Source organism: Molothrus aeneus, chromosome 12 (genome assembly GCF_037042795.1).
Source record: "Molothrus aeneus isolate 106 chromosome 12, BPBGC_Maene_1.0, whole genome shotgun sequence".
Lineage (NCBI taxonomy): Eukaryota > Metazoa > Chordata > Aves > Passeriformes > Icteridae > Molothrus > Molothrus aeneus.
Genome location: NC_089657.1, coordinates 19220530 through 19290671, shown reverse-complemented (window position 1 = coordinate 19290671; position 70142 = coordinate 19220530). Strand labels below are relative to the sequence as shown.

At 43.5% G+C, this 70142-nt stretch overlaps 1 protein-coding gene across 1 annotated transcript; it reads right to left on the bottom strand.

Moving 5' to 3' along the window:
- Positions 1–35560: 35560 nt before the first annotated feature.
- Positions 35561–57815, bottom strand: PPARG (peroxisome proliferator activated receptor gamma). The gene is made up of 6 exons (XM_066558011.1): positions 57584–57815; positions 54872–55041; positions 52280–52418; positions 47595–47794; positions 43018–43468; positions 35561–36012 (listed from the first exon to the last, which is right to left on the bottom strand). The coding sequence occupies exons 1-6, from the start codon at positions 57801–57803 to the stop codon at positions 35765–35767; spliced, it is 1428 nt and encodes a 475-aa protein (XP_066414108.1). The 5' UTR covers positions 57804–57815; the 3' UTR covers positions 35561–35764.
- Between the last annotated feature and the right edge of the window lie 12327 nt (positions 57816–70142).

The following is a 70142-nucleotide window of genomic DNA, read 5'->3' as shown; positions in this document are numbered from 1 at the left end:
ACAAAAAAAGAGAAGCCAAATATTGGCCAAGCATCAGCCCAGTGAGGAATCCCATAATAGCATCAATCCCGAGGAGGATGGCAGTGAAGGGAGCAGCATGAGAAAAGAGGATTTTAGAGATGAGAATGGCATGGGTGTGTTTGCTTCAGACATGGACACTGATTGTGTGTGTTCTTGTGCGTTCTCTCAATCTTGTGAGATTAAACACACTTGGATGTGGAATTCTTGCAGGATCCATCCCACCCCATTATCCCATGCCATTATCCCATGCCATTATCCCATCCCATCCCATGGATCCTATGGATCTCATGGATCCCATCCCATTATCCCATCCCATCCCATTGATCCCATGGATCCCATCCCATCCCATCCCATTATCCCATCCCATCCCATTATCCCATCCCATCCCATCCCATTATCCCATCCCATCCATCCATCCATCCATCCATCCATCCCATCCTATCCCATCCCATTATCCCATCCCATCCCATCCCATCCCATCTCTCTGAGGGCATCTCAGTCAATCCCTGCCCTCAATTTTTGTTCCAGGTGTGTTAGAAAATGTGTGAACATTAATTGAAAATGATGTCAACATTAATTGAAAATGATGTCAACATTAATTAACTGAAATGATGTGAACATTCATTTTCTCAGCCCCAGCCTCCCCAAAGCCCCTGCTTCCCTTCTCCCCCTGGAAACAAAAGCCAAAGCTCTGAGCTGGCCACTCCAGGGGAATTAAGGGCACTTAAACCCGCTGGTTTTCACCCAGCCCTGGAGCTCCAGTGCCAGATTTATTTACCTTTTGCTGCAGAACCATTTGTTTCTGCGTGCCTCATTAGTTTTTCTGCTCCATCAGTCCCTGGGTGAGCTGCTCAATGAGGCACAGCCTCTCTTTGCCCAAATCCTGACTCCCTCACCTTCACCTCGTGTGGCTCAGCACCATGCTGGGCACAAAACCCTCCAGGTTCCAGCAAGATGAGCAGCAAAAGTTCATTTTGTTGTTGTGTATCCAGTTGGGAAGGGCACAGTAAGGGCTGGGTGTCTCCACTAGGTGTCCATGTTTCAGCAATTTTCATTACGGGCTCACTCAGCCCCTGCAGAATGCACAGCAATTGTTCTGCTCCACTGCCAGATGGAAATGGGAGATAGATTTTATATCAGTCAAGGGTGCACCTGGGCCTGCACCTAAAAAGGCACAAAACCCTCAAAAAGCACCTTTAACTTGCACATCTCAGCCCCTCAAACCAGTCCTGTAAGGGCTGGCAGACTTTTCAGATCTTGATTATTGCCTCCCTTGCTTTTTCTCATGTTTTCCAAATTATTACGTGCTTTGTATTAACTTGTAGGAACAAACAGAAAAAGCTTTCCAGATTTCTAGTGGGTTTGTAAAGTCTCTTCTTATTTGACTTCCAGTTTTTCTCTGCACAGCCTTTTTTGCATTTAGCTGAGCAGAGAGCCCTAAAGCAGTGACTCAGAATTTTAGAAACACCTGCTTAATTGTCAAATAACTGCTTTGCTCATTACATTTCTCTTCAAATATTGATGCCTAATATTTACCTACTTTTCCTGGCTGTCTAATGGATGCTGGAAGGCAGAGTTTTGTGAGCACAGGGACTTTTTCATGCTCCCAATTTCAAACAAACTGTAGGCAGCAGCCTTTAGTGCTCATTTATTGAAGATGTTTTTCACTGCTTGTTTTTGTCATTTGCAACCCCATTCATTAATAAGAGGCCAGAGAGCAGGGATTTCATTCGGATACCAGGAAATTCCAAGGAGCTGAAAAGAGGGATTTATTTAACATTACTGGATTCCCTTCTAGGAATAACCCAGCAGATTTTCTTCTTCTTTTTTTCTTTCTTTCATATTTTCATTTTTCTTTTTTTAAATTTTTTTTCCTCTTTTAATCTTTTTTTTCTTTTTCTTTTTCTTTTCTTTTTCTTTTTCTTTTTCTTTTTCTTTTTCTTTTTCTTTTTCTTTTTCTTTTTCTTTTTCTTTTTCTTTTTATTTTTCTTTTTCCTTTGCGGTTTTTCTTCTGGTTTCCCAGGCATTTTCAGTTTGTTAAATGTAAGGGATATAATATTTAATATTTTAGAATTTTAGGGAATGCTATGTGCCAGAGCATTTTGAGGCAGCTTCCAGGACCACATGCAGACAAGGCTCTGGTGAGTTCTAATTCCCACAGCTGTGAATGCAACATCTGAAACTGAGTTTGACTCCAAAACTTTTACCTCATTTACAATGCTAAGGAAGCAGAATAGGTTCTTTTATTAGAGAATGAAACCAAAATGTGGTGTCACTCCATGTGATTTGGACTGTGCCTGATGCAGGAATGTGCTTTAAGATTTCTCTGCCCAGAACAATCCTGTGGAGCTCAGATTTTACCTGAAACGTGTCTCAGAGCTTGTCCCAAATGCTCTCCAGGTTCATCTGTCACGGCTGACAGAAGGACAAAACAACAAACAAATCAAGGAAAACCCCCAAATCATCACATTCTAAGAACTGCAATAAATAAACCAACTTGTTGCCAACATATATATGTTTTTAAATACAAAAAAAACCCACTCAGAACATCCTCTTATGGAATCTATCCCAATCTGGAATATTTACTTTCCGTTTGTTTAATAACAGGAAAAGGCTTGTTGCTTCTTTTGTTGAGTTTCATGTGTCAGCATCTTAATATTCCTCTGGTATTCTTGAAACTTTTACCAGGAAGAAAACAGTGCCATGGCCTATAGTAGGAAATGTTCTGTTTATTTGAAATGCCTTTATGAGCACACAAAGTCAAACAATTGCTGCCATAAACCCAGGGAGCAGCTCCTGATGCCTTGGCTGTCTCATTTGCACTCCTTTGGCTCTGCCCTTCCTGTGCTCTGCACCTTCTGAATTCCAGGGCAGGGTAAATCCCTTTTTCCCTTAAATCCCTTTTTCCCTTAAATCCCTTTTCCCATTTCCCCATCACCTGCTGGGCTCTGCTGCTCTTGGTGTGGGAATGTTGGGTTGAGGGTTTATCACCCATCTGCTGCTGGATCCACATTTGGTGATTCCTGTGGGCCTTTTCCAGCTCAGAATATTCTGACAATATTCTGAATATTGTCACAAACCTGGAACTGAAGGGCTGATTTTTAATTCCCTGATTCTGAGACTGGACTCTGGAAGAAATAATGACAGAGAGCTTTCAAAGCTTCTCACAGAAGTGTTTGAACTTATTTTGGCCCTGCCTGTTTTATTGTGGCAAATGCAGTAACTGTGGCAAATTTGGGCCTAATCATGTCAAAAAAGGGCAATTTTATTTCTGTAGGACAGACCTATAAACTGAATAGAGCAGGCCAGCTCTCTTCACACAGCTCTGTGTGCTGTGGGGCTGTTTAAACAATGATTAAACCACAAACAGCCACTGACTGGATTCCTCAGGAGCACAACTGTGGGCACAGGAGTGTCTCAAACCCAGGCTCCAGGTTCAAAAAAAAAAAAAAAAAGTAAATAACTCATAAAAGGAAGTGCAAATAGCAGGAAAATCTCATTTCCATCTATCAAGCTGTGTAAAGGACAGGCAGGCTGGAAAGAATGGGCAGTGCTGTGGGGTTTTTTGTGGGTTTTGGGAGCATCTCATATCCCTGATTGTGAGCTGGGGAGGATTTTAAAAGATTAAAAAACCCACTAAAAATCTGGAAAGCTTTTCCTGTTTGCTCCTACAAGTCAATACAAAACATGTAATAATTTGAAAAAAACATTAGATAAAGCAAGAGAGGCAATAATCAAGATCTGAAAATTCTGCCAGCCCTTACAGGACTGGTTGGAGGGTCTGAGATGTGCAGTTTAAAGGTGATTTTTGAGTGTTTTGTGCCCTTTTAGGTGCAGGCCCAGGTGATGCTGCTGCACCTTCCCTGAGCCACACAGCAATTTCCTGGCACAGCAAAATTTCAGAGGTGAGGATCAGGCTCAGAGAGCCAGACTTTGTTCTTGCCTCCCCCTTTGCTGTTTCAAACCCAGCAGAGCAAACCCCTGGTGCTGCAGGAGCCCCCAGTGCTGCTGCCATGCAGATTTTGGGGCAGGGCTTGGCATTTTCACAGTTACTCACTGGAAAGCCTCACAGGCCCCGAATCAGCAGGAGTTTTGTAAAGTTCCTATTACAGATCCATGGAATTTATACCAAAGGTGTTGAAATCCCTGAGGCTGCTGCTGACTCACTTCCCCAGGGAGGGCTGCTGAGCTCAGAGGTGCCCCCATGGCAGCAAGGGCACAACATCCTGAACTCTCAACTCTGCCTCATCCCCAAATTCTTTCTCAACGTGTCCTGCTGCCCTGCAAGCCCCAGTTTGTCTGAAATGCCACTTTCTTTTATCATCTGCTCTGACTCAGATGCTGAGCTGGAGTGGTATTTACAAAATATCTCTATGGCTCTGGATTTATCTTGCCAAGGAAAGTTAAATGGTTACAGATTAAAAAGATTTTATAAGCACGATATGCCACAGTAAACATGAGCAAAAGTTGTTCTGAAACTATTTCTGTCTTTTGTTGGGAAAAGAAATGATTATTGAAGCTTGAAGGGGAAGACTGCTTCGTAAAAGGAAGGAGAATTAACCATAGTGAGGTTTTAAAGGAACTCTGGTTTGCTGATTAAGTGCTTTTTCCAGAAATGCAACTAATGTTTCCTTCTTTTTTAACTCTTAAGTCAGGCCCAGGTGCCAGCAAATGCCTTTTTCACTGTGTCTGGAGGTTTATTTTTAGTCCCAAGAAGGGTATAGACAGCAGGCTGGAAATCAGGACATGTGCAGGCCAAATAAACTTCCCCACACTTGAACTCTGGCTGTCAGCTCATCCATCTCCTGTGGCTCAGCTCCTTTCTGTCACCAAAGGCTCTGCAGTCCCATCTGAAGCTCCTCAGAGCTGCTCTCATCTTGCTGAAAGCATCTCCCACTTCTGCAGCAGGATTTTAATGCCTCCAGGGCTTTAATTTCCTGCTGTGAGACTCAGAGTGAGCAGGAATTTCATTTTCCTGCCTGGTAGAGGTCTGACAGCAAAAGTGCCTGGCACAGGCTGTTATTTATTTATTTAATTAATTAATTAATTAATTATTCTCTGTGGAAGTGGGGTTTGACAGCAGAAGTGCCTGGCACAGGCTGTTATTTATTTATTTATTTATTTATTTATTTATTTATTTATTCATTCTCTGTGGAAGTTGGGGGTTGGGGGGGTGGGCACAAATGTATTTATTTATTTATTTATTTATTTATTTATTCATTCATTCATTCATTCATTCTCTGTGGAAGTTGGGGGTTGGGGGGGTGGGCACAAATGTATTTATTTATTTATTTATTTATTTATTTATTTATTTATTCATTCATTCATTCATTCATTCATTCCCTGTGGAAGTGGGGGGTTGGGGGGGTGGGCACAGCCCCCACTCTGCCCTTTCAGAGCTGCAATATCAGAGGGTTTGGGACACAGGAAACAGCTCACAACTCTGTCACCAAGAGTTTACCTCCACCAATGGCAGCCTGGGAACCAGGTGGGAAACACAGATTTTTTTAGGCTCTTGCTGCAGTTTTTCTGAGCAGGCTGATTTCCCCTTATTTTAAAAGGAGAGATCCATGGGACGCAGCTTTTCCCTGCATGGCTTTCTCTCCTGGGGAGGGTTTTTGTGCCCAGCAGTGCTGTTTGCCCAGCTGCAGCCTCTGCTTTCCCCTCCTGTCCCCATCCTCTTGAATCAACACTCCAGTGGTGCTGGGGTGGTCAGCCTGGAGTGTTTGTCACACCACTGGGGACAGAGCATCCTCTCTGCTGTCACCTGGCTCTCAGCAGGGCTGGAACTCTCCCCAGCCCCCTGAGATCCACCCTGGAGCTGCTTGGTTCAGCTGCCCTCAGAAATGAGACAGCTCTCAGTGCTGCTGCCTCAGGAGAGCTCTGGCCTCTGCTCATCTCTGCTCAAAAAGGGGATTTTTGTCCATTTTTTTCCTCATAGTGTAGAGTTAACACAACTGCTGCTTTCAGCTCACCCCCTGAGCCTGCAGACAGAGCTGCTGGCTGAGTTTCAGCCACCCACACCTGCACAAAGTCCCTGTGGCAGGTGGGTCACCAGGCTTTGCTGGCATGGGGCACTGCATGGAGGAATCTGAGGACCAGTCTGACCTCTGGAACCTTTTAATTTTGGGCACATGCAAGGAGCATGGAAAACTTTGATCCTGTGCTCTAGAACCCAAGCTAAACTTGCCAGCCTTTGGCAACCAGAAAGTTTCTGCAATGTCTGCAGTCAGTGTAATTTCTTATACACATAAATATGTGATTATTGTCCTCCAGCACCCATCACAGTGATGTGTCAGTCACTACAGGAACCATACAAAGGAAATATCCATGGATTCAGGCAAAAAAATTGGGATGTGAATGCTGGATCAGTGTAATTTCTTCTAAACATAAATATGTGAATATTGTCCTCCATCACAGTGATGTGTCAGTCACTACAGGAACCATACAAAGGAAATATCCATGGATTCAGGCAAAAAAATTGGGATGTGAATGCTGGATCAGTGTAATTTCTTATAAACATAAATATGTGATTATTGTTCTCCAGCACCCATCACAGTGATGTGTCAGTCACTACAGGAACCATACAAAGGAAATATCCTTGGATTCAGGCAAAAATCTGGGATGTGAGTGCTGGATCAGTGTAATTTCTTCTAAACAATAAAATAAATATGTGATTATTGTCCTCCATCACAGTGTCAATGTGTACAGGAACCATACAAAGGAAATATCCTTGGATATAAATCTGGGATTTGAGTGAGTGCTGGATCCCATCTGTGTCACCAGCAGGGTTACCCAGTGACAGTCTGATGGCAGAAATGGGAATTTAGGGAAACTCTTGCAAACTCTGACCACAGCTCATTGCAAGAGTGGAGCAGGATTGCATCAATTCCTGCAATGGGTGCCTGAGCCCCCAGGAGAGCAGGGTCTGATTGAAACATGGCTCGTGGCTGCACTCCAGTACTTGGGATAAATAAACCAGCAACTGCCTCTTGTGCAAGGTCTGTACACTTTCCTCACAGACTTTCACAAAAATGCCACATTTCTGACACCTTTCCAGCAGGCTTTTAGAGGCACCAGGGTCTAGGCAGATGAAAAATCTGAATTGTGGGTCCTGTTGCCTGTTCTGACAGGCACTGGATGAGGAACACCTCAGTTACTCACTCCTCTATTTGCAAAAAGGAATGAACTCACTCCCATTCCACTGAGTTTGGTATTAACAGAGAACAGTAGTGTTATTTGAGACCTATTATTTCTTATAATTCCTTTTAAGACTCCTTTAAAAGCAACTCATTGCCAAAAATTAGTTTCCAAGTGATTATGTACTAACAGCAACAGTAGCCTCTAACTAAATACAAATTTACTCCTTCAACGTGTTAAGTATCTAATAATGCACATTTAAAATCTATCATGCACATTTAAAATCTATAAGGCACATTTAAAATCTATCATACACGTTTAAAATCCCCATAAACCTCCCTGCTCCATAAGGAATGCTCTTCTCTCCTAGGTGAGCAGCAGGAATTTGAAAAGGCTCTCTAAAGTATTCTTAACCCCAAAGTCTTCCAGATTTTTATGGATGACAAATTGAAGTATCTAAATGTCCCAAAAAAAAAAAGAAAAGTAAAAAAAAAGTTAGGAATTTTAGGAATTACTAAACTGTACCAGAGCCCAGGTAGTTCTAACCTGCTAATTCCTAATTTTAGGAATTATTAAACTGTACCAGAGCCCAGGTAGTTGTAACCTTGTAGCACTGGTTTGAGTGTCTGAGATGTGCAGTTTAAAGGTGGTTTTTGAGTGTTTTGTGCCTTTTTAGGTGCAGGCACAGGTGATGCTTCTGCACCTTCCCTGACCTTCACCTAACCTGCAGTGTGAGATTTCCTCCTGCTTCAAAGGAAGGTGTGAAAAATGAATGTCAAATGTTGTATTTCTGCAGAAATTTCTGTCTGCTGGAATGGGAACCTTGGCTGTGGGAGCAATGAGTGAAATTTGACAATTAGACCTGAAGTGCCTGGGTTTGAGCTCGTTCTCACCCAACAACAGTCAGGTTACAGAGCATTTCAGAGAGGACAATCCCTCCCCTGGCTGCCAGCTCTGGATGGATGCAGCAGGAGAAGCTCTTCCCTTCCAGCTGTGCCCACAAACCCAGCTGGATTTGGGAGCTGGGGCCTCCCTGCAGGGCCAGCTGCTCCCTCAGGGGTACAGGAGCACCAGCCAGCCCTGGAAGGTGCCTGGCACTCAGCTCAGCTCTGCCTCTCCTTTTCCAGCCAGGAGATTTGGGGCCAGGGAAGATCTGCAGCCCCTCACTGGAATTTGGACCGTTCAGCCTAATCTCACCCCTGGCTCTTCCCCATATCAGGAGCTCAAGGCAAACCCCACTGTTTAGTCTCTGCCATGTTGCTGCAATGTGCAATCTTGCCAATGCACAGAAATAACTGCAATATATGGACTTTCCTACTTAAAATACAACAACAGCATCTGTTTGCACCACAGGATAGCCAAGTCCAGGCTGCTAAATTGGAGTTCAGGGGTGGCTGTGCAGGATGCTCTGTGAAACACCATTTTTTCCCAGTTAAATTCTAATTATCAGTGAAGACAGCAGGCAGTGGGTGCCCAGTTATGCCAAGAAAACCAGGAGTGTGCTGGATCTTATCCTTGCACAGCCAAAACAAAGAGGAGGTGCCAGAGCAGGAGCTCCCTCAGACACAGCCAGGGCTGACCTGGGCAGAGCCATGGACACACAGGGACAGCAAAATCCCCTGCTGGCATTGCCAGGACCTGGGATTTCCTACCTGCTGGCAGGATTTCCAGTCAGCTCTGGAAACTGGAGTAAAGCCAGTCCTCAGGGGAGTGCTGGTGCATCAGCTGCTCTCAAAAATCCAAAGAGTCACAGCAAATGAATGCTTTAAAACACAGGAACAACGTTAATGGCATTAATTCTAGGAGATGTTTTTCCAGACAAGGGTCCAGAATGTTCATTTTATGGAACTAGTGCTGCAATGTTTACAAGCAGAAAAGAGGTGAAAGGGATAAAAAGGATTTTTAGTCCACACAGGGCAGTTTTCTACAGTAAAATTGCTGGGTCTCTTTAGGTCTCTACTGATAATTAATATCAATATGTCCTCAAAATAAATTTTCTGATGGTGCTGAAGTGAATTCCTCCCTTCTGCTAAAATTGAAAAAATCACAGAGGATTTTAAAAGCAAACCTGATCTGGATCATCACCTGCTCTGCCTTTATGAAATGTTTTTAAGCTTCTTTCAAGGCTCCAAAATCTGCCACTCTGTATTTCTTCGACCTGAACATAAATAGAATGATAAATCCTAGAAGTGCTCCTTGCCATAAGGAAAAAAATCAGTGTTTCTGAAGCTTTCTAGAGTTTGTCCCCTTGTTCCCTGCAGCAGTGTGACACAGGCAGTGCCAGCACAATCCCACCCTTGGGCCCTTTACCCTTCCTGGCTCTGAAACATTGATGTGCTCCTCACATGGCTGCCAGGGAGGAGGGAATAATCTGAGGGAAGAGAAATGACTGGAGAGAAAATAGGGAGAGAAATGTCAGGAATTCCATGCAATGGACAAACCCCTGACTCCTCTCCAGTTGTGAGAAACTCCTATGTAAGAAAGACGCACCTCAGGAACTTTAATGTCCCCTAAAATCCAGGGTACATTTGCTTTTAAGATCCCAAGAAACAGAACTTCATGGAAAAAATACCCTCTGATTTATGGTCTTGCAGAGTTCCCTGATTTTTTGACCCAGGTTTTTTGTCTTCACTGTGTTCCATTATTTCCAGGTGTGTTTGCAAACCCAGCCCCTCATGTCGTTCCCCATGGGAATGTCCCCTGACCTCTCAGCAGGGAACATTTGGTCACTGAGCTTCATCCACAGCCTGGGAGAGCTGGGAATGTTCACCTGGGGAGGAGAAGGCTCCAGGGAGAGGTCAGAGCCTGAAGGGGCTCCAGGAGAGCTGGAGAGGTGTGGTGGTGTTCACAGGGGTCTGAGGATGAGGGAAGAGACGAGGATCTGACTCCATGGTTCAGAAGGCTGATTTATTATTTTATGATATATATTACATTAAAACTATACTAAAAGAATAGAAGAAAGGATTTCATCAGAAGGCTGGCTAAGAATAGCAAAAGAAAGAATGATAAGTAAGGTTTGTGTCTCAGGGAGTCTGAGCCAGCTGTGATTGGCCATTAATTAGAAACAACCCCATGAGCCCAATCCCAGATGCACCTGTTGCATTCCACAGCAGCAGATAACCATTGGTTACATTCTGTTCCTGAGGCCTCTCAGCTTCTCAGGAGGAAAATTCCTAAGGAAAGGATTTTTCATAAAAGATGTCTGCGACACTGAGGCTCCTGCTTCAGTCTTGAATTGAAATTCTTGGTGAACCCTGAACTCCATAGCCAAAAAAAAAAACCTCTAGGGACACTTTTGGAATAATCCTGGTGCTGCAGAAAACCAAGGGATAATTCTTGGCAGGACTGTACTTAATGAGAGCCCTTCCAACACTTCTGCTTTATTAAACAGAGAAACTGCTCTGGATTCTCCTTCCTCCAAATCCCAGCCCTGTCCATGTCCATGGAGCAGCTCCTTCCTTCCCCCAGCGCCCAGGCTGCCCCATAAATCACACTTGTACAGCAAATAGGATTAATTACAGAGCCAGAAATATTCCTGCCCACATTCCCACCCCTGCACAGCCCACAAAGCCCTGTGGCAATTCAAATATGTGGATTATGGGTTGCCTCCCCAGGGTCACTGGGAAGCTAAGGACAGATGCCTGGAGTCCTCTGGCTGTCAGGAATGCTGCTTCTCTTTTAGACATTAGTCCCAAATAAATAAATAAATAATCCAAAGCCAAGTTGGTTTTTACTCTATTTTGAAACCTCACATTGATGCAACAGGGCCTTGCAATAGGGCTGCTTGAAACAGGCAGTGAAAGTTTCACCTCAGGAGCAGACAAAAACCTCATTGCTTCTGTCAACAGCAGGGCTTTGGTGCAAATCCAAGCTGGGAGGACCTGCTGGTGGTACACTGCCCTTGGTGGCCTTCCCAGGGCTGCAGAGTGATGGGAATCACAGAATTCCCACAGGTTGGGGTTGAAAGGGACCTCAAAGCCCATCCAGTGCCACCCCTGCCATGGCAGGGACACCTCCCACTGTCCCAGGTGCTCCCAGCCCCAATGTCCAACCTGGCCTTGGGCACTGCCAGGGATCCAGGGGCAGCCAAGGACTTTAAGTAGGTTTGAAGTAGGTTTTGAAAACAGTTATCAGATTTTTTTGTAAGGAGCAGGGGAAAAAACAAATGATAACAACAAAAATAAATAATAACATCAAAAATAGTTAAACAACAGGCTGAATATTTGACAGAAAGTAAAAGGACTGGGATTTTGTGCTGTTCAGTTGAGAAGAACTCATTGATATCCACAAGAACTTCCTGCTGCATTGCCTGTATTATGGTTACCATGATTCAAAGGCCAGAAGTTATAATGGAATTTATTTCTGTCTCTATTTATGTCCTATGGTCCCAATGACTCTTTTTTTTCTTGCTTGGTTTTGTTTTGGTTATTTTTCATTGCTGTTGTAGCTTTCTTTCTCCTTCCCCAGGAGAAAGGCCTGAGAGCAGGCCCTCTCCATGGCATCACAGGATGGTGGAGAGGAGCAGATCCTTTCCTTGGCCTCACAGGAGGGTGGAGAGGAGCAGATCCTCTCCATGGCCTCACAGGAGGGTGGAGAGGAGCAGATCCTTTCCTTGGCCTCACAGGAGGGTGGAGAGGAGGATGGAGAGGAGCAGATACTCTTCATGGCCTCACAGGAGGGTGGAGAGGAGCAGATCCTCTCCTTGGCATCACAGGAGGATGGAGAGGAGGATGGAGAGGAGCAGATCCTCTCCTTGGCATCACAGGAGGGTGGAGAGGAGCAGATCCTTTCCTTGGCCTCACAGGAGGGTGGAGAGGAGGATGGAGAGGAGCAGATACTCTTCATGGCCTCACAGGAGGGTGGAGAGGAGCAGATCCTCTCCTTGGCATCACAGGAGGGTGGTAAGGAGGAGCAGATCCTCTCCTTGGCATCACAGGAGGGTGGAGAGGAGCAGATCCTCTCCTTGGCATCACAGGAGGGTGGTAGGGAGGAGCAGACCCTCTCACAGGTGCATCTGGGATTGGTCTCATGTGGTTGTTTCTAATTAATGGCCAATCACAGCCCAGCTGGCTCGGACTCTCTGAGCCACAAGCCTTTGTTATCTTTCTTTTCATATTCTTAGCCAGCCTTCTGATGAAATCCTTTCTTCTATTCTTTTAGTATAGTTTTAATGTAATATATATCATAAAATAATAAATCAGCCTTCTGAAAGATGGAGTCAGATCCTCATCTGTTCCCTCATCCTGGGACCCCTGTGAGCACCATCACATCTCAGCTTGCTACACTGAGGCTCCCAGGACTGACAATGGAGGGAGCAGAGGCAGAGGATGCCCTGCCCACCTCTCTCCTCCCCACAGGAAGGGTTTATTCCCTTGTCCCAAAGAAGCACCAAAAGCAAGGCATGAACCATCCTGGCACAACTTATTTTCCACTTTGGCACAAGCAGATAAAGTATAACCTGGTTATTATTTCATGCACAGCCTCTTTTAGAATTTAAACATCTTTTAAAGCAATATTGGATCATTTAACATTTTTCTGTGTGAACCCTTCAGCTTCTCCCATAATGATTCTTCATTAACAAGGGCTCTGTATCCAATTCCAGAATAAACCAGGCCACTAAAATCAGCCCCCCAGGAGCCCCTTGTGCCATCAATGTCGTGTGACCAGCACAAGTGTCACCTGACAGTGCTGTCACTGCTGCTCCATCACTTCCTTTCTGCCACTCTGTCCCCTGCTGAGTCACCCCTGTTGTGACAAGGCCCTGCACCCTCTTGGTCAACAGGTTTCACTTCCAGAACTGCCTGTACAAGATTAGTTTTGCTCTCCAGGCTCAGGGCTTGGCGTGGGGCAGTTGCAAAAGGCAATTTCCCTCCTCTGCTGAGTCAGGGCACAGCAATTTCTGGGCCTTGGAAGAGCAAGGCAGCTTCAATTCTCTGTATTTAAACTGCTGGGTGAAATGGGAAGAGGAGAAATTTGTCACTTGTGCCCTCAGCCAGCATCCTGCCATCCCCACTGATTGCCTCTGAGTTCTGGCTCTGTTCCAGTCACCACTTTGGATGCAAAGCTCTCCTTAACACCATTGCATACAAACAGCTGCCATTTGCTGAGACAAGAAATTATTCCAATTATTCCATTCCTCCTTCTGTGACAGCTTAAAAACTACTCTGGAATCAGCAGTCCAATCTGTAATTCTCTCCAATCAGCAGCAGCTCAGCTCTGCTGTTATCTGCAGCTTCTGGTACAAAAAACTTCAGGGTCTCAGTTCAGTGCAAGGGTCTGTGCCTGCCACGGGAGCCTGAGCTGGGAAATGCAGCAGGGGCTGTGCTCATTGCAAAAGGATTTCAGAAACTACACTGAGTTCGACTACAATGATTCCAGACCTGGAAAATAGGCTGATGCTGGCCTTGCTTCAGGAGGCAGCTGTTAGTTCTGCTTCATACAAATGCTACAAAAAAGGGGAAAAAATACGTGAAAAAAATTCTTACATATGTTCCTTGAAAAAAACCCCACGTATTGGATATGAACCAAGAGATCTTCCACAGCAGCAAAACTACTGATTATTGCCCAGGGGATGAAATATGGGCATAGCCAAATTTACAGAAAACAGCCTGGTTGTAGCCCTGTTCTTACAGCAAAGGACCAGAAATTTAGTGAGCAGTGTTGTCAGTAGGCTCAGCAGGGCCAGGAGGGAATGGTTACAAATTCTGGATTAACCTGGGCCCCAAAAGTGACTTTCCAGGCTGGTTTCTGCAGAGAGGGACTTCTCTGTCTTCTCTGATCCAGCCTTGCTGCTGGATCCCACTGTCCTGCAGGCTTCATTCTCCAGGGATTGAATCCATCTCACCTGTATAAAAAGAGGAGGATACAAATGGGTTAGATATAACCTGAGTAGGATTTATGGAATCTCCTCAAAACTCCTCAGCCATTCTCCTCAAATCCTTGGAGAAATGTGGCAGAAGCAGCTGAAATAATCTGCTGACCCCACTGATGGCATTTCTTAGAGCTGCTCCTTGGGAAAATACAATAAAAATTCTTCCTACCAAGTCTCCCCAGCTCCTGGGTGGTTGTGAGGTAGAGCCAGGCTATTAAATCTGAAGGACTGGATATCTAGAATGCCCCTGTAAGGATGTCCCCAAAACCCCCAGGAGAGCTCTGTGTCCTGCTGGGGTGGCCCATGTGGAACCACATCCTAGACCAGGCTGAGAAGATTCCCCATAACTCCTGGGACCCTTTGGAAACCCTGCTGGCCACACCATGGTCCAAAGAAATCCTTTATTATGAGGCACCCTGTGCTCTCCTGCATCAGAGCCCTGATTGCAGAAAATGCCTCAGAGGCCATGGGGATGGCACCAGAAGTTTAAAATGAGTTGTCCTTTCGTTGAATTAGGAAAAAAAAATAGCAAATATTTCATGGAGCAAATGCTGCAGTTCTCATCTGCATGAGCAGAGCAGTGGCATCCAGCCATAAATTCAGTGGTGCTCAGTGTCTGGAGAGGCTTTTCCTGTCCATAAAACAAAGTGACACGGAGTGATCAGCCCCCAAAAATTCACAGGCTGAGGAAGCAGAGGAGAAATGCAGGGATCAGAGCAGCTTAGGCCACTGAGGATGTTTAGATGTCAGCAGCTGCTGGAAATGCACAGTCAGGAGCAGGAGAGGAGCAGCAGGAGCTGCTGGGGGCAGGGATCCCAGCTCCTCTCTGCTCAGCATTTCCCCAGCTGTTTGTCCCAGTCCTGCTGAGGTTTCAGAGGGTGGCAGTAATTCATCCCAGGGGGACTCTGTGTTTACAGAGCAGCACCTGGGCAGGAGGGGTCCCTGAGAGCTGGCACGTCCCCTCTGCTGTCCCCTCTGTGCCAGGACAGATTTTCTGCCCTGTGAGCAGCCAGGCAGTGTGACAGTGCTCACAGGGGTCCCAGGATGAGGGAACAGAGGAGGATCTGACTCCATGTTTCAGAAGGCTGATTTATTATTTTATGATATATATTACATTAAAACTATACTAAAAGAATAGAAGAAAGGATTTCATCAGAAGGCTGGCTAAGAATAGCAAAAGAAAGAATGATAACAAAGGTTTGTGTCTCAGAGAGTCCGAGCCAGCTGACTGTGATTGGCCATGAATTAGAAACAACCCCATGAGCCCAATCCCAGATGCACCTGTTGCATTCCACAGCAGCAGATAACCATTGGTTGCATTTTGTTCCTGAGGCCTCTCAGCTTCTCAGGAGGAAAAGTCCTAAGGAAAGGATTTTCCATAAAATGTGTCTGCAAGAAGGCAGGGCCAGGGCTCCATCCCCCTGCCCTGGCTGCTGCCTGGGGGGCACAATGTGCCCAAATCCCCTCTGTGCACACTCAGGAGCTCCCTGGATTCTGCTCTGGTTTGGGCAGAGCCTCTCCAGAACATGACTCACAACACTCCTGCCACCATCTGAGGATGTTCAGGCAGAACAAATGGCATGTGACCCCAGGCCAATCACAGCTGGGAATTTGGATTAAAAATAAAAGAGGAATGAGAACATTTGTCACAGAATACTCTGTCCTTCAAGGAGAGGGAAATTTTCTAGTGGGGAATCAAAACAGCATTTATTTTTATTAAAAGTGCTTCTGTTTCACTCCATTTTTTCCGACCCTAAGAGCAATTCTCCCTCGTGAGTTTTTGGCTTAGTGAAGCAACACAATGTATGTTTTTTTCTCAGCCTGGGAAGAGGGAATGTCCTGCCTGTGAGAAGCTGCCTGCACCTTGCACTTCTGAGCAGAGTGAAAAAGGAATTTGGATTTTCTGTGCATGTGGGACAGAGACTCTCCTGCCAAACAGGGCCAGAACAAGGAGGAAAGTTTACATGTTTGCTGTCTGGAATTAAAGTTTGGGAGTGCCCAAGCTGGGTTTGGTAGGGGGATCATCTCCTTGGGGCTGATTGTCAGCCAGGCAGGGATGGGAAGCTCTTGTGGGGACACAAGGTGCAGGCTGGGTGCTCACCCTGCTCTCCACAGGAACCCTGAGGGACCAGGGCTGTGTGCCATGTCACACAGGAGTGGGACAACACACTGCGAACAAACACCAGACTGAAGGGTGCTTTTGAGTTTTGGGGTTTTGCTGGAGTTTTTTGTTGATTTTCTTTTGTTTTTTGATGGTGCCCATTTTCTGCACTGCCTTTCTCAGAACAGGAGCAGGAGCTGAGCAAGCACAGAGCTGCTCATGGAGCCTGAGCCTCTCACCCTGCTCCAGCAGAGCTTCTGCTCCCCAGTTTGTTGGGAAGGATGAAAGTTTGACAAGAAAGTCTCACAGATGTGTGTGCTTGGCAGAAAGATTTTTAAATGTAGAGTCTGATGAAGGAATAGAGATGGAAGCAAGTTTTGATCTAGAAGAAAAGAATTGCTGAGCCAGTCTCACTGGATAACCAAGGAGGCAAAGGCTGTGTGAGTTAGAAGGGGTTTGTATGGCTTAGAGCAAAGGATAAACCCACCTCAAACAAGAAGATGTTTTTACCAAGCAGGAAGAGAGCACAGGCAAACAAGGCAGCAAATGTGGCAAGGAGAAAAAAGGTCTCAGAATTTTCCACTGCAAGAAAACTGAAAAACAACTTCTAGCTTAAACTGTAATGTACTGACTGTTAGTGACTGGAGAACAGTGACATGAATATGGTAATTACAGTAGTTATGATGGGCTATAGATAATAGTTAAGGTATAGATTGGTTCTGCTGTATGAAGATGCCCAGCAAAGAAAAGTCTATAATGCACTGGAACCAAACCCAAAGGGTCTCCAGGCCTGCCTGCAGCTGGAGCTGACAGCTGTGGGCACAGCTCTGTCACCCACCAGCCTGGGCTGCTGGAACCTCTTGGATGGAATAAACTGCATTTTGGATGGAATAAACTGCATTTTAGATACAATAAACTGCATTTTGGATACAATAAACTGCATTTTGGGTACAATAAACTGCATTTTGGGTACAATAAACTGCATTTTGGAGAGCCCCTGGAGTCCCACATCTCTCATTTAGGCTCTTACCCCAGTTAATCAGTCTCCCCCTCTGGGCTGGGATTTCTCTGCTGTGGTCACACATTCCCACCCTGGGCTCCCCAGGCACAGCAGGGCCAGCACAGCCTGCAGGGCACAAAATTCCCTGGCTGAGAGCTCTGCCCTCCTTATCAGCAGGCAGGGAGAGCTGCTATCAGTGTGGCAGGGGCACCCTGCTCACAGATTGTCTCTCACAGATTGTCTCTCCACTATTTTGTCTCTGTGCCCTGTCCTGCACCATCCAGCCAAGGGATTCTGCTCACTCAGTTCCAGCTCTTGAGGCTTTGCAGAGCTCTGTAAACACAAACTCCCAGAGAAGAAACCCCAGAGCATGCCATGGCAGGGAGAAATATGCTTTAAATACATTCAGTAAGGGTTACTTAAACACCTCATCAATCAAGGGACAAACAAAAAGTAAGATCTTATTTATAATCCCTCTCTCCTTCTCTGGTTGTTGTAAGAGGCCAGTGGATGGCAGGAAACTAAAATCATATTTTACTTTTCCACCTGCTTGCCTCTCTTACACTGTGGCCAGTGGTGTGTGAGGCTCAGAGCATTCCAGAACAGAGCCCAGGCAGTGTGGGAGCAATAATGAAATGACATTTGATTTTCTGGGAGGCTTGGAGGCTCCCTTTAGCTGTAGGTTATTGCACACATTTTTCAGGCAGCTGGTTCCAGGGAAAAGAGCTGTGCTGAAAAGGAGATAAACACTGATTTCCTTGGTTCACTTCAGGAACAGATTTCCAGGAGCACTGAGTCAGGAGAATGATTTATTTCTTATGCTTCTATTTTCTTTTGTTGAAATCAATTACTAAATCAAAGGAAATCTGTGGTGATTATTGGGCTGCAGCCCTCAGCCTCTGCTGACCCAGTCCTGTGTGGGTTTTTATTTTCTGTTACTTGAAGAGAGAAACGATGTGGAAAAGTCAGTAAAATCCAGGATTTGAAGCAAGGCTGAATTTAAGAAGGTGCCCACTGTTACTCCAGGTCCAGTGGAGAATCCAGAAGTGTCAGAGAACACTTGGGGTGTCAGGAGGGATTTGAGAAAAGCAGGATGGTGAAGGACCCCCATCCCACACTTAGAGCAGAGAATGAGGAGCAAAGTGCTGGAAAGGGACCAGAGATGTGATCCATTCTCCTGTCCCAAGCAGCTGAGAGTCTTGAGCTGTTCCTGGTGGGCTGAGAGGGAAAAGCAGAAGCTGGGGCAGAGAATCTGAAGGAGAAGAGCATTTTGTGCAGCTTCCTCCTTCCCTGGGGGCAGAGGCACAAAGCTGTGATGCCACCCTGGCAGGGCCAGGTGGAGCCTCTGCTGCTGCACCTTCTCCTGCTCCTCATGAGCAGCGCTGGGAGCTGCACCTGCCCACCCAGCTGCACAGAAATTCACCTGTCTGCTCTCTCACAGGTGGGGATTGCTCTGCAGCTCTGGGGCTGGACATGTTGGTACCTGGGAGATGGAAAAAACCCAAGACACTGAAGGTAAATTAAGGGCACATCTGGATTAAACCCCCTGGTTTGCAGCTCCTGCTTTCAAGGGAGGACATTTCTGCTGGAACTGTTTGTTTCAGTGCTTGGGCCTTTGCTAGTGAGACCAGTATGGACATAAATACGTATAAAAACACATATAAATATATCAACATTCTATTAAATAAAATATGGAAATATATATTAAATAAATACTAGACATAATTACAGAATTATAACATTAGAAATATAATAATTAGAATACATTATAAGTATAATAATAGCAACGATTAAATATAATTATTTATTAATTATTAAATACAATATAATATAATTAAATATTTAATTCAATTATTATTAAATATAATCATTATAATAATTATATAATAATAATTACAGAATTATTATATTATTATAACATAATAATTTTAAGTATAATAAATAATAAAAATAATATATAAACATATAAAAAACCACATATAAATATAAATATAAAAGTATATTATATAAATATATAATATACAATAATTGTATAATAATATTACAATTACTATATTATTATTATATAATAATATAAATAATTATAGACATATACATTAAATAAAATATAGAAACATATACAAAATATATATTATAAATAAATATAGATATATTACATAAATATAAATATAATATAGAAATATAGAAATAGAAAATAATAATATATTAATATATATTAAAATATTTTAAATATAAATATATAAATAGAAAAGAAATATAATTATATTACATAAATATAAATAAAATATATAAATATTTACATATAAAATAGATATGAATATATAATAAATCTATAATAAAGAAACATATAATATAATAAATATACACATATATAAACAAAGATTTCTCTCTTTGAAAGCAATAAAACTCCAGCTCACTCCTGGGGAGCAGCAGCAGCTGAAGGTGTGGCATGTGCTGCCCAGTTCCACCTGTGAATGGCTTTGTGCATGTCCTGCTAAAGGAGCAGCTCCCCACACTGAATATTCCCCCACACGTGGGTGCCAATTCTGCCTTGCAGACCCTTCCCCTTCTGCTCCTGGCTGCCCCCAGGGAAGATTTCCAGCTCAGCCACCCCTGATTTGCAAACTCTACTGCTCCTTCCAGCCCTGATTGCATGGTATCCCCATGGCAGCTGCCTGTTGCCTAAGAGAAACAAACATTAAGAAAGAATTTAATGTATTGTTGCTTGTGCTCTGATAACAAATGCAAGAGCTGAGGACAAGAGGGGAACTGTCACCTGGAACAGGCAGTTCCAGCACCCAGGGCTCTGGGACAGGGCCAGGAACGTGCTCAGGCTTTTGGGAGGGCAGATTTGAACAGTTTTTATTGATTGTAATTATAAATATTGCCACAGATCCCACCTGTGCCACAAACTCCCCGTGATCCTCTGTTCTGTGAGGGATCCACACCCAGAGCTCTAAATCCTGATCTTAGGATTTCTTTTGTTTCCTGAAAATTCTGGAAGCTCTTTTGCCATCTTCCCGTGAGTCCAGAGCCAGGGATGGCAAAGATCCCCCCCGAGGATCTCCTGCTGCCTGGGGCTGAGCAAATCTCAGCTTTTCCAGCAAGGCTTGGTCCAGCTCACAGGAAAAGCCAGTGACAGATGCCTGCAGTGCCACCAAGTCTTTGCAGCTCTCGGGCACCCTGAAGGCTCAGGAGCAGCCTTGGCAACCCCATTCCAGCAGGGGAGAAGCAAATACAGCCACATCAAGTGGAGGTTTTGGAAATTAGAGCCAAATTTGAGATTTTTTTCAGCCAGACCCAGAATTTCTCATGCCTCAGGTTTGGGTCTTTTTTTTGTTTGCCTAACACAAGGTTATTTTACAAAAGGTGAGAAGGAAAAGAGAGAAGAATGAAATAATGACATGAGCTTTGCTAGGTTCCATGCATAAATTATATCATTTAGTTATAGTAGCAGATTTCTTTAAAATGAGATCCATTAAATGAGAGAAAGAAGCTTCTGCACATGACTGGAAAGCAGATTTGGGGTGGCACAAGGCTGTGGAGGCTGGGATTTGTCTCATCTTTTTTCAGTCATGTAAAATTTCCATCCAGAGCCTGCAGAAGGAGCAGCACCTCCAGAGAATGAGGCAAAGCCCAGCCTGAGCCATCAATCCCTGCAGGAGATCAATGCCAGGCTGAGCTCCCCCACCCCAGAGTGAGTCTGATTGGAAGCTTGGCTTTTGGACAGACTTAAATTAAGGATTAGGAGCTCAGGGCATGACACAAATGCACATGTTTGCTTTGTAAATAGTGAAAGAGAGGAGAGGATCTGGAGGGAGCCTAGACATTCATTCAGAACAGGATGATGGCAGAAAAAAATAAATCTGAGTCTCTTTGGTGTAACTTAAACATCCTTTTTTCCTTCATAAATGAAGCCCTGCTAATTAAGCCAGGACCCCTTTCCAGTGACTTGTCCCACCTTTTTTTTTGCAGTGTTTAGATCACTGATGCCCATTAACTCCTGAAATATCAGAGACAATATTAAGGGAAAAAAAAATAAAAGAAGACTTCTCTAAAAGGAAAAGAATGTTATGAAAACAAACTGTGGCTTTTTAGGACTTTTTGCAATTTCCTGAGGCTTTTTCTTGAGCTGGGGAACATCAAGTCCTCCCTGTGCAGCAATTCGTGGGAACAGTGGCTCAGCCCTGGAGAGGCACAGCCAGATCTGGGCCATCCCTGGCCTCCAAAAGGGCTCCAAAAGGAACAGCCTGGATTTTGGGCAGCCCTGGCAGCCAGGGATTGGGAATGGCAGCAGGAAAAGCCAGGCTGGATGGGGCAGGGGCTGGTTCCTGGCAGGGTTGGGAGGGTGGGAGGCTTCCCTCAGGAATTCCCATCCTGGGTGAGGCACCAGGGCTGGGCTTTGGGGATTCCCAATTCTCCTTCTCAGCCCTGGGGCTGGCAGTGCCCTGAACCAGCACGAACCAGCCATGGGCAGGGCTGCTGCCAGCCACGCAGGGCTCTGGCCACCAAGCAGAGCTTTTGGCCACCCAGCAGTTACTATGGCCACCAAGCACAGGCTTTGGCCACCAAGCAGGGCTTTTGGCCACCAAGCACAGGCTTTGGCCACCAAGAAGATATTATGGCCACCAAGCACAGGCTTTGGCCACCAAGATGTTTTGGCCACCAAGCACAGGCTTTGGCCACCAAGCAGGGCTTTTGGCCACCAAGCAGAGGCTTTGGCCACCAAGCAGATATTATGGCCACCAAGCACAGGCTTTGGCCACCAAGCAGGGCTTTTGGCCACCAAGCAGAGGCTTTAGCCACCAAGCAGATATTATGGCCACCAAGAAGATGTTTTGGCCACCAAGCTCAGGTTTTGGCCACCTAGCAGAGCTTTTGGCCACCATTCAGATATTTTGACCACCAAGCAGGTGTTTTGGCCACCAAGCCAATATTTTGGCCTCCAAGCCAACATTTTGGCCACCAAGCAGATATTTTTGCCACCAATAAGATATTTTGGCCACCAAACCAATGTTTTGGCCACCAAATAGAGCTTTTGGCCACCAATCAGATATTTTGGCCACCAAGCAGAGCTTTTGACCACCAAGAAGATGTTTTGGCCACCAATCAGATATTTTGGCCACCAAGCAGATGTTTTGGCCACCAAGCAGAGCTTTTGGCCACCAGGCCGCCCCCCTTTAGCCCCAGCAGCCCTGGATGTGCTCCCTGCACCCCTCCTATCTCTGCCTTTAACCCATGGCTGGGGCAGGGCTGCCTTGCACAGGTCACAATTGACATTTTCACATTCACATTCTGCCTGCTGGGCCTTGCAGGTGGTGCCAGGCATTTACTGATCCCAGCAGCTCAGGGATTGAAAACCAGAATGCTCAGGTCTCTGATGGGATTTGGAATTTCTAGGTGCACTGTGTATTTTGTTATCATGAAGCAAATGGCACCCAGAAAACCCCTCATGCACCCCAGCTGGGATGATCTCCCAGTTTGGCAGCAAACTATTCAAAAAAAATCTATTCCAAAATAATTTTAAATCCATTTTCACACCTGCAAGAGTTTCAGCTTTCAGTGCTTCCCCAGCTTGTTCATAGGAATGTTACATTGCACAGCTTCCCCTACACTCACAAGGTCAATGATTCTGTCAAAAAAGGAAATTAAATTAAATTTACATGGCACAGTTTCAGTCCTGACAAGAAATACTTGTTCTGTTGCTATTGGCTGGACCCCCTAAGATGCACAGTTAAATCAGTGATTAATCAGCTCTTTGAAGCTGGAATAACCTGTAACTCTCTTGGTCCTTTCTTAAGAAAGACAAAAATGGAAGAAATTTTCCTTCCTGGGTCCTCTGAGGGCTCCCTTCTCCGTGATCCTGAGATAACCATGGAATGGCTCAGATTGGTTCAGCATTTCCTCAAGGACTGCGGGGTGAATTTCCCTGCAGCTCCCTCACTTGAGTGAATCCAAGCCAGCTGAACACATTTAACCTCTTCCCTTCCTCTCCCTGCACTCATTGCTAATTTGAATTATTCTCAGCATCTGGTGGGAGTTAACCTCCTGCTGTGGAGGCTTAAGCAAAGAAACTATTGAACAATTAATCTTTATTCTTCTGTTATTTCCTGGTCTTCCCTTGGCAGTGCTGGGGTTTTTATCTTTTTCTTTGTTTCAAAGCACAGAATCTTCTCTCCTCTCCTTTAAGGCCTCCTCCAAGCTGTCATTTTCTGCTTTAATATTGGAACACCACTGGACATTTCCCACCCTGGGCTTGCACAAGCAGAAGGGAAATGTTCGATTTGAGAGCCAGGGTGGAAAAAGCTGCCCCACAAAAGTGCAGTGATGCTCCCCAGCCCAGAAACAGGGGCATGGCATTGCTTACAGGGCATATCACCAGAAAGATTTATTTAAATTTACTTAAATTTAATTTACAGAGAGATTAATTTTAATTATTAACAGCTCCACGGACCTGAGGTGACTTAGGGTACCTGATTTAGGCACCCTGGATAACACTCAGGACCTGAGAAAGTGTCACTCAAAACCACCAGGAGGGGAAAAAGAAGAGGAAAAAACCCCAAAACCTCGAACCCCAAAGAGTTGCTCACCTCCAAGTGAACACACAGCTGGGGAAATAGAATTTTAAAGGAAAAATCCCAGTTTTGCTGTCTTGTTTGTAAATAAAATTATTTCTAGTGGTGCTTTATAATGGATTTTTCCTTGGAAAAAAGGGGAATTTTCTGGTGTCCTGGAGAAGATCCTGTAAGGGAACTGAGGATGGGGTTTGGTTTGCAATCTTTGGATGACCTGAGGTGATCCCTTACCTGCTCTGCCTCCTCCAGCAGTGAAATAAAGAAAATTGGCCCTGATTGTTGTGAAGCACTTGGAGAAATGTGAGAAATTCCTGGCGCTGCCAGCTCAGGGATGGCCAGGCAGGACAGGGAGCTCCCTTTGGGGAGGTGCTGCTGGCAGCCTGAGCTGTTCTCCTTGCAAACCACAACTGAGAGCCAGATTAAAGCTCCCAATGAAACCTGCTGGCTCCTCAACCCATTGAGCAATTCCTCATTTCAAACGGTGGCAGCAGCATTAAAACCCAGCTGGGGCAACTTCTAAGGAAATCAGGAGATGGAATCGTGTCCCACCATCCTGGTGCCCTGCAAAAAGTGCAAAATGAGCCCCTGAGGGGCTCTGTGTGCCTGAGCAGGGTGGGACAGATGGCTTTTCAACAAAAAGCTAAAAGGCTCTTCCCCTGCACCTTTCCAGGGCAGATTTTTCACAAAAAACCATCTTTTTTCCACAAAAAGCTCTTCCCCTGTACCTGTCCAATGGAGATTTAAAAAAACAAAACCTCTTCCCCTGCACCTTTCTAAGGGAGATTTTCCACAAAAAGCTCTTCCCTGCACCTATCCAAGGAGATTTTCAACAAAAAAATCTTTTTCAAGAAAAAGCTCTTCCCTTGCACCTGTCCAATGGAGATTTCCAACATAAACCCTTTTTCCACAAAAAGCTCTTCCCCTGTACCTGTCCAATGGAGATTTAAAAAAACAAAACTTCTTCCCCCCCACCTTTTTAAGGGAGATTTTCCACAAAAAGCTCTTCCCTGCACCTATCCAAGGGAGAATTCAACAAAAAACTCTTGCCCTGCACCTATTCAAGGGAAAATTTCCACACAAACTTTTCCCCTGCACCTTTCCAAGGGAGATTTTCAATAAAGATCTTCTCCTGCACCTGTCCAAGGGAAATTTTTCATAAAAAGCTCTTCCCTGCACCTATCCAAGGAGATTTTCAACAAAAATCTCTTCCCTTGCACCTATCCAAAGGAGATTTAAAACAACCTCTTCCCCTGCACCTATCTAGGGAGATTTTCCACAAAAAGCTCTTCCCTGCCCTTATCCAAAGGAGATTTTCCACAAAAAAATCCTTTTTCACAAAAAGCTCTTCCCCTGTACCTATCCAGGGGAGATTTTCCGCAAAAAAATCTTTTTCAAGAAAAAGCTCTTCCCTGCACCTATCCAAGGGAGAATTCAACAAAATTTCTTCCCCTGCACCTTTCCAAGGGAGATTTTCCACAAAAAGCTCTTCTCCTGCACCTATCCAAGGAGATTTTCAACAGAAATCTCTTCCCTTGCACCTATCCAAAGGAGATTTAAAACAACCTCTTCCTCTGCACCTATCGAGGGAGATTTTCCACAAAAAGCTCTTCCCTGCACTTATCCAGGGGAGAATTCAACAAAAAATTGCCCTGCACCTGTCCAAGGGAAAATTTCCACACAAACTCTTCCCCTGCACCTTTCCAAGGGAGATTTTCCACAAAGATCTTCTCCTGCACCTATACAAGGGAAATTTTTCATAAAAAGCTCTTCCCTGCACTTATCCAAAGGAGATTTTCATCAAAAAAATCCTTTTCCACAAAAAGCTCTTCCCTGCACCTATCCAGGGGAGATTTTCCACAAAAAAAATCTTTTTCAACAAAAAGCTCTTATCCTGCACCTGTCCAATGGAGATTTTAAAAAAAAAACCTCTTCCCCTGCACCTTTCTAAGGGAGATTTTCCACAAAAAGCTCTTCCCTGCACCCATCCAAGGAGATTTTCCACAAAAAGCTCTTCCCTGCACCCATCCAAGGAGATATTTCTCCTCTGCTGTCAGGCAGGATGTACCCACTGATTTAAGGCTCCCCAGGCATGCCAAGGATGTGTCAGCTTGCTGCTGGCAGCAGGAATTGTGTTTGTGTAACAAACAGCTTTCAAACCCTGTTAAGAAACATTGTCTGATCTGCAGCATGGGACTCGTTTGTTTGGTTGTTGTCATTTTTTAATGAAAAGGGGAAAAAAAAAAAGTGCACAAGAAGTTTCTCCAAAATTCTGGAGGGCACTTTGGAATGTCTTTAAAAAAAAAAAACAAAACAAAAAAAAACCCAAAACCAAGCAACAAACAGCATGACAGATTGGGTAAGAGCTCCATGCCCTGCTCCTGGAAGGCAGATCTGGATGTGCAGGAGAATGTTTGTTGTGTCTCCTGGACACTGCTGTCCCTGCACTGCCTGCTGTGACCATTGCACAAGGGTTACAACAGCATCCCCACCGTGGCAGGGGCTGAAATGTGCATTTCAGGCTGCACAGCCCAGCCCTGCTGCTCTTTGGGAGCCCTTCTGGAGCCAGAGCTGGGGAATGGCACAGCCAGAGAGGCAGGGAGTGAAGGGACAGGGACGGGGCCAGGGCTCCATCCCTGCCCTGGCACCTCCTGGTGCTGCTCCTCTGTGCCAGAGCTCCCTCAGGAGAGACAGGGGCAGGAATTGCCTGCAATGAGCACAACAGGGTGAACAGTGCTGTAGTGCAGGGGTCTGAGGCCATATCTCATGCTGGAAATTGTAGGATAGATCATGATATGAGCAGTGCAATGGGGAAGGAGGTGAGGGAGTAGGAGTCTGTTTTTAGGCTGATGGGGATTTGGAAGTTTATAATGAATTTTCATTCTCAGAAGGAGGTGAGGCTTTCTGTTCCAGAGTGGATGGAGGTTGCTATTGGGATTAGGCTGATTAGGAAGGAGGTTTTGTGTTTGTGATTGTGTTGGGGGTGTTCTTGAGGTTCTTGGATAGAAGAGGAAATAGCTCCAGTGCTGGGGCTCAAAATCAGAGCCTGCCTGAGCTCCACCAGGAGCAGCCTTGGGAGTTTGGAGCCTCCTTTGTGCCCCAGTGCAGACTGAAGCCTCCCTGTGCTGTGTTGGGATCTCCTGTGCAGGAGGGCTCTCCTGTTCCACTCTCAGCAGGGAAGGAGCCTGGGGGCTCTCAGCTCCTTCCCTCCCACCCACCCAGAGCTCTGGAGAAGGTTCTGCCCTGCTGGAGCTGCCCAGGGTGCCTGGGGAGGGCAGGAGCAGCTCCTGGCCTGGCACCACGGGCTGGGAAGGAAATCTGCTCTCATTTGTGCCCTCAGCCCCCTGGCTGCACACCAGAGCTGTGAGCAGCACAGGCAGCGACAGCCAGCAAGGGACAGCAGGACGCAGGGACGGGAGCTGGGGACAGTCTGGGGTGCAGAGGAGCCCAGGCTGGGCCTGGCCCTGCTCCTTGGGCAGTGATCTGAGCCCCCAAGCAGGCAGACACTCCCTGGGGCCACAGCAGCTCCTCTCCCCTCTTGTTTAACAGTGCCCACAGCTGAGGACAGTGCTCCTGCAAGGGGAGCTCTGAGGGTTCTGCCTCTACAGAAAGAAATTTCTCAGCCACTGGAACTGAGTGAGGCTCGAGCCCAGCCCAGGATCAGTGCAGGATCACACTGTGCTCATGGCAATCCCTTTTCACTGTTTTAATGCCTGATTTATTCTTCAAATCACTTTGCCTTTACTGTTCTCCAGACATCCCTTCTGTGGTTTTGGGGCAGGTATCCCCAGTGTTCCATTCAGGATCAAATCCTGCTGCCTTTAGCACCCAAACCCCTCCTTGTACATCAATCCATGGGGGCCAATCCTACAAATCCTGGCTCAAGGACTTCTCCTGGGAACCTCCTCTCCTGGATTGAGAGTGGACAGACCACAAACCCCTGAGTGGTGCCACTTGGAGCACAAATGGGATTTTTCTCCAAATGAGAGCAGCTCCCCTAAATATATTTATTTTTTGTCATCAATATTCTTGATGGATGCCAGGTTTGAGGCTCTGCCCCTGCACTGGGCAGTTTCCAGTGAAACTCTGGGTGAAGTGCGTGCCAGCCTTGGTGCAGGTTCAGCACAGCTTCATTGTGTACCAAAGGAAGTGCAGAGCAAACAGGGAGGAGACATTATAGATAAAATTCATAACTGGGTGCTTTACAGCTCACTGGTTCCTCCCTCACAATGCATCCCTGCCCATGGCAGTTAGATGTTCCCAAAGGTCCCTTCCCACCCAACCCAACCCTTCCTGTGACAATATCTGGGTTAAGTTGCATCATTTCCACTACTGACAATTTCTTGTGGTACCTCTCATGAGCACCTCACAATCCAAGGAGCAAATGAAGAGTGATGCCTTTGGGAACCAGCAATAGCTGCCATCAGAAATTCCCCTCTTTGTGACACAGAACTTTCACTGCTGTGTGCTGCCAGTGCCCTCCTCAGCACCCAGCTCCCCAGGTAACTCCTACAAAACACCTTTGCAACCCTGTCATGTTTGCAAAATCCATTTCTTAGCACAACTTCATCCCTGTCACCTCACCTGGGTGTGATGCCACTGTCTCCAGGGCCATTTGAGCACTAGAATGACACTTGCAGCAGACTCTGCACCTTGGAATTGCATGGGGAATGCAGAGTCCTTAGTGCAGAGTCCTCCCAGAAAAGAAGGTGAAGAACTCCCAGGTAAATTTCCACCACCTTCATTTATTTTTATTTTTTGTCAATAGCAACTGCAAAGTAAACTATGGCCATTAATTTTCTAAGAATTTAATCATTTTTATTTTTAATATTTAGAATAAACCTGTCTCTGGTAGTCATTTTTCATTATCTTTTCCCACAGAACTGCAAGTCCAAGCTTAATAGGAGAACTCACGGAATTTTATTCCATAAATTGATCTTGCAAAGTCAAAGCACTGTGGAAGTCCCATCTTTGAATCTGGCTTCATTACCCCTGTTTGTATTTTACTGTAAACATCCATAGACTGAAAAGATCAAATATTTTACTCAGGCTGTTCAGGCAGAGTCCAGATGCAGAGGAACCTGCGCATCCCTGGGCCTTTCCTACCAGTCTAGAATGAATCACATTAATCCACATTAAAATGTGAAAACTGAAGAGAAAAGGAGCATAAAAGAAGAAATATCCAGCTGGGGAAATATTCAGCTAAAGAGCTCCTGGACCTTTTGATTAAAGTTCAGCAAAGAGACAGCAAGTTTAACATAATCTGGATTCCAACACACAGCAACAAAGCCATTCCTTTGGATTGTACATCTTAATTTGCTTCTGACTGCAGGACTCTGATCATTCCTCTCCTGTCGTTTACTCTGCTTTGAGGCTGAGCTGGGAGGGGATTCTGGGAGTCTGCATTGTTCCCAAAAAGACCTCGCGGAGCACAAGGAGCCAGCTGGAGCTGTGACCATGAACAGCTTTGGATTTGTGTCCCTGCACAAACCTTCGGGGTTCTGCTGGTGGCTCCGTGCTCAGGTTTGGGTTCTGTGCCATGGAGGGAAACCCAGCAGCCAAAATCCACCAGGAGCAGCTGATTCAAGGGGATCTCATTGATATCGTTGATAAGATCAGTCCCTGATATTATCCTCTTACCAATGGAGACCCAAATCCATTTTTTAAGGTCTAGAGCCCAAAGCTTGCCCTTGTTACAGGAGCCACCTCCTCCCCTCTGCTGAGATTTTTCATTTCTTGCAGCAGAAGACAGATCTCCCTTGCCAGCAAGCAGATGTTCACCAAGAAGGTTTTGCTAATGGATCAATTGCAAAATCCCTCACTGCAATCCTTTAGAAAATCAGATGCCCTCTGTCCTTCCTCCCACTCCAGCTTAGTTGCCAAAACTTACATACAAAATTATTACTGTAATGTTTTATAGTCACTGGGAAAAAAAAAAAATCCATTTGGTCTTACAGAATGATGTGAAATGAATCTGTGGCCTCAAAAGGAAAAAAAAAAGTCTATTAAAAGTAGCTCTTTTTCCTCCCTCCTCCCTCTCCCAGGCCCCTTTTACTCCCCTCCCCCAACAATAAAGGATGTTTTGGAACAGCCTTTTCAGGAAACATTTCCACAGCAAAATGCAGCATCATTTATAATATTTAAAGCTACATTTTTGTTGAGATGGCTTGGCAGGCTTTGCTTGCAAATCTGGCAGGATATGGCCAGCTGAGAGTTAGCACTAACAGGCTGAGGATATGCTGACACAACAGAATGCTTTAATCACCACTGCAGCAGCAGGACAGGATCCTCTCCTGCACTGCCAGCTCTTCCCAGTGTGAGAACCAATGGTGCTGCGTGCTCCTCCTTCCCTCCCTGCCTCTGGAGACTCCAGCTCTCCCTTCTGGCTCCACTGAGCTGAAAAAGCCTCCTTGGGTAACAGCACACAACAGGATGAGCAATGGATATTCCTCTTGGCCAACGCTCTGCTGAAAGTGCTCCCCATTTCCAGCACAACGAGGGAGTTTAATAATTAAAAAGAAAGCCCTTAACCAGTTTGTGTCCCAATAGAAGGGCTATTTGCACTGGCAGCTAAAGCTCTTTTTTTGGCTTTACCCTTTTCTGAAGCAGGGCTGAGAGCCACGTTCAGTCTGCAAAATCCCAACTGGAAACTTGTCCTGCTTGAGAGCTGGGAGCTGATCTCAGCCACTCGCAAAGAGCTCTCAAAGCAAATTAATTTCACATTTCAAAGGAGTCCTGAAGCATTTAACCCCAAAAATCTGAGAGTTGCTGCCTTGACTAATGCTTGCCCAGAGCAAGACTTGCCCAGAGAATTCCTGCTACAGGATCCAGCCAAGCTGCAGACTTGCAATACTTCAATATTCACCACATTAAGCAATAAAGAGATGCAGAGAAAGAGCCTGTGCATTGAACAAAGCTTTCCTGTTTTGGGAGCATGTAAATTTAGAGGTGCTGTTTACTGGCTTTGGTGCACTGAAACTTCTTGCAGACACCAAGTCCATGGGGCATTTGGCTCTTAGGAAAAAATAAAGGTAAAATCCTGCACACACACACATCTCACCCTGCTCCACTGCATCCAAAGCTGTGGAATCATTTCCTCCTTTCTTCCTTTGCTGGGTCAGTCTTTGCCTGCTGAGTGTTTACCTCAGGCCAGTGAAGATGTGCTGCCTAATTTCCTCTGCATCCCCTGTGTGTCCAAAGGAAAATCCAGAAGTTCAGGAATTGTTTTTCCTGCGCCCACCATTTCCAGGGCAGAGAAGAGTGGAGCCACATTCCTGGTGTCCATGGGGTTGGATACAGCCCTGTGCAGCTGATTTTTAACCCCTGGTTTTCAGACCAGCCACTTGGAATGGGATTTATGACGAGACCCATGATTTATCCAGTGCTTGAATGAGAACCTGAGCTGTCTGACAGGGGTGGGACTGAGCTGCTGAGCCAGGGGGGTTTGCTGGGCTTGTTCCCCCTCAGATTTTCCTTCTTCTAGAAATTTCTAGCTGCAGCTTTGTATTGCTTGTGTTTGCAAAGTTGGTGTTATATGCATTTAAGGGATATCACCCCTTATTTAAAAGGAAAAAAAGTCCCATTGAAATGCGTTCAACATCAAGACAGAGTTTGCAGCTGCAAATCAAACATTAAATGCTGATCCCTCAGGGCTTGTCTGTGCCCACAGTGGCTGGACCTGAGCTGTGTTAGCTGAGGGAAGGGGCTCAGCAGCTCTTGGCAAGCCCATTTCCCATTTTCCCATTTCCCATTTCCTATTTTCCCATGTTTTGGAGTGCTGGGAGAAGGTTTTGCCAGGGAGGACCAAAGGGAGGTGAGACAGCTGCACCAGGGGCACAGAAGGGTTTTCCATGCTTTTATGGAAACTGTGACTGAAGTGGTCTGGGCTGCAGCCATGGGGATGCTGGAAATGCTTTTTTGTCCTCTCAATTTCCATTCCAGGCCCTCACAGCAACATTTGCTGGAGAAATGGTCGCCAATGTTGCCTGAAGAAGGAAACTTTGCCTGTTGAACAGGGACCTTTGAGCTCCTGCAGGGAAAGTTCTGCTGCCTGACAGGGCCAGGGGAAGGGGCTGGATGTGACAGGGACACCCAATGACTTTCCCTGGGCTCCATTTACCGGCAGGTTTTCCACAGAAAAAGCAGATCAGGGTGAACTACAAGGCAGAATGACAGCCCAGCAGTCTCCCAGCCTGTGGGAATGGTCCCACATCATCCCTGAGCACAGAGGACTGAGGGACAGCACAACACCAGCAAAATGAAGCTCTTCAAAGGCAGCCTGTACCAGCTGACTGCTTCTATTTTTGAGTTGTTAAATGTTTTTAGTAGCACTGAAGATCACAAACCAAATTGTTCATTTATGGTGTAGCCCATTCTACCCAAAACTCCAGAGAGTCTGAAAGTATTACAACCTACTGCTGAACTCCCATTAGCAAGTTTGTGTTTTTAATAAATAAAGTCCCATAGAAACAGAAAGTATTTACAATTAGATCAAAATTCTGAATATAATTCACAAGAGAAAATGCTATTTTTTGAGAAGATGTTTTCATATCCTCATAACAGTCATTTGTTCTAAATTAGTACATAGCAATTGTCCATTAAATGAACATTTTTCCCTTAAGACCTATTCTTGTAGAAAAGTATTTCAGGCAAAAACTTCTTAACCATGATGTAACCACTCAGAATCAGAACATGTCAGTGATTAGTAACTCACAGAAAATATTAACACTTTGCATGGCTTGAGGAAAACATGGGGAATAATATCAATATGTGAGAGCAGACAGGATGTGGGGAGAACAACAGATTTTATTAGAGCAGCTGATACAGTTGAAAGAAAAGTTGAGGCTTTTGGGCACTCAGTGCCTTCATCCTCATAAAGGATAACGCCCATTCCTGCAAAACTCTTCTGATTCTGACTCCATCACCACTCTCAGAATGTAGGGATTTTTGGACTGAGTGGCTTAGGCACTGTCTCTGCTGAATGGACAGTTTCAGAAATATCACCCCCTGCAGGAGTGGGATGAAGCTCTTTGGTTAATGTGCTGCTGGGTTACACAGATTTTTTTCAGTGCTTTAACAAAGTACTGAACTCAATTTCCCTGTCAGAGCATCTCTGCCACTGATTTTCCAATTATTTTGAATATTACTTCTGTAAGGACATGCCCTAAAATTCCTTTTTGTTTGAAGCTACTTCTGGACTTCCATTTCAAGGGAAGCCAGTGGGAAATGGGATTGTTTAAGACATGCAGGTTCAGAGTCATGGCTCTTGCTGGGTGCTGCTGGGACAGGAATTCAGAGCTGGAGCTGGGCTCCATCCCAGTGCCAGCCCCTCTCTGAGCCCTCCACGGGAGGGGCAGCTCTGGGAATTCTCCCACCGAGGGAGGGAAGGCCACACTTCAAATGAACAGCGGGGAACAGACGAGTTCAGCCAGAGGGAGAACATTCCAGAGAGAGAACATTCCAGAAAGAGAACATTCCCTGTGCACTGCAACCGCCATGGAAGCGTGGATGCAATTCCTGCAGGGCCACGCTCAGCTGGAACCACCTGAGATGTGCAGCAAGGCTGCAGGGCTGAGCATGAGCTGCAATGAGCTGCAATGAGCTGCATGACCTGCAATGAACTGCAATGAGCTGCAGGGGCTGCAATGAACTGCAATGAACTGCAATGAACAGCATGAACTGCATGAGCTGCATGACCTGCAATGAACTGCATGAGCTGCATGAGCTGCAATGAACTGCAATGAACTGCATGAACTGCATGAACTGCATGAACTGCATGAACTGCGTGAACTGCTATGAACTGCATGAGCTGCTATGAACTGCATGAGCTGCATGAGCTGCATGAGCTGCAATGAGCTGCAATGAGCTGCATGAACTGCAATGAACTGCATGAGCTGCATGAACTGCATGAGCTGCATGAGCTGCATGAACTGCAATGAGCTGCAATGAACTGCATGAACTGCATGAGCTGCATGAGCTGCATGAACTGCATAAGCTGCATGAACTGCAATGAACTGCATGAACTGCATGAGCTGCAATGAACAGCATGAGCTGCAATGAACGGCAATGAACAGCATGAACTGCATGAGCTGCATGAGCTGCAATGAGCTGCAATGAGCTGCATGAGCTGCAATGAACAGCATGAGCTGCATGAACGGCATGAGCTGCAATGAACAGCATGAGCTGCAATGAGCTGCAATGAGCTGCAATGAGCTGCAATGAACTGCAATGAACAGCATGAACAGCATGAACTGCATGAGCTGCAATGAGCTGCAATGAGCTGCATGAGCTGCAGTGCTCTGTGTGCTCCAGGGCCATCCTTCCTGAGCCACCTGAGATGACCTCACTGCAAGCCTGGCAGGATCAGAGCTGCTCCCTGCAGCCTGGCAGTGACTTCATCTCAGTGCAATTCCACCCCTGGGCTCCACACCTGGAGCTGAATGATCCAATTCCCCACATTTCCTGGTGGGAACAGTGCTCAGTGCTGACCTCAGGCCCAGAGGTTCCCTGAAATCTGCAGCAGGAAACCTTTCCAGGTGCAGCAGGTGTGAGCTGAAGGATTAATTTTAATATTTACTTCTCTCAGCTCCTTTATTGCATAATTTGCATTGGCTTAAGAGTTTCAAGGTCTGCATTAGGAGCAAAGCCAATTTCTACTCCCTGGAGATCCTGCTCACACCTACATCACCTCTTTGTCCACTTGGGAATCACCACTCCCCTTGACTCAGTTTAAGGCACATTTTTTGCTACATAAATAAAATATAGACACGGGGAGGAAACCAAGGGTATTGGGGACCTCTCCTTATTTTGATATATAAATTACAAAAAGTGGCTTTTCCCCCCAGTATTCCCTCTCCTGGTCCACCACTGTGGGTCCCCCCTGCTTGATGTAATCAGGGGTCACATTCACAAACTATCGAAGGTGGGCAGGTGAAATGTGAATCTCTCACCTCAGCACCAAGAATGCCCCCAAATGACATTGTTAGGAAATTTACCTTCTGTTTAATTTGTTCACTCTGCTGTGCTCTGCTCCCTGTGGAACCCTGAGGTGACATTATAGAGGAACACATGCAAGAAAACCAACAACCTCAACAGCAGGAACATCTCCCAGCACCCCTGGATGAGCACCTAGAGCTCGATTGAACTCAGGGTGCAGAGTCTCCATCACAGATCTATCTTTACACAAGAATTAATCTAAACCTTGCTTTTGCTTAGGAGTTAATTTGTCACAGCATTGCAATTTTCCATGATATTTTGACTGCTGTTCAATGGCAGTTTATCAAATAACTGGGGAAGGTCTTGGGCCAAGAGGTTTGTACCAACCCATTCCAGCTCAGCCCTGGCTGCTGTGGGGTGGGAGTTGGAGTAGCTGCTGCTCCACCTGCCTCACACTTGCCCAAGCAGAGGAATCAAAAGGTCTCTGTTTCCTAGGAGTGCTGAGCAGTGCATATTCCTCCCTTAATGAGCCTTGGAATGGCAGCTGATTCCTCAGTTTGCCCCCAAAGGAGTGGGGGGATCTCTCCTTACTGCCCTTTGCAGAGCTCTGCCAGTGTCCAGCCTTGTTATGGAAGGCACGAACATTTTCACACCTGACACTTCTCCCTTTGGCATTGCAGGCTCTCCTGGGAGGTTGCACCAACCTGGGACTGAATTTTACTGTGCTGCTGCCTCAGGAGCACAAAACAGAACGTTAATGCTTCAAACATTTCCCTGGGAATGCTCGAGGAGAAAGGTTTTTATTGAGCTGAAAATTTAAGTGCATGCTTGAGTGAAGCATCGATCATACTCGGACAAGCGATTGTAAGAAATAACGTAGTTAAAAAAATTAATTCTGAAAATACTGCCAACAATTTAATGATATAGATACTTTTAATATTAAAAGTAAATTGTAAATGTGTCTTTATAAACAATATGCATAAAATAGATCTACTATACTAAGCTCTCTCTTTTTAAATGCTGTTTCACAGTAATCTCTTAGGTACGCCAAGTTTTTCCCTCATAGAAATAGTGCAATCTGAAGAACATACATCATGTCAGGGGATTAACAGCTGCTCTGCTCATTAATACAGGTCCTTGTAGATCTCCTGGAGCAGAGGATGGAGGCTCATGTCCGTCTCGGTTTTCTTGATGACCTGCAGGAGCTGCACGTGCTCCGTGACGATCTGCCTCAGGTCCGTCATTTTCTGCAGCAGCTTTGCAAACAGCTGAGAGGACTCGGGGTGGTTCAGCTTCAGCTGCAGCTCCAGGGCTTGCAAAAGGTTGTCCTGAATGTCTTCAATGGGCTTCACGTTTAGCAACCCCGGGCGGTCTGGGGGAAAAAAGATTGGGAGTTTATCAGCACCATAACATCGATTTTCTGCCTTCATTTCTTATGTGTTCATCAGCAAATGCAGATGGCATTGCCTGGGAGCCGTCTGGCATCAGGCACTTTGTAAGGTTTCCCTGGGATCTGCTCAAAGGAGTTTTAGGATTAGTCTTGGAAGCATTTTCCCTAGGTGGTCTGGGGAAAAAAGGGTTGGGAGTTTATCAGCACCATAACATCGATTTTCTGCGTTCATTTCTTATGTGATTCTTAGCAAATGCAGATGGCATTGCCTGGGAGCTGTCTGGCATCAGGCACTTTGTAAGGTTTCACTGGGATCTGCTCAAAGGAGTTTTAGGATTTCAATTTAGATTTAGATTCCAATTTAGAATTGGAAACATTTCCCCTAGGTGGTCTGGGGAAAAAAAGGGTTGGGAGTTTATCAGCACCAAACATTGATTTTCTGCATTAATTTCTTATGTGATTCTTAGCTTACAAAGGTACTTTGTAAAGGATCTGCTTACAAAGGGTACTTTCCCTGGGATCTGCTCAAAGGAGTTTTAGAATTTAGATTTAGATTCCAATTTTAGAATTGGAAATATTCCCCCTAGGTGGTCTGGGGAAAAAAAAGGGTTGGGAGTTTATCAGCATCACAGCATCAGTGCCATGCATTAATTTCTTACACATTTCTTAGCAAATGAAGCCTTTACAGATGGCATTTCCTGAGAGCTGTCTGACCATTGGGTAGTTTGTAAGATTTCACTGGGATTTGCTCAGAGGGGTTTTAGAATTAGTTTTATACTCCAGAACTAGGTTTATCCACTGACACTTCTCTAGGTTTAATCTACTGCCATGGATTAAATGAGTGGATTTTCCACAATAAACTGGGAGTGTGTGTGGGAAAAAAAAGAGTGAGATTGTTGGGGGATAAACAATCTGTATCAGGTAATTCACTTCTGGAAAATTAATATGTACTGACGGGTTTGCATGTAGCTGCTGTCGCTAAAAATGTTTCCTGCCAAAGTGGATGTGAACCCATCAAAATTTAAAAACAAAAAACCAAAAAAACAAAAAAAAAGAGGAAAAAAAGAAAAAAAAAAAAGAAAAAAAAGGCATAAACTCAACTTCTGCAGATTATTTGATTCTCCAGCACTGAAAGGTAATGAAATGTTGAACGTCTAAGCAATGCAAGATGCTTAACTTTGTTAAATTCTCATATATGACAATGAATTTGTTACTGCCAAAGTACTTAATACTGGGTAACACATCCCAACTATCATAATAAATCATGAAAAGAGTCAATAATTTAAATAAAATTTGCTGTGTAGCTTGAAATGATTTTCACAGTTTGATCAATAAAAAGTAGTGCCTACTGCAAGCCTTAAATCACTTGCCTGAGGCAATAATTCCACTTCAGCAAGGAGGAGAGGCTGATCTCCATTAAAACCATAAAAAAGAAGCTGTTATTTCCTGTGATCTTGGTAACCTTTCTGAGCAGAGAGTTCTCCTAGCTCAGCTCGAGTTGTGCTGGCAGAAAGGCTGGGAGAAAACAAAGCTCTTTATAAATACCCGGCTTTACCTCATGGGGAAAACTGCAGTGTAAACTAAAAGGCAAAGCTGGCAGGAAAACCAATGAGGGAGCCATGAAAACCAAGGTCACTGATCAGGAAAGGATACTCAGCTCTCCAGGAGTTGAGGTTTAGGCAGAGTATTTCAAAGATAGGAATAAAAGGAATTTTGAGTGTGAACCTGGATATTTGTTTGTCAGCGTGCTCATCTTGCAGACATCATTTATTTACCCCATCCAACTGATAACCCCATAAAATCTGGTTCAGAAAGTCTGGAGTAAATATAAAAAAGGTTCCTTTTAAGAATTTTTGAGCGGTTTTTTAAGGATACCTAAAGAATTTTTGATAAATATTAGATATTTATTTTTCGATTACCTGAATGCATTGCATGGGCTGCAGAATCGAGTTGACATCTTTCTGAAAATTGCCAAATTTCAGCCTTTCAAAGCTGGTAACAATTTGGGGTTGTGATAGCTTTAAATTCCCCTTGTGTGCTGCAGCTGAACTCTGAGCCAGCTGGGCCTGACTCAGTGTGCAGGGACACAAGAAATCAGAGAGCACAAAGACGTGGCCTCGGCTTCCCCTGAGACCCAGCTCCCTCTGCCCCTGCTCCTTTGGGGTGGGAAGCTTTTGGGGTGTGAGCTTTTCAGGAGCCAATCCCCATTCAAATGTTGGGCTTCAGAGTCCAGGAGGAAACTCCACTGGATCTGGGATTTATCAGGAGCCCCCTGAGTTTGGGTGCCTGGGACTGCAGTGGCTAAAATCCTGAAAAACCCCATGAAAAACCCCAATCTGATGATTTTTTAATGACCCAGTGGGACCAGAGGCAGAAAAGATGACTCTGACAAAAGCCTAGGAGATCATCAGATGTTATTTTTGTACAAGCCAATTCAAGAGGAAGGAAAATTCCCATTGAAGGCAAGAGAGATTTTTCATGAATGAGAACTTCAGGATATGGGCAGTGTTTTTTGGGTGTTGACAGTTTGCTTTACTTTCTCAGTAAAAACCTCTTACAGGGGGAAATGCTACTTCTGTTCCAAGAAACTTATCTAAATCAGGAAAAATAGGAAATAGGAGGCAAAAGCTTAAACATCCAGCTATTATGGTATATTTCAAGCTGTTAAAATGCTCTTAAATATAGATCTGCTCCAGAGCTATTTGGTTTTGTACCAAAAGGTGAATTTTGTGTAGTGAGGAGCTGCAGAGGGATGTGCCTTGCAGGAAAAAGAGCACCACAGTTCCCTGCTATTTATTATGTTTCTTTACTCACATTTTCTTTATGTTTTCATTGTCATACAGCTGCTTCAATTGGTTTGAAAACTGCTTTAAAAAATGTTCACAGTGACTGGGAAAGGCCAATACCCCCAAAGTTCTGAGAGCAAGCAGTACCACTTTGTGTAAATTGATATTCTACACTGTCTCAGGGGAAAATGTTTGTTTGTTTACTTACATATTTGGATGCTTCATTCATGTCCCTAGCAATAATTACAATCTTTTCTATGTGGTCCTCACATATGACATGGCCACCTGCATGTCTTTACATTTTATTATCTTTGAATAAATGCATTTTGCTTTTAAATGCCCATTTTAAAATGTCAATGAACAAACAGGCAAAGATCTGGCTGAGTGAACACATGTGCTCCTCTTTTCTTTTGCTGAGGCAGATGTGACTCAGCACTTTGAGGTTTGTCTTCTGAGACTGTCACATGTGTTGGAGTCACCAGGAGTTTGTCAGAACAAAGAAATGCTTTGTAATCAGAGCAAGAACTGCAGATCATCCCTGCAGGCATTGAACCAGAGTGCAGGATTTGTGTGGCACTGAAATAGGAACTACTTCTTGGTAATAGCCAGGGATAAAACTTCAAATTTTGCTGAGCTGAGAATGCAGCGAAATTATTGAATACAGTGTTTGCACCAGGAGCATGGACTTGTGGTTTAAAATTTAAGGGAAAAACCACACAGAAAACAGAAAAAGTGACTTTAGAAACATCTCTAGGTTTAAAAAGCAGTTTGACTGCACATGGACTGGCAGGGTGTGGGTGTTTACAGGGATACTCTGCTCCAAACACTGCTGGATCCAAATATTCCTGCATCCCAACATTCCTGTACCCAAACACTGCTATATCCAAGCATTCCTGTATCCTAAAATACCTGTATCCAAACACTGCTGTATCCAAACATTCCTGTATCCTAAAATACCTGTATCCAAACACTGCTGTATCCAAACATTCCTGTATCCAAACATTCCTACATCCCAAAATTCCTGTATCCAAACATTCCTACATCCCAAAATTCCTGTATCCAAACACTGCTGTATCCAAACATTCCTGCTCTATCCAAACACTGCAGAAGATAATACACAAAAATTCGAGTCCATCCATGCTGCAAAATTCCCTTTTGAGCTTTTTCTTTGTTTGGCAACAGCCTGCTTGAGTGAGTTTGCCCAGCTCACAAATGTGAATTATTCCAATAAGGTTTGCAGTATTATCTTTCCTGCCCAAACTGAGCCATCCAGCTCGTTCTCCCTAAACCTTCTCGTGGCAGAGTTCATTTTCTGCTCGGGTGGATTTGTGATTTTTTAAAGATGCTTCAGTTATTTTCCATGTATAGCAGAGCACTCACTACTGACTGAAGGTGAGAAGAAGAAAATCTCCCAAAAGAATCTTTCCAAATCTCATTTAACCAAAGTGTGTCTTTTAAAGTCACTACAGCTGGAAGGATGCTGTAAGGAGGGTTTGGTGCTGCTGCTGATGGCCAAAAGCATTTCTGTTGTACAGACCAGGTGAAATCCCATGCTCACACACAGTCTCTGTCTGACCAGCATTAAATTCAGAATGCAAGACTTTGTTAAATTCGGAATACAAGACTTTGTTAAATTCGGAATACAGGACTTTGCTTGCATTGACTTTGTTTTACAGCACCAACAGTAAGAGCAGCTCTGCAGAAATGAGTTCAGAGAAACCTTTGGAGTAGCTGAGACACACAGAGGCTGCACTGAGCGGCTCAGGAACAGTCAAATCCACTGTGGGAGTATTTCCCATCTGTTGCTATTACAGTTAATTTGTCAGCTCCTTATTGCTGTGATTTGGGCTTTTTGCCTTTTGAGATAACATGCACAAGCAGCTGTTTGGTTATCAAAAGGCTAAAGAGTTTTATAGGATTTGTGGCAAACTCCAAACACTTCCCAAGGAAAAGCTTTCCATGTGTGATGTTCCAGCTGGAATTATCTTTCCCTTTCCTTTCTCCCCTTCTGTTAGAGCTGCACAAGAGCCAGTCCCCCTGGAGCCAGCAGAATTAGCACAATTTCACCAGGTAATCACAGATTCACTGACATTCAGAGCCCCTGGCTGGGATCTTTTTGGGTTTCACAAAGTGGTTTTGTGTTAGAGATGTTTGTACACAGGATTTCGTGAGGGGATTTAAGCATTGCAGGGTTCCTGCAGCAAGTCAAGTCCTCGAGGTACTCTGCTTTTGAAATCCTGTTCTCAGTGAAATCACCCTGCTGTATTCAAATAGTTCTTACATAAATACAATTTTGCAAGGGTGTAGCTCTTACAGAAACATCTGAGACAGCTGAGAAACAGGACCCAGTTTTATATCACACAAGACATTTTAACACCCAGTTCAATAGATATCATACAAAGCTTAATTGTCTTCAAAACATAAACTTTTTTTTTCAAGCAGTTGTCGCTTTTTTGGAAAAAAAAAAGTTCTGCAAAAAGATAGAGAGGTCTTTGTTGGAATTAAAGGATCTTCCTAGAAAGGACTGATTTATATTTAAATGGATTGATATGTCTCTACATATTTGTTTCAGAGTTTTGCTACAGTTACTTGATTCAAATTCATTAGTTCTTTACAAGTCTCTGTTTACAAATTCTCCTGGAAAAAAAAAGAGACATGCTGATAAATCTGGTTCAACCCAGTTAATTCTTGTATGTGAATCACTGTCCTCCTGCAATCTAAAACCTGAGACTGGTTACATCATTCCTATTTCCTCTGGTGGAAACCAAACCCTGCTGAGGACAGGGCTCTGCTGAACACAAGTTCCCTTTTTGCAGTGAGGAGTGAATTTTGAGAGGCCTTTGCTCATCTGTCACATTTCATTATACCAAACCCACAAAATGTTGGCACGTTCTGAGCAGTGCCCTGAGAGGCTTGCATCATTTCTCCTCTCCCATCAAAACCAACCAAAAACACCCCAGCAAGGTGTTTTCCTTCCTGAATGAATGCAGAGCCCTGGGGGATCACAGTGCCCAAGGTTTGCACAAGGAAATCTCTGGGAGGAATTCTTGTTGGGAGCGGAATCAGCGGGACAAATTCTGCTGTGACCCCTTCTTTTTCCTGAATGAAACCCAGTGCCAGGAGGAACTGGAGGTGAATTTAAATGCAGATATACCTCAGAGTGCCCTCCCAGCAGCAGGGCTGCTTTTAGAACAACAGCACGAGGTTGTGTCTGATTGCTGAAATGTAATTTAATAACAAAATTACTGAATCCAGAGCGTTCAGCACATTCCTGCCATGGATGTGTGCAGCTCCACCTTGGGCCAAAATACACACAAATCAGTAGGGCAAGATTTTATTTGTGCAACATCACTGCCTTGGGAGTGTTGGCCAAAGGAACAGAGCTTCGATGTGTCTGGAATAAATCTGAAGGTGTCTAAGGGAAATAAATCCTGGTAGGCAGCACTAATTCCCAAACCAGAGCAGTGACATCACCTCAGGAGCACAGAACCCACTGGATGGCTGCAGAAAAGCTGAAATTCAGTGATTTTTCAGTTGAATGTGGGCACTTTGATACCTGGGATTTCAGGTTCATGCTTTGCTCAAAGTGTGATGTATAAAAATATCCAGCTGAGGAAAGCTGAACAAGCACACAATGCCTGGGTTGTTTTTTTTTTTAGGGGACCATAATTCTCCTGAAAAATGCATTTCTCCCTCCTTTTAAAGGCAAACAAAACCTTGCACAAATGGAAGAACAATGAAAAGCACCATAACCCTGTAAGCCCAATACCACCTATGCTTTGGAATTGTTCTGGAGTCAAAGCTGTTTGTGGTCAATTAACAAGCCACACAATCTAATTAAGAGTTTAAAAACCAAATCTCCTGCAGAATTTTAGCTCCTGGCAGTGAAATACCACCCTTCCTGTTTTCCAAAAGATAGCCCTGATTTTGTTTTGTGCCTAAATGAACTGATGACTCAGCAGGCATTTCCAGGTCCATCACTAATATCAGGGCATTTCCATTTTCAGTTTCTGTCTGGAACTGAATGAAAGGTGAACAACAAAAAGAGATTTGAAAATGACTAAAAAAGCTCTGTGTAAATGCACTCACTCCCAGCCTGAAGTGCTGAGCACTTTGCTGTTTGGGCAGGAGTTAAAGGTTTCAATTCCATAAAATCCCATATAAAACCTCTAAAATCCCACATAAATAAGAGAGCACTTACCTCCACTTAAGATAATGACAGCTATAAATATTGCCAGGTCACTGTCATCTAATTCCAGTGCATTGAACTTCACAGCAAACTCAAACTTGGGCTCCATAAAGTCACAAAAAGGTTTCCTCAGGCTCTTCAGGAACTCCCGCGTCATGAACCCTTGTCCATCGGATATGAGAACCCCATCTTTATTCATCAGGGAGGCCAGCAGGGTGTAGATGATCTCGTGGACCCCATATTTGAGCAGAGTCACTTGGTCGTTGAGGTCGAGGTTGACAAAGCCCGGGATGTTCTTGGCGAACTCGGTGATCTCCTGCACGGCCTCCACGGAGCGGAACTGGCAGCGCTGGAAGATGCGGATGGCCACCTCCTTGTTCTCCTCCTGCAGGGGGGACACGTGCTTGCACTTGATCTGGTCTTCCCCCATCATCAAAGAGTTCATGTCATAAATAACGAAGGGCTGAAACAAAGGGAAATTCCTGTTACTCCCAAATGTCCTCCCCGAGAGCGCCGGACTCCTGAGGAACCCCCAGAGAACTCAGCAGCAACCCCTCAGACATCTCTGAGGAACCCATCAAGGGTTCCCAAACAGTTTAATTATCCTGAGGAACCTGTCAAGGGCTCCCCAAATAGCTAAATTGTCCTGAGGAACCTAAAGGGCTCCCAAAATAGTTAAATTGTCCTGAGGAACCTGTCAAGGGTTCCCCAAAGAGGTAAATTGTCCTGAGAAACCCATCAAGGGTTCCCCAAATTGTCCTGAGGAACCTAAAAGGTTCCCCAAATAGGTAAATTGTCCTGAGGAACCCATCAAGGTTCCCCAAAGAGTTCAATTGTATGGAGGAACCTAAAGGTTTGCCCAAATAGTTAAATAGTCCTGAGGAACCTATCAAGGGTTCCCCAAAGAGTTAAATTGTCTTGAGGAACCTGTCAAGGGTTTCCCAAAGAGTTAAATTGTCCTGAGAAACCTAAAGGTTCCCCAAATTGTCCTGAGGAACCTAAAAGGTTCCCCAAATAGTTAAATAGTCCTGAGGAACCTATCAAGGGTTCCCCAAATAGTTAAATTGTCTTGAGAAACCTGTCAAGGGTTTCCCAAAGAGTTAAATTGTCCTGAGAAACCTAAAAGGTTCCCCAAATTGTCCTGAAAAACCTATCAAGGGCTCCCCAAAGATTTAAATTGTCCTGAAAAACCAATCAAGGGTTTTCCAAATAGTTAAATTTTCCTGAGGAACCTAAAGAGCTCCCCAAATAGTTAAATTGTCCTGAGAAACCTAAAGGGTTCCCTAAACAGTTAAATTGTCTTGAGGAACCCATCAGGGGTTTCCCAAATAGTTAAATTGTCCTGAAAAACCTATCAAGGGCTCCCCAAATTGTCCTGAGGAGCCCATCAAGTGTTCCCCAAATAGTTCAATTGTATGGAGGAACCTAAAGGTTTGCCCAAAGAGTTAAATTGTCCTGAGGAACCTATCAAGGGCTCCCCAAAGAATTAAATTGGCCTGAGGAACCTGTCAAGGGTTCTCCAAATTGTTAAATTGTCCTGAAAAACCTGTCAAGAGTTTCCAAATAGTTAAATTGTCTGAGGAACCCATCAAGGGTTTCTAAATAGTTAAATTGTCCTGAGAAACATAACAAGGGTTCCCAAAGAGTTAAATTGTCCTGAGGAACCCATCAAGGGTTCCTCAAATAGTCTAATCATCCTGAGGAACCCATCAAGGGTTCCCCAAAGAGTTAAATTGTCCTGAGGAATCTGTCAAGGGCTCCCCAAATAGTTAAATTGTCCTAAACCTATAAAAACAAATCTCCTCACAATGTTCAAATGATTTACAGAAAGGCCAAGTAAAGGGGGGGAAGGAGCACTATTTTGAAGTACTCAGAGTTTTGCCTTTTCCTTTGTTTGTTTGCTTTTTGTTTTATAGAATTTTCTGGAATTCCAGAATTCAAAGTTTGGAATGTTGAACAAAAGGTTTAAATGATACTACTTTTACCTGAATTATAACAGCTTCTATAAAAGACAATCTAATGAGTGGAAAGGAACCTTCTTTTTTTTTTTTTTTGGCAGAAAGACAGAGAATATTCTCATTTTGATTCCTTTATTTACTTTCATGTTCCTTTCACGTTCTATCCTAGGAAACACTGCAAGTAATATCAACTTTATGGTATTGATTAACTGATAAATGAGACCTTTTGCTGTCAACTCCTGTAAAAATAACAACATTAGGATATGTTTAAACCCACTCAACTTGTCTTTGGGAAAGCAAAAACAAATACCATGCTACAAACCACAATTCAGAACACAAAAATGAGGCTGACTGTGAAATAAACTCAACTGGAACAAATCAATTTTGAAAGCAGCTTAGCAAAAGTGGTGCCAGAATACTTGCATTAGGATCTGGAAACAATCTCTTCTAGAATATGCAAAAGAAGTTCCTGGGTTTAAAGAAGTGGTTATGTGAGGATTTCTCAAATTCATTTGAAGAATCTTTTCCTCAAGAAGATTAATGACTAATAGTTCATTGCTGCACTGAACAAATCTCCCTGATAGGAATAGGTTTGTTAACAAAATTGATTAATTAATTCAATTACAAGGGATTATACTCCAACAATCAGACTAAAGAAATAATTTTTTAAAATGGAAGGTCATTTATGATTGCAGATTCTAATAGGGATGCTGATTCTCATGGTTTTATGTTTACAGCTCCAGCCCATGACATTGCAGGAGGGATTAAATTATTTTCCCACTTGCACTGAGGATTTTCAGTGTGAAACTGAAACAACAAACACACTGCACTGAGAAAAGCCAGGAGAGCAGGAATGTTTCAGGTAATGACATTTTTTGGCAGCAGCAAAGCCATTAAATACATATCTGTACATATGGATATGCACACACATGGAATAGTGGAGTAACAGGACTGCAGCAGATGCTTTCAAAATGCATATTTTGGTTCTAGTGGGCAATTTCTTCCTGTTCTTTCTAGTGGGAGCACCAAGTACAAGAAAAAGTCATTATTAGTCCATGCCCACGTGCTTTAGAAAGCTGATATTACACCACTCATCCATGATAGATGAAAATCAAGAAGGAGTTCAAAATAGCCAAAGATTTTTTTAAATATAAGGATTCAGATGAACTTGAGAGTAGACTCTTATGTCAAATGAGCTCTGTATACTCCAGGAGATGATGAATAACTCATTCTGGTCTTGATACACTCACTTGCATATCCAGACATCAAAAATTACTTCAGATCATACAGCAACTAAAAAATAACATGAATTTAAACTATGCCCACAGTGAACAGTTTGATGCTCCAGAGCATCAAATCCATTGATAAAAACATGAAAGTTGAACCATTAAATCCTGAGTGTCACTCTTTCAGTGGTATCTTCAAGAAAGACTTGAAAGTTGGCAGCACTGAGAAGCTGGAATCTGTCTACTGCCTTATTGATGTTTCTAATGTGCCAAAGTTTAGAAACTCCCAAGGAAAAAAGGAGAATTAATTGATGCAATTATACATTTACTGGGTGAGGAGTGCAGTGGTGGAACTTTCAGGCACGAGCAGGTTGCACAGCACTTTCTGCAGAATAAATAAACTTAGCTAATTCAAACTTGATGCTGAAAAGTTACTCACATTGTTAGTGCCCGCCACATCTTTTATGTGAGGGGTCAACCAATTTCTGGACAACATTAAAATTATTATTTTAACTGCCTTTAAGGAAAGGAAGAAATACCTTTTTGGAGCCTGAAGTACCTCTGAGTTCTTTGCAGTCTTTGAAATTATTAAGGAAAATAAAATACACTCTCTGTTGTGCTCCTGACAATAAAATTTCTGCCAATGATTCTAGAAAACACATCAAGCTAAGAGCTATAAGTTGTGGAAAACTATTTTGTTCTTTAGGTATTAAAATACTGTTACCAACATGATCAGATATTATTTATCCTCCTCTCACTGATACAGAAGATTATTATGGATGGCAAATGAAGTTTCCAAGACAACCCACAAACCCACTTCTCACTATTCCTTGCTTTTTCAAGATTTTCCTGTCCATTCTCCTAAAATTCCAACTGCACCAACACAGGGCACTGATGTGACCTGAGATAACCCAGAGAAAAGCAGGAATTCATCAGAGCTTCATAAGAACGAGCATCACATAAGAATGTGCTGGGGCTGGAATCATTTGCCACTTAGGAAAAGGGATATTCCTCAGGGAGCAGCAATTCCTGACAGCTGGAGAGCCACCTTCAACAGATAGTGTGGGAGATAACCTCTGGGCAAGGAGAGGGAAAACGGGAAGAGAGGATCAGGGAATACAAAAAGGTTAAGGTGACCTTCAAATTCTTGTCCTGGTTTCAAGTATTTTATTAGGTGAACTTGGAGTTTTTTCAAATAATGTTTACTTATCCTATCTAAAAACATTTCCTGTGTTTCAGAGACAGCTTGAAATGTGTAACTGCCAACAGCAAAGTGGGGTTTTTTGGTGGTTTTTTTTTTAGGCTCGGTGTTTTGTATTTTGGGTTTTTTTAAGAGCTGCATTGTCAGCTCGGCGAATCATTTACTCGGAAAAAAAGGAAGCAACAGAAAGAAGAGGGAACTGACTGATTTGTCTGTCGTCTTTCCTGTCAGGATGGCCCTCGCCTTGGCTTTGGTCAGAGGGAAGGACTTGATGTAGGAGTCGTAGAGGTGCTTGGCCAGCGCGCGCAGGTCGGCGGACTCGGGGTTCAGCTGCTCGATGTCGCTGGAGATCTCGGCCAGCAGCTTCTCCTTCTCCGCCTGGGGCATCCGCCCGAACCTGATGGCTGAGAGCACCACAAGAGTTACAAAAACCCACACTTCAGGGGCTTCCCTGCCGCCTTCCTGCACCTGCACTTGCACCTCAAGAAGCACATTTGAGTTCTTGTCGCCTTTCGGTGCTGAAGTTTGTGCTAGATGGGGTTAGGCAAGCAAGGAAAGAGAATTTTCTGCATTTAGTCAAAACAGCTGGAGAGCTTTAAAGAAATGCAAACAAACAAATCATCTCTGGGCCCATTATCATACCTTGCTTAGAAATGCAAAGCCCCTGGTTCTACCTCCAATCTACATAAAATGCAAAGAAAATTTAAGATATTAAAGTTCTGTTGGCTCGGGATGGGAACCACCATTGAGCCTTGTATTGTTCTGGGCAAATCACCACATGGATCTGAGGTTCTTCATTTGTTTAGAAACAAAACCCTCACATGCCTTGCAGGAAGGAATTCCTAAACAGTTCAGCAGAATTTAACATAGCAAGTGCTATAAATTGTCAACATCAGAATGAAGGAATGGGGAAGGAGGTTGGGCAGGGAATAAAAAGCTAAAAAAAGCTGAGTTGTTCGTGGCACCTCTGTGTATCTGCAGTATTGAAAAATCAGAAAATGGTTCTACCTCATCAGATGAGCTCAAAATTGCTCAGATCTCCTCTGCACCTCCTACTTTTCCATCCTGTACTTCCTAAGCAAGACTATTTATCCATGTGGGGACTGACTGGAGAATGTTTCAAATGGGCCATCAAAATCAAGACTGATTTATCACATGATATTTCAGTAAACAGAATTTATTTTGTTTTATGAAAACAAAACAGAACAAAAGAGCATCCAAACAAGAAACGGAAGGAAGAAATCAAAGTTTGCATTTTGGCCTTAGGGGGAAATAGAAATATTATGAATATTTTTGCAGTGATTAGTGTGTTCCTTGGATAAAGGAAAAGTGCTGCTAAGATCATATAGAGATGATTTTACTGGGGATATTTGTTTTGGAAACAAGCAGCCACTTTTCTGTGAGTTTGCTGCAATGTGTTGATGGGCAAACAGGACATTTTTCTCCAAGAATAAATAATTATGCCAGAACACATCTCCCCTCTCTATTTTTCCAATATTATATTTATTGATCAGCTGTCTTATTTCATGTCTGTAGAAAAAATGATTCTTTTTATGACTGAATTCCTCTTTCAGCAACCTCAGTCTGGGAGGGAGATGTGCTGGATATTTCAGAATTACTTGGGTGTCCTTGATATTAAATTATACTGAACACCCAGCAGGAAATGATTCTGTTGTGGGCCTGCTCCTGAGAGCTGAGGTTTGCAAAGCAGATTCATAATCTGGAATCCCACTGGCCATTCCATCAAAAGAAAAGCTGATCAGGACTCAAATGCATTTTAAATACAATATTTCATTATAAAGTATATTTTAAATATAACAATTTGATAGCAACAAGGAGGGTTGTGAATCAAGAGCTCCTATCTTACAATTTCATAGACATGGGATTTATTTTTCCATGGAATAATTTATCCTAAATGTCTTTGGTATATATTTTATTGGTGAGATATCAGATGCAGCAGATTCTGCTCAATGTTTGTTAGCATAGCAGGCAAAATGTGGGGCAAAATCAATTTTGTGGGAGCAGTTTCCTTTTGTAAAAATCCTTGTCACTGTCATTTTCAGGGGGCTGAGACAAAACCAGGGAGAGCTCAGGCAGCGAGAGGTCAATGGGAGGAATTGAGAAAGGAGGATTTTAGATGGGAGGAGAAGGAGGAGCTGATGCTGATGCCACTGCCAAAGGTCAGGCTGGGAAAGGAGAGCCTGGGGAGGGATCAGCAAGGCTGGGAAAAGCCTGGGAGAGCTCTGGAAATCTGGCTGGGGGGGTTCTCTCCCAGCTTCTCTCCCAGCAATCCCAGACTCTGCAGGTCTGGGCAGGAGCCTGCAGCTGGAGCGTGGATTTCTCTCTTTCCTTGGGCAGTTCCTCCTTTTCTTGAATTCCAGCATTGCCCACATGTCAGGAGCAGAAAGCCAACAGTGAGCACAGTCAGTCCCTTGTGCTGCATTCTGTCCTTTCTGTGGAAGAACTACAATATTCATCCTCAGCCCAGATTTTACCTCTTGGAGAAGTTAAATGTAAAAATGTGGTTATTTATAGACTCTTCTGTAGGGCACTGCTCTTCTGATTGTCTGGAGTAATTCTGGGCATAAAGAGACCACAACTAGCCCATAAATGCAGTTTGTTACATTAGAAAACACAAGGTAGAGCCAGGCTGGGTACCTCTCTGATTTTGGTGGTGGAGATGTGCCCAGATTGAGCAATCCCCTGCTCCCAAAACTGACAAAGACATTGCCACGTGTTTTTTTCCCATTCCAGTAGCTGAGCTACTACCAGCAGCACTTTTAGCAGAAGAGAACAAAATAAATGACATTTCAACACAAAAAGAACCAAGCAGCTGCTCAGTGGCACTTGAGAACCCAGTCTGTACCACTCAGGGTTAAGCCCAGAGCTGCACTGTGGCTAGAGAAGGAAAGGAAAACAATATTCCAAGCATGAGAACACCACTGTCTTCTTTAACCTTTAGCCAAGTGGTATGGAGCATTTCTACGTGAAAAAATGTGGCTGTAGCTGCTGAGTGTCTCCTTGCAGTCCCCCTTTTGTCCTGATCATTTTGCAATAATACATCCACACAAGACTGGAACCCTCAGGCACAAATAACCCACATTCTGCCTCAAAGCATTTAAAATTCTGGTAATTTCCCTACCCAATCTGGAGATGCAGCATTAAAATATGTCTCAGTGTCATTGGTGAAATCTCCTGGTTCCAACTCCAGTCTACATGAAATGTAAAGAATATTTAAGATATTACAAGAATATTTAAGATATTAAAATTCTGTTGGCTGAGGGTAGGAACCTGGGTAGGAACACATCCAGTGTTGCATTTCTTTATGCTTCTCGGTCCTCAAAGGTGAAATTCAGCTTTTTTTGATAAATTAGTTTATAAATTAGGAAGGAACGAGGGCGTTTTGTGCAAGGCAACGCACCCAGAGCGGGCAAAATGAAAAAGGCAAGTGTAGAAAGCAATGTTTGAATAAATAACACTGAGTCCTTGTAGGGAGAACTCCTGGTTGGAGCAAAGGAAAACGTTCCTTGGAGCCCTGGGGCAAATGGCTTTGCCCTTTTCCTGCCTCCCCGAATCCTAGAAGCTTTTGTTGCCACAGCTTCTGCCTGGGCAGTGGCTAAAGAGGGAAAAATGCAGATGAAATGTGAATTTTAAAGCTGGTCTAGATGCTGTAAGGCAGAGAATGGTCTGGGCCATCCCTTGCTGACGGAGCTGCCCATGGATCCCACGGACACCACTGGGAGCTGTGCTGCCAGGCCAGGGGAGAATTTGGCATGCACCCTGAAAATAATAATAATAAAACCCTCCTAAATTACTATAAAATTACTATAAAAATACCCACAGTAGCATTTCAAAATTAGATTTATTTTTAAGTGTTACTGTTGCATCCCAGGAATTTGAAAACCATATTTTCTATTAAGAAAACATTTCCCAGACCAATTTACATTCAGTGCATGTATTAACTTTGCAAACCACAATCCAGCTTTCCTCTTGGGGACAGCACACTCATTTTTTATATTGAAAATAATGAAAGTCCTAAAAAAAACACAGTGAAATTATTTTCCCAGTCATGTTTGCAATTCTTTACCCTTAGAATTACATAAGTCTCTATGTTATGACATTTAATTCCTGTTTTTACTCAGCTTTGCCAAAGCAAGGCAACAAAGAATCTTCATTATGTCCTTCTGCCCAAACATTCATAAGTATTTCCACATGAATTGCTCTGGTAATTTTAAAGTTTAGAGGGATTTTCTCCTTGAGCAAGATTGTGATATTCTTCCTGCCATTACTTAAGGTAAAGGAGGCAGCCACAGATAGGGGTGCCCTAGAAAGGAGGAGGATGGGGATTTTTAAAACTGTACAGTTCATGAAAATGAATATTTTCATTTCAATTTGTTGTGTTTTAGTATGAGAAGTGCTAATTCAGTGATGCTAACAGCCCTTGGTAAGTGACCTGTGCAGCAAATTCAAGTTGCTGTTATTCACAAGGCTTCAGATTCTCTAATCCATATTTCCTAATAAAGTCTTTGGCTTCCAGGAAAGGCATCTTGAACTCCAGGAGGAAAAAGGGTCTGGTCAGAAAATGAAACAGTGAACTGAAAAATAGCAATTACACAAAGGATATATTCAGGAGGAACTCCTAATGAGCAGGAATGATGGAGAGTAAAACCAACTCATGTTACACTATGTGTTAAAGCAAGAAAAGCAAATCTCCACCTGTCTGATTTTGATGTGAAAGCAATTTTAAATCATGGAGAGGCTCCCAAACCAGGGCAATCTCTCTCTAAACTGAAGATGTGGGCATTCCAGCAGCACTCTCAGGAGCTGTGCTGATGCCCCATGCTCTTTACCAGGTGAAGCACTGCTGGCTCAGAGTCCCCAGCACTCACCATTGTGTGACATCCCAACAGCCAGGCACTTCTGGAACCTGCAGTACTGACATTTGTTCCTGCTCTTCTTGTGGATGCGGCAGTTCAGGTCACAGCGGTCGTAAATCAGCTTCAACCGGATGGTCCTCCGGAAAAAACCCTGCAGGGACAGGGAAACAAGGAAAGGGATGGGACAGGGAACAGGGAAAAACCCTGCAGGGACAGGAACAGGGAAAAGGATGGTACAGGGAACAGGGAAAAACCCTGCAGGGACAGGGAAACAAGGAAAGATTGGAACCAGGAAACAGGGAAAAAACCCTGCAGGGACAGGGAAACAAGGAAAGGGATGGGACAGGGAACAGGGAAAAACCCTGCAGGGACAGGAACAGGGAAAAGGATGGGACAGGGAACAGGGAAAAACCCTGCAGGGACGGGGAAAGGGAAAAGGATGGGACAGGGAACAGGGAAAAACCCTGCAGGGACAGGGAACAGAGAAAAAACCCTGCAGGGACAGGAACAGGGAAAAGGATGGGACAGGGAACAGGGAAAAACCCTGCAGGGACAGGAACAGGGAAAAGGATGGGACAGGGAACAGGGAAACAGGGAAAAGGATGGAACAGGGAAAAGGATGGGACCAGGGAACAGGGAAAAAACCCTGCAGGGACAGGAACAGGGAAAAGGATGGGACAGGGAACAGGGAAAAACCCTGCAGGGACAGGAACAGGGAAAAGGATGGGACAGGGAACAGGGAACAACCCTGCAGGGACAGGGAAAGGGAAAAGGATGGGACAGGGAACAGAGAAAAGGATGGAATCAGGAAACAGGGAAAAGGATGGGACCAGGGAAACAGGGAAAATGATGGAACCAGGAAACAGGGAAAAGGATGGAACGAGGAAAACAGGGAAAAGGATGGGACCAGGGAAGCAAGGAAAAGGATGGAACCAGGAAACAGGGAAAAGGATGGAACGAGGAAAACAGGGAAAAGGATGGAACCGGGGAAAGGGATGGAACCAGCAAAACAGGGAAAGGGCTGGAACCGGGGAAAGGGATGGAACCAGGGAAAGGGAAGGAACCAGGAAAACAGGGAAAAGGATGGAACCAGGGAAACAGGGAAGGGATGGAACCAGGAAAACAGGGAAAAGGATGGAACCAGGGAAAGGGATGGAACCAGGAAAACGGGGAAAAGGATGGAACCAGGGAAACAGGGAAGGGATGGAACCAGGGAGCTGCCAGGGCATCCTGGCCCTGCTCCACCCACCCAGGACACGTGAGAGATGGATTTCCAAAGGAGGCACAGCTCCTGTCACCATCCTCTCTGCTCCTGTTCATCCTCTGATCTAGTGTTTCCAACCCCATTCAATAGAAGGATAAAATTCCCAAAAAGCTGGAGAAGCTTTAGGGAATCAGTGGGGTTTAAAGCACATTAGGGATGGCATTTAAGGGCACAACTCCAAAGGAAGCAAAGCTCTGTTTGTCCCACTGCTTGTGGGAAATGATTACAAACCAAATGGGACATTTTCAAAATATAAAGTTCACTACCAGTGTAAAAAATTCGTTGAAAACAATGACAAACCAAAAATTCTGCCAACAGCAGTTCCATTTCTGGTAAATTAAAATGGTTCTTATTTCTCTTTCTACAGTTTAAATATGTTTTTTTGGATCAGTCATAATTAATTAATACAGTTTATCCAGAGTTATCTCCCATTTTCCTTGTAAAAATTATTTTTTCCTCACAGGGAATAATAACAGTACAAGCATGATGCCAACTTTTATTTATATAATTAACTGTAATTTAAGTAACGTACTTTGTACTTATTGCTTTATGTGTGCTCCTAATTCACTGCTAAGAATTTTATTTAAGCTCTGGAATGGTTCTTTCTTTTTAGTTATTTTCCTCAAGATACTGAAAATGGAGAAGATAGGAATTTCACATTAAACTCTCATGTTTTTCTTTGAATTCAATGAAATAGTAATAATTTAATTCTCTGACACTTCTTCCCTCATTCTTGAGGACTGCAATTTTTACACCATTCATTTGTCCTTTACATATTATAAACACTAAATATCACTGACATAAAAAATCAGCGGGGTTTTAAAGCAGCAAGCACATTCCTCAATACCTTCAGACTTCTCTGTATTCACCTAAAATGTGTAAAATGGGTAAAAAACCTCGAATTAATCAGAATAACAGAGCCTGAATTTTAATTGCTCAAAGTTTTGGAGTTGGGCATGAATTTGGTGCATTCTAAGAATTCAGATTTTCTGCACATGACACCCAAGGAAGGGAATGAAATATACTTGCACGATTGACAGAAGGGGAAAAAACACACAAAAAAATTGAATAGATCAATACAATCAACAAGAAAAACCCGAAGCTTTTAAAAAACAAGCAAGGTTTTAAAAAACAAGGGTTTGAAAAAAGCAAGGTTTAAAAAAAAAAGCAAGGTTTAAAGAAACATCTGCTTATTAACCCATAAATTATACGCAGAAAAATTGACGCAAAGACCTAAAACTTTTTTTTTTTTTTTAAAAGCACGAAGGTGTGATTTTCCCAAGTGATTCTTGAGATGAACACAGTACCAGATGTTAATCCAAGTGCTTTTTGGAGCTCACCTTGCAGCCCTCGCAGGCGTGCACGCCGTAGTGGAAGCCCGAGGCTTTGTCGCCGCACACGCGGCACTCGATGGCCATCAGCGAGTTGGACGCCTCCTCGTGAGCTTTGCTGTACAGCTGCACCTTCTCTGAGAAATAGGGGGGGGAAGGAGGCTCCAGCTTGATGGCACCTGTGCACAGGGGAGAGGTGAGTGGTAAACTCCAGCTGAATTCATGGGGGAAGGGATGTCTTGGGAAGGCTGATCTACAACAGAGGCTGGGCAGAGTTACAGAATAAAGCAGGGATTTATTCAAAGGATCTCCTCCATGGATGCACCTTTGCACCCAAGATGAACCAAAATGGTCCCAAAATGCACAGCCAGGCACGGGGTCTCTCCCTTGGATCAGTTCTGCTCCATTTGCATCTTGCAGTTCATTGTCCCATTCCAGCTTTAGCCCCTGCAGTCCCATCCTTGTTTTTCTCTCTCCAGCCCACGGTGTTTGTGCTCTTGGGCTGAGATTTGGATCATTTGTCCTTGGTGCCAGCTGCAGCAGGAATTGTTTTGTGTCCCTGCTCTGTGCACAGAGCTCAGCATCCCCTCATATGAAGCCCAGACCCACACACTAAAGCAGCACAGAATGTGAAAAATACAAAAGCCAAAACCTGAGGCACCAGGAGCAGTGAGGAATAAGCACAAGGCATCCCAGGGATGCTGGGCTGGGATGGCCAGGTCTGCCCCACAGCAAAGCCACAGCAGACCAGGGCTGCAGAAGGAGCTGGAGCTGCATTGCAGTGGCTGCAGAAGCTGGAAGGGGCAGGTGCTGCTGGACAAAGGTGTTACAGATCCAGCTCTCAGCTCTGGAGTGTGCAAGGGTTCAAGATGGATACTAAAAATTAATGTATGGAGAACTCAGGCTTTACTCAGTCTCCACCTGGCTTATTCCTTCAAGGTGTTGGAAACTCCTACAGGGAGATGGGCTGGAGTGTCAAATCTAGTTTAAAACATATTCAAGTGTCTAATAGAGCTGTATATTCAACAATACATTATTCAATAATAATATATTATTGTATATAATAATATATAATATATGTTATATAATATAGCATGATATAATATACAGTATATTATTATATATAGTATATTATACTATATATTAATATATATAGTATATTATACTATATATAATACTATAATAATATATATAATAATATATATTATATTATATAATATAATATTACTATATAACATACTATATATTATCATATATTATTATTATATAATTATATTGTATTATAATATAATACTATATATAATATAATACTATATATTATATAATACTATTATACTATAATATAATACTACATAGTATATATACTATATAGTATATTATTATATTATTCAATAAATATCCAATAATATATCATTCATATATATATATATATATATGTAATAAAATAAAATAATATCAGATATTTCCAGAAATTTAGCTCTCTCCTGGGAAAAACTGTTCAACTTTGGGTGCAGTTTAGAGATAAATTTTCTCTTCTGAAAGTTTCTAATTAAGAGAGCAATTTCTAATATTGAATGGTCTCAAACAAGTAAGTGTGATGTCTTTAAATCAATCATCACTGGTTATAGAAGAGAGCTGTGACATCTGAAAGTCACATTACATCAGGGATGATGTAACAGAGTATTAAAGAAGGCAAATATTTTTATTTTTCCTGATTCGCTATACTATACAAACTAGAAAGATTTATTCCTATATAAACCGGGAAGAAATTATCTAAGTAAAGATGAGGAGAATTTATGCCATCTAAACTCTGCTGCACTCCTTAAAAGTACTTGGCATTAAAGTGTTATGAATATTTCTAGTTGAACAAAAGAAAAATAAATGACTGGTGGAAAAATGTCCATTCATTTATTACAGCAGTAGTGCAGAGACACACAGCTCCTGCTTCACTGTACCACCCAAATTAAACACCACAATTTCCCCTGAAAGAGTTCTTGTACAGATGACTACAAAAAAAAAATGAGGTCACATCTAAGCAGAAGTGCATCCTCAAAAGAGTTCCAGGCACAGCACCTCCCAATCCTACGCTGAGCAGGAATGCAGTGATAATTTATTTAGGAATAGGTCACTTCCTTTCTTAAAAGGAAGTTAGGTGTAATTTTTCAGTGTATATTGTGGAAGACCAGCATGTTTCACAGCAGGTAATAAAAAAAAAAATAATCCAGGAGCTGTGATGGAGCTGGAACAACGCTGTGCCTCAGGTCTAGCCAAGATTTCTACTCCATCCCTTTCTAAGGCTGTTTGGAATTGAAAAGCTGCACATATTAATAATTCAGATTATGCTCTGCATGCTGGGTATTTTCAACATTCAGGGAGTTTGTTCTGCACTGTGTGCACTGAGTTCAAAGGAAAAGCTGCACACGAGGTGCAGGAGTAGGAGACAACAGAGGGGTTCATGTGTCTACTAAAATGTCATTTTGGACACTTTATGGTACCTCCCCTAAGCCCCAGCTGCTGCTCTGGCAGGGTGAAGGTCTGCTGGAGCATTTTCCCTTTTCTTGAAGGTCTGCTGGAGCATTTTCCCTTTTCCATCTGCCCTCAAGAACATCTCTGCTGACACAGGAGATCTGAGTTCTAAATCCCTTTGCTGCTAGCACACGTTCCAGGGAATGAAGGAAACACTGACACGAGGGAAACACTTCAAAACAAGGCAGAGCTTACTTTGGCAATCCTGGAGCTTGATATCATATTTATAATCCAGGCCTGACTGGTCAGCTCTGGCAAGGGGGAGATCTTCATAGTGAGGGGAGGAAATGCTGGAGAAGTCGACGGTGGTGAAGGGCTTGATGTCAAAGGAATGTGTGTGATCATCCATGGCTGACAGATCCATGGGGCTGATTCCAAAATTCAGGGGCCAAAACGGCATTTCTGTGTCAACCATTGTAATCCCTGCAAACAACAACAAGAAAAGGACATTTTAGGATGTTTATCTCCAGTCTGTTCAGCCCCAAGCTGATCTCCAAGTGTCCCACGTTCACAGGCTCAAAATTAAAACTTTAACTACATCTCTCCATAGCATTCATGTCAACAAAATTAGAAGTCTTCCACAAATAATTCTCATTTTTGCAAATTCTCAGCACCATTCTTCCCAAGTGCCTGAAAATCTCAAGGGTTTCTATATTAAGAAAAAAACCCCAAAGTAGCTGGCATAAAATAGTGGTGGTTTTACTCCAAATCATGAGAAATATTTGAAAACTGTGCTCATTTGAGTTTGCCAAAAAGTTTAATCCCAGTCTTGAACCCAAGGATCAAGGAAATGTAAGTTATGGCTGTTGAAATTCCATATATATTTATGCAAACCTTGAAAGCAGAAAACAAATAAGAAACTTCTATTTGCAAAAATCTCCTGCAAGTTGAGTGAATTTAGATTGAGATATGAAATATTTTTCCAAGTCCTCTTTTGACAAATAGCTGAACCAAAATCCTTTATTCAGATATACTTCAACTATAAAAAAGTTTGTAAGTTCCAGCAAGTGAACTGAAATCCTTGATTTAGATATATTTCAACTATAAAAAAGTTTGTAAGTTCCAGCAAGTGAACCGAAATCCTTGATTTAAACAGATTTCAACCATGAAGAGGTCTGTGAGTTACAGCAAGTGCAAAGGCTATTTTATAACCAGTGTCTGTGTTTAATTTTCCACTATTTATAAAAAGAACATTCTACCCTAAAAATAGAAGAGATGTTTCAGAACTAAAATAGCTTGGTCACTTTGGCTGTTTAATTTGGACTTTAAACCCAATCAAGTGAGTGGCCTTTAACCTCTAGATAACAGAAACTTTGATTTGATCTGCTTTGAATCAAAACTACTCTGTCCCACAGCCAGAAGTGCTGTTGCAAAATAAAGATATTGGAGCAGGGGTGCTCCAGAGTTTGGATCTCGCCTGTTCTTGACAGGTGATGAAGCTGTGCCTGCCCTCCCCACCAGCTCTGCTGAATGCCAGTGCCCAGAAATGGTGGCACTTTGCCTTCCCTCAGGAATGGCACCAGCACTCCTCCCACTTTCAGGACTCCCAGCACAACCCTGCCGTTGTTCTGCCTTGGCCTTGACAAGGGAGCTTCTAAATTCTTAAATGTGAGAGGAGAGATTCTCACTGCAGTGGGAACACAGAGGTGCTGCTGCACCCCAGCCATGCCCAGTCCCACTGGCTGGGATGTCAGGGATGTTCTCCTTAATGAAAGGAGGGAAACAACAGGATGTCAAATTGCCACAAATCCCTGGGGAAAATCCATGGCAGCTTGGCAGGGTACCTTGGTGTTGTGTGTTATCTCCCAAATGTCAAGTTTCAAGTGCAGGGCTCAAACCATGAGCTCTGCCCAGGGAATGGTGACATTCCCAGGGCTGCCAGAGCTCCAGGAGCTCCCAAGGCTGCCCAGAGTGTTGGGGTGGCTGGGCAGGACCAGGAGCTGCACTGGATGATCCTTGGGGGTCCCTTCAGCTCAGGAGATTCTCTGATTTGATGACATTTTCTGTCAGCACAAAGTGAAATCCCTGGCCATGAGCACTGGGAAATGTCTTCCTAAAACAGATTTCCCAACAAAAAAATAAACCAGGACAGACTCCTTCTTAAGATCCCTTTTCTTGCAATGGCCAGACTCATCTTTAAAAAATACAGAAACCAAGAGACATTTTAAATTGGTTTGTATTCCTTTAGACAAGAGACATCAAGGGTTATTGCTCTGCCTCGTGGGTGGAGGATGCTACAGGCACAGCCCAGGTTCATCCCAGGAGCTCCCAGGCTGCTGTGTGGCCAAGGAATAACTGCAGGAAACCAAATCCTCACAAGGCAGGAGGACCCACAGGCACAGCTGCCCCTGCACAGCCACCTCCCTGCTCTGAGGCAGCTCCTGGAGAGGTTCAGCACCTGCTGAAAGGCAAGGACAAGCTGGGGCCACTCCATGAGGAGAAGTGGCCTCCATCATCTGCCCCTGATCCCACCGCAAAGTGAACAGTTAGACTGCACTCTCCATCAACGCTCTGAAAAACATCCTGACAACCTGGAGACCTCAGCACTTTGTGTTCTCAAGTGAAAAAGCTCCAGTTTCAAATCCCTGTGGGCTGAACAGCAGTTTAGAGCAGAGCTGGGTTTCACTTCACTCAGCCCGCGGCTGGGATGTTCTGGAGAAGGCCATGATGTGTACCATGAGTAATTCTGTGACACTCCTGCATCATTCCCACCCAGAGAGTGCAGGAATTTCCCTGGCTACAGATATCTCACAGCTTAGACAAACTCAGATAAGCAGGTGAGTCCAGAGGGCTGGCTTGGCACTCACAAGCTGCAAAATCTAAGAGCTTGTAGTAATTCCTTATCAGAAATCTCATTTCCCAGTGAGCACAGCCAAATCATTTCAGCAAAGTCGACCAAAAAATGCCAGAGTGGTTTTGTGGTAAAAGTAAGTATCTCCAGTCTAGAAGTGTGATGGGTTAGATTGTTGTGATGTTTTAGAAGGGACAAAATAAAATTAAATAATTAAAGTAACCTGTTGTTTAAGCATCACTGCATAGAAGGGATTTGGCTTCATGTTCTTCCCCTGCCAGTTGTTTTTATCTCTGTGTCTGCCCAAATCACACACATGCTCTGTATGCTGAGAACAGAGGAGACACAAATGCCAAGATCACCCTGAAGAGAAAACCAGGGAATTGTGGCTGCACCTATCAGCCACTGCAGGTCACTGAGTAATTCTGCTTTACCCTACTCCTCTTTCTGCTGCAAGGTAATAAAATCTGGAGCCAGCAGCCATTTACAAATCTTCAGTCAAAAGCCCATAAACTCCACCCCTTCCAGAGGTTAACATCCCAGGACTCTCAAGATCCCACAGTAATTTTGTTCACAAGCAGTTCTGAATGATGAGAACTTCCAGGCTTGCTCAGGTTTTGGGTATAAAACACAAAGCATCTTGTTGCAGTTTTAAAGATCCAATCTTCACATATGATTTAAACAAATGATGGGTATCTTGTTCAATTTAACAAAATTTTCTATGACAAGAGAAACAATGAATTTTTATTTTCAGATGAATTTATATTAGAGATATTCAAATGAAGGAAACATCTTCTGTGCTATTTTTATTCTTGCATTATTGAAAACCCAAATGTGAAGACTGTTCCTATGTTTAATGGTTATTTTACAAATGCTTCTATTTTGCATGTAGCTTTACTTGATTTTTGCTGTGTACTTTGTCTTTTTTCCTCCCCAGGAAAGAGGAATGACAACATTTCCCTCTGGAAAAGAGAAAATCAACTAATTGTAGTCCGCTCATGGTTTTAAAACACCCAAAAACCAAAAACCAAGATTAAAAAAATCCAATGGACAAGTCCAATGAACAGACTGGAGAACGCTTTTATAACTCACAGCTGCCTGGGTGACATCCAGGTAACAGATCTGTAAATATTTCTCTGATTTAGAAGATTCTCAAGTGCAAAAACCCTTCTCAGCCAGCAAGAGGCTGTGCAGAACAGCAGCAGGGATGTTATTTGGGAAGTCAGATTGAGGAGCTTGGACATTAAATCCTCCAAAAGAGCAGGAGTGAAAGAGATAATGCTGCTGAGATAACATTTAATTCTGAGATATGGAGCTTGCTGAGTGCCTTCACCCTGTTGAATTCCTGTGGAGCTGCTCAGGGCCATGTGCAGGGAACCACTGAGCTCACCTGGCACAGCCAGCCCTGGTCATTGTGCTGCTGATAGGCACAAATCTCATCATCACCTCATGTCCTGCCTGATCTGCTCTCCAGTTCCTCAGACAGTTATTCCCTGCTAGGAGAACATAAAATCTAACAGAGGAGATTGCCATGGTATGAAAAACATCCTGGATCACGAGCTGCTGCTTACCATAAACACTACCTGTGCTCAGGTAACCTGAAGGGCCTGTTGTGCTGCATTCTAGACACGCTCTTTCCAGACAAAACTACCAAAATATCACCCTACAGGTATTTAATGAAGCAACCAGAACATCCCAACTGATGGGAGTTACAGAAAATAAGAAGCCAAAAATAAATAGGTAAAGTCTGTGAGCTTTGAAACATTATTAAAATCAAGGAAGGTATAATGGAATAATATGGGTAGGAATAAATATGGACAAATTGATATCTGAACTAAATAATGCTACTTCTAGATAAGAAATACTGATTTATGGATCTGAAATACTCACGGGCTGGTAGGTCAGATTTAAAAGGAAAAACACTTCAAAATCAAGGGTTTTCAAAATCCGTGGGTTTTCTTAATGAAGACAAATTTTGTGGAACAGATTGGATTTCCTCTCCTGTATAAATGTGTCAGAGTTTGTCAAGTAAACTCATACACAAGTCCAGCAGAACCTAATGGGACTTTTTCCAATTAATTTCATTAAGGCAGCTCAGACTCTCTGTGAAATAATACCTACAAAAGTTGGTTAAGATCACACAATCATCCTCAGCTTTTAGGAAAGATTTCGAGATGGTGAAGGGGCAGCTTGGTACCCCATAGATCCAATTTATTGATCCATTTGGAAGAATAACATCACATTTTATGTGTGCCTTGCAAAACCACATCTGCCCTAAGTAATGGCACCACATGCACTGAGTTGAAGACCTGCCCTGATGTCTCAGAGGAGAAGGGCTCTGGAAAGGGAGCAGACAGTCTTGTGATACCCTCTGCATTCCCCTCCCAATAACTGAGTCCTCTTGTTGCCTCTGACACAGAAATTCTGTGTGGCAATACTGGAGCAGCTCAATTCTGCCTTTTATCAGCGCTGCCCTCAGCTCCCAGTGAGGGGCTGTGAACTTCAGGTTATTGAGAGAAAATCCCATCTTACTGCATTTGATTTTTGCTGGCCAAACCCCTCAGATTCTTGCCTCAGTTCTGTGTTTTTCCAGTGAGAGAACGTTACCTTCCCTCCCTCTCCTCCATTCCCTGTGCTGTCCACAGAACACCTCTCCTCTCAGCAGGTGTGGGTTACTCCACAGATTTTGAATATTCCTGTTTATGCCAGAGTATAGTGGAGCTCTAAGCTTTCAGTCTTTAGGAGATATCTTCCTCAATGATGAAAATTGTATATTTTTCACTAATAGCAACTACCACTAAAATGGACTTTATCTAATAGAGAATATTTGTATCAAGCAGAGATAATTCTGTTTTGGATTTACCAAACTCTGTTAATTTTTTTTTTTTTTGTCCCAAACAATGACTCAAAGCTGTTGTCCATTGCTATTTCCCCCATTCCCGGCCGGCAGATTCCCGATTTTCTCCCATTTCCCGGCACAGGACCCGAACCTCTCCGTGTCCTGTTGCTGCAGAGTCAGCAGAGGGAGCACAACGTAACTAAAAAAAAAAACCTCTTTCCAAGAACTCCGCTGGCACAGCCAGTGATGCTCCTAAACAAACAAACAAGCACAAAGAGGGTGGAGAAAGAGCCTCGGTGGCTGATGCCCCCAATTCTGAGTTTGACAAAGTCAGCGCTTTGCCAACTGCAGCAGGAAAAGCAAAGGAACAACAACCAAAAACCTATAAAGCCTTGCTTTAAAAAACTCATTACAGAATTTTTTACTATTTAAAAGGAGAGATAGAAAGGGTTTTTTTTTGTTTGTTTGTTTTTATCTATGCACACTCAAAATACTGTTAGAATAAAACAAAAAATGTTTCAATGATGTGATGATGAACAAACACACTGAACAGCAATATTGATAGGATTAAAATAGTTATTCAAAGCAGTAAGCAGTAAGCAGTAAAATAGTTATTCAAAGCAGATTTCCCAAAGAAATCACACATTAGAAACCACTATGGATGTGGGAAAAGGGTCCAGGCTACTGAGAGGATAAATGCTGCTAAATTTTTGATTGGAAATTCAAAGGGTTTTTGAAGCCACAGTGTTGCTCCCCTGCACCCAGCCTGGAGCCAGGCACACTCCTGGGGCAGCACTGCCTCACCAGACCTGGGAATTTCCATTTCAAGCATGAATTTGTCAAAAACACTCACAGGAATGAAAACTGACTTCACCATGGGACAGAAGAAGCAAATTTTTATGGGTTTGTTTCAAATAAAGAACTGCAAACGAAAGTTCCCTGCACCTTAATTTTAGCTGTGAAAACAAAGAAAATACCCAGTGTCTCTAGCAAATGTTGGGTGTCAAAACAGCTCCATAATAAAAAGTGACTTAGTGAAAAAATGAGTTCACAAATGACCAACAATGGCATTTTTTTGACATAGATGACTTTAAAAGCACTGCTGACTCCAAGCACAAGAGATGACATTTTCCTCTTCTTTCCTCTGGTCCAGCTCTGAAGCCATCTAAAAATGACCCTAAAAAATTGAACATGTCCAGCAGAAAATCCCCAAAAGAATCCACACAGAGAATACACTTAGGAAAGGAGGGAATAAACACTCTGTAATCAATAAAACCAGAGGAGGGTTCTGGAGCAAATGGCTTTGTCAGCCCAGGCCACACCTCAAGGGTTAATCACTGAGTAGGAGGGGCAGGAGCTGAGGAAAGAAAGGCTCCTCTCCCACCCACTGTCCAACCTGCAGAACCAGCACAGGGCCCAGACTCTGAGAGCAAAAGGAAAAGCAGCAACCAGGGGTGAGAGGAATGTTCAAGGTGTGCCAGCAAACCCAGAAACACCTGCAAACACTGCTGGGGATGCTCATTGCTGCCCCATCTCCCAGGCTGAGCAGTGCTGGATGGTCCAGAAATCAAACACTGCTGGGGATGCTCATTGCTGCCCCATCTCCCAGTCTGACCAGTGCTAGATGGTCCAGAAATCAAACATTGCTGGGGATGCTCAGTTCTGCCCCATCTCCCAGTCTGACCAGTGCTAGATGGTCCAGAAATCAAACACTGCTGGGGATGCTCAGTTCTGCCCCATCTCCCATCTGACCAGTGCTGGATGGTCACAGAATCACAGAATCACAGAATTTCTAGGTTGGAAGAGACCTTCAAGATCATCGAGTCCAACCCATGTTCTAATACCTCAACTAGATCATGGCACCAAGTACACATCCAGTCTTTTTTTAAACACATCAAGGGATGGTGACTCCACCACCTCCCTGGGTAGATGATTCCAGTATTTGACCACTCTTTCTGTGAAAAACTTCCTCCTTAATTCTAGCCTGTATCTCTCTTGGCACAGCTTGAGACTGTGTCCAGAAAATAAACAAACAAACAAACAAACAAACACTGCTGGGAATGCTCATTGTGCCCCATTTCCCCGTCTGATCAGAGCTGGGTGCCTCAGAAAACAAATCAAACACTGCTGGGAATGCTCATTGTGCCCCATTTCCCAGTCTGATCAGAGCTGGGTGCCTCAGAAAAGAAAAACACTGCTGGGGATGCTCAATTCTGCCCCATCTCCTCTCTGACCAGTGCTGGGTGCCTCAGAAAACAAAAACGCTGCTGGGGATGTTCAATTCTGCCCCATCTCCCAGTTTGACCAGTGCTGGGAGGCTCAGAGAACAAACAAATCAAACATTGCTGGGGATGCTCATTGCTGCCCCATCTCCCATCTGACGAGTGCTGGATGGTCCAGAAAATAAACAAACAAACACTGCTGGGAATGCTCATTGTGCCCCATTTCCCCGTCTGATCAGAGCTGGGTGCCTCAGAAAAGAAAAACACTGCTGGGGATGCTCAATTCTGCCCCATCTCCTCTCTGACCAGTGCTGGGAGGCTCAGAGAACAAACAAATCAAACACTGCTGGGGATGCTCAATTCTGCCCCATCTCCCAGTCTGACCAGTGCTGGATAACTTAGAAAACAAAAACACTGCTGGGGATGCTCATTGCTGCCCTATCTCCCAGTCTGACCAGTGCTGGATGGCTCACAAAACAAATCAAACACTGCTGGGGATGTTCAGTTCTGCCCCATCTCCCAGTCTGAGCAGTTCTGGATGGCTCACAAAACAAATCAAACACTGCTGGGGATGTTCAGTTCTGCCCCATCTCCCAGTCTGACCAGTGCTGGGTGCCTCAGAAATCCCAGTGGTTCAAGGGCTGCAGAGCCCCGTGCAGCCACATCCTTCAAAAAGCCAACTAAAAGGGGAGGTAATCCATTCATCCTCTCAGCAAGGCTGCACAGTAAAACACCAGGAGAAACTGTATAAATCCAAACACTTGGAAAGGCCAAAAGAAAGCAACTCATAAATCAGTGGGAAATGTATTTTATTCCTATAGCTGAATTATAACTACAAGCTGTGCTCACTAAAAGCACAGTCCATAAAATTTACCACAACGTTTAAGAGGCAGTTGTTAATAGAAACAAGGAAGAAAAGCCCATTCAGGGAATAATAGAGCTGTTTAGTGTTAAATAAATTTTCTATTCCATGGAATTCACACAAAACAGCCTGGGTTACTTGGAATAGCAGCATTTTATACCCTTGCAGCAACATAAACCCTTGTAAATATAATTGCAAATGAGAAACAAGTTCAACAATGCCACAGGCTACTCAGATATGCTACAAATTCTCCCATCCTATTTTAATTTGTTAATGTAGGGTTTGTTGCAGTCTGATACTGGATAGAGAGCCACAAAACTTCACGTTATTCCAGGGTATGAAAGAAACTGATTGCAAGGCTGTGCTCAAGGAGCTTCAATAGAAATTGAGACTATTGGACAATGGGAAATTTCTGTATAAGAAATACTGATTTATGGATCTGAAAAACAGGCAGGCAGGTCAGATTTAACAGGAAAAACACTTCAAAATCAGGGAGAAATTAACCACAAATTCCTGGAAGTGACAGAGTTGGGCTCCTGATGGTAAAATCTGACTACAAGAGAAATAAAATGTTCTACTGCAGTCACAGCACTGGCAGAACAGGGAGATGAGGAGATGATTTCTGTTAAATCAGATTCAAAGTTTGTGGGAAATGTCCTCAAACTGTTCTTAGAAATCCCTGAGCAGAGAAATTGCACTTTCCTAGTTCCAGTCATGCTTTGTGAGTGATTCTGAAGAAAGACTTCTCTTCCAATGCCTCTTGTTTGAAAATGTCTTCAAAATCTCTCCCACTCTTCAAAATAGAGATGATTTTTTTTTTTTTTTTGGGGGGGGGGGGGAAATTACACCTCCAGGAGCATAAAAATGTGAAAAATAAGGTATCATCTGGTTGGTAATATAAAATCAGAATAAACCTCTGTAGGATTCCGAGGGGCAAGACCATAAATTGGCATTTCCAATGTGCCTCAGCAGAAGTGAAATGTGGCTCCTGTTGGTTTTGAGGGATTGGAGGAGAGCAGGAACAAGCAGCACGTCCTTGCCTTGTGCTGGCAGTATTGTAAAAGTGCCTCATTATATAAAATGTGGGCGTTGCTCTCTATGAATCATTGTGATTTAAAATAGGATCCTGATAGACAGGCAATGAATCACTTTGGATTTTGTAATCAGCAAGGGCTGACTTCTTGGGAGAGCCCTTTGCCCCCTTTGGCAAGCAGCTGAGGGAAGGTCTGCTCCAGCCCTGGAGGTGCCTTGCCGGGCTGAAGGAAGTCATTGATTCTAAAATATCCCCAAAAACGCCGTGTGGGACACAAGATAGCAGGGCTTTGTCAGCTGGAACAGCAGCACACAATTCAATTGATAAGAGTGTTAACATTCTCAGGCCTGTGCTTGGCTCCAAGGCTCAACATACTTTAATAATTTGGCATTTCTTTCTACTGGGCAGGCTTCGTATTGCTGGCTCTAAGAAAAGTTTGACCAACTACAAGGAATTAATAGAATTCCAAAAGATCATATTTGACTTTAAAAGTATTTTAAGAGCAAGTGACCCATCCAGAAGGTTCGTCTGCACGAGTTGTGACTGTGCTTTCAGGAGTCAGATGTGCCTTGAACTCAACAGAAAGTTTCCCAGTTTTGACAGAAATTCAGTGTTTGGCTCAAAATGGAACAAAACTCTCATTTTGAATATTGCATTGGTGCTAATAGCATCCAAACACCTGCCTAGAGTTCAACTCTTTTAAAACCACAGTTTTTGGCTAAGAAAGGACTTCTTTGGCCAAGATACATGATTAAATTACATCTCCTCCACACAGATAAATCCATGTGTGTCATAACACACATCCATCAGAAATTAGGGGCTCATAAAATGCTCTATTTCCTGTGTGAAACGACTGCTGCAGTGGCAAGGCTGTGCCCAGAGTTAAGAACACAAACTCCCAGCACCACAAAGTCCCAGTGGCACTGTCAGCCAGCAGCCTGCTGATGTTTCAACAGGGAACAGCTCTGTCTGAAGCCTTCAAAAGCAGCACAAAAACGTTCATTGAATTTATGCTGTGCTCACACATGGTGTGTTGTATGAAAATGTGATTTTCCAGGATTTCAGGTGGTGTGGCAGAGCACAAACCTGTGTGGGCACCACAGCTATGGACAGGACAATCTGCTGCTCCAGTGCTTATCTGCTTTCATCAGGCCATTATCAACATGTCTCTTAATGCAGTTTATATATTAATAATAGACTCCATTCTCTGGAAATGGTGCTTGGCCAATAATTAACAGCTGAGGTATCAATTGAGGATGGAATCTTCAATGGTTGTAGTCCCTTCTGGAATTCAGAACACAAAGTTTGCATTTGTTTTTGAAATGTTAATAACTTTCATAGTAAATGTTACGTGAACCATATCGAGTTCATCTTCTCCTTTTAAAACACTGTAGATGTGATGAATTTGATACTCACCCTGAAGAATTTTTGTAATTTTAATACTGAACTAACCACATCAAGTTTTCTCAATCCATGTTGTAGTAATAGGGAATTTAGGGATGCAGAATTCTGTTGGGAAGAAGCCTGGGATTATTTTCTCTCCTCAGACTCTGTCATGTCAGTGCTTTTTAATGTTCACAAGACAGTAAACTTCAGTATTGTTTCCAAGAGATGAGCTAATAAGGCACACAACTGGACTGGGGTGAAATACACTCATTAATATCCTAAATGCAGTTCCCTGCCATGGCAGAATACTGAATACTCCCACAGGAAGAGGAGGAGGAGGAGGAGGAGGAGGAGGAGGAGGAGGAGGAGGAGGAGGAGGAGGAGGAGGAGGAGGAGGAAAAAAATGCCACATGAATTTAAACTCATTCCTTGAATTAAATCCCACTTTTAAAGTTTTTCCTGGAAGTGAAACACACTGCAAATAATCCATAAAAATGCATCTCTCTCATTGGGATGAGTCATTTCCATCACATTCTCATCTTCCCAGCACTAAAAATGCAAAATTATTTGAATACAGCAAGACTGGAGGGAGGGCCCACGTGATTTGACTGAGTTTTGGCAAAATATTTAATCTGTTGGACAATCACCAAGTTGTAAAAGTGAAAAAGCACCATGTTGCAAAACTCATTCATGAACGTAAACATGCTGAGCATTTCTGCATTAAATACAGGGAGCTCAGAGAAACAGCAAACACACTTTCCTCTCTAGAATTCTGTAGAATTTCTGTACATCCAGTGTAAACTAATATTGCTCTGTGTGCCTCTGCAGCCACTGGCATGGCAAGATAAGTCCAACACACCAAACCCTGAGAAAGCAGATAAATAGCACCAAAGAGGGCTGAGCAGTCACCACTCTCCTCTTTTAGCTGTCCCCAAATCCACCATCTCACACACAAATCACAAATCATACACTACAATTTTACCCACAGACTCTGGGATATTGGATAACTGGATTGGTTTGTTTTTAATTTATTTGGGATCATCAGATTTTGTTTTTTACACAGAGTTATTGAAGGGTATTTTCATTAGGGGCTCAAATGCTTCAAGCACATTTTCCTAAGCTTGGAAGGGAAGCAGAGGTGACATCCCAACATTATTCTGACAAGATAAACTAAAAAGGACCCCCAAAATTGATTATATCCAACAGCAGGCTCTCTACCCTACCCTGAGTAGAGTTAAATAATGTATTAATAAATACACATGATAAATAATGTAATAATTTATTACAATTAAATAATGTCATAATAAACACACGTGAACTTTTGCACGCCTATCATCTGTTGCACAAATGGATCCCTTTCATCTTTTAAATGAGAAAAAAAAAATAAAATTAACCTTCTCAACTGTACAAACTGCAAAGCATCCAACCTGCTCAGCCACTTTCCAGCAGCAGAGCAATCCCTTGTCACCTGACTCCTGTACTTTTGACCCTCCAAAAATTTCCCAGCTGAAGCATGTTGACATGTTTTCACATGTGATTCAAGAGTGATTGCTCTCAATAGTGCTGGATGCTTATCACAGCTTGAGATCAATGTTCTTGGCCTGCCATGTGCTCCCTCTTT

Coding starts and splice junctions, on each gene's coding strand:
- PPARG (XM_066558011.1), bottom strand. CDS start 57,803: ATGGTTGACACAGAAATGCCGTTTTGGCCCCTGAATTTTGGAATCAGC. Junction 55,042..57,583: donor CAAGCTCCAGGATTGCCAAA/GTAAGCTCTGCC, acceptor CCCTGTGCACAG/GTGCCATCAAGCTGGAGCCT. Junction 36,013..43,017: donor TGTCATTATCTTAAGTGGAG/GTAAGTGCTCTC, acceptor TTTTTCCCCCAG/ACCGCCCGGGGTTGCTAAAC.